The sequence below is a fragment of the Helianthus annuus genome, chromosome 15, assembly GCF_002127325.2.
Source record: "Helianthus annuus cultivar XRQ/B chromosome 15, HanXRQr2.0-SUNRISE, whole genome shotgun sequence".
In the NCBI taxonomy this organism is placed as follows: Eukaryota; Viridiplantae; Streptophyta; class Magnoliopsida; order Asterales; family Asteraceae; genus Helianthus; species Helianthus annuus.
In genome coordinates this window covers 7,639,631-7,711,719 of record NC_035447.2, presented here as the reverse complement: position 1 = coordinate 7,711,719, position 72,089 = coordinate 7,639,631, and the positions used below count along the sequence as shown (strand labels likewise).

The 72,089-nt window shown below is 38.4% G+C and overlaps 3 protein-coding genes and 2 long non-coding RNA genes across 5 annotated transcripts; 3 read left to right on the top strand and 2 right to left on the bottom strand.

Annotated features, from left to right (window-relative positions):
• Positions 1–10,525: 10,525 nt before the first annotated feature.
• LOC110913211 lies at positions 10,526–13,469 on the bottom strand. The gene is made up of 2 exons (XM_022158058.2): positions 11,644–13,469; positions 10,526–11,569 (listed from the first exon to the last, which is right to left on the bottom strand). The coding sequence occupies exons 1-2, from the start codon at positions 12,332–12,334 to the stop codon at positions 10,584–10,586; spliced, it is 1,677 nt and encodes a 558-aa protein (XP_022013750.2). The 5' UTR covers positions 12,335–13,469; the 3' UTR covers positions 10,526–10,583.
• Positions 13,470–31,792: 18,323 nt separating this feature from the next.
• Positions 31,793–33,388, top strand: LOC110913212. Its single transcript, XM_022158059.1, has one exon. The coding sequence runs from the start codon at positions 31,793–31,795 to the stop codon at positions 33,386–33,388; it is 1,596 nt and encodes a 531-aa protein (XP_022013751.1).
• Positions 33,389–36,504: 3,116 nt separating this feature from the next.
• Positions 36,505–40,206, bottom strand: LOC118487354. Its single transcript, XR_004881504.1, has 2 exons — positions 37,466–40,206; positions 36,505–37,333 (listed from the first exon to the last, which is right to left on the bottom strand). It is a non-coding gene; the product is annotated as an uncharacterized LOC118487354 (long non-coding RNA).
• Positions 39,501–39,763, top strand: LOC110910379. The gene is made up of 2 exons (XR_002576084.2): positions 39,501–39,593; positions 39,673–39,763. It is a non-coding gene; the product is annotated as an uncharacterized LOC110910379 (long non-coding RNA).
• A 15,426-nt stretch (positions 40,207–55,632) lies between the features above and the next one.
• LOC110914719 lies at positions 55,633–58,207 on the top strand. The gene is made up of 2 exons (XM_022159481.2): positions 55,633–57,814; positions 58,041–58,207. Exon 1 carries the CDS (start codon positions 55,666–55,668, stop codon positions 57,811–57,813), a length of 2,148 nt encoding a protein of 715 aa, XP_022015173.2. The 5' UTR covers positions 55,633–55,665; the 3' UTR covers position 57,814; positions 58,041–58,207.
• Positions 58,208–72,089: the final 13,882 nt, after the last annotated feature.

The following is a 72,089-nucleotide window of genomic DNA, read 5'->3' as shown; positions in this document are numbered from 1 at the left end:
CAGAAATGCTCCAGAAATGCTTGAGAGAGTTTTGCAAGTTGAGAGTGTTCTTGATCACAAAAGGAAATGCCAAGAAATGGGGTTTTGATCTGATTTAAAGAGGAAATCAGAGGTTGAGGATAGGTTACTGTTGCCATAGGCATGCAAGGATGTTTATTGGAGCTTTTGGAGGTGCCATGAGCTGTTATGCACTTCAAATTCGGACCAGAATTGCAATTTTCGCGAAATTTTGCTTCTGATAGTCTCACGCGGCCCGCCTAAGGATTCCCAGGCGGGTCGCCTGGGGTCTGCAGGCCCAAAAACTTTCAAACATTGGCAGATTTGTTCCCTGTCCTTGCACGCGATGTTTCGGCTACTTATTTTGACTCGTAAACCCCCAAACTTGGTTTTTAAGAACCTTGGGACATTTACCAACATGGAAATGTCCTCGGATAACTTTGCGCTCAACCGAAAAGCCATGAAATTCGACGTTGACGCTTTTAGTCCCTCAAGTACGGTTTTGGCCATAACTTTCTCATACGTTGACGAAACTTCACGAAATTTTTACCACATATTCTAGTGAGTATATTTTAGCTTCTCAAAGCTTCGGGTCTGCCAAAAGTTCACTCAGAGGTATAAATTCAACATGTTGACACTTTTGGCCCCTATAGTTTGCAATACTTCACTTTTGTGCAATTTCCGCGTCGTATGAACCATGAACCATCCTTTTAAGGTTATAAACATTATGTAGGGTTATCATAGAGCCTATTTATCCATTATTGACACTTTGGACCCTTACGTTCCATAGTTTTCACTGTTTGTCACTTTTCGTCCCTCTAAAGTATGTTTTCACATACCGGAACCTTATGACACGTGTCAAGACATTATTGGACGAAATTTTTCGAGGTGTTACATCCTCACCCCCTTAAAAGAAATCTCGACCTCGAGATTTACTGAAATAAATGAGGATATTTCTCTTTCATCGTGGATTCCACTTCCCACGTATTCGGGTCCTCTACGGGCATCCCACTTGACCTTAACAATAGGCACGTGCTTCCTTCGAAGCTTCTTTACCTGTCGATCCTCAATCGACAAAGGTTTTTCTACAAATTTTAGACTTTCGTCTATGTGTATATCTGTATGCGGTATAACCAGTGATTCGTCAGCGAAACACTTCTTCAATTTACAGATGTGGAACACATTATGAATAGCGCTAAGTTCTTCAGGCAAGTTTAACTTGTAAGCAACTGACCCGACACGTTCGACAAATCTCGAAAGGTCCTTCGTATCTCGGGCTTAGCTTGCCCTTCTTACCAATTCGCATCACCTTTCCAAGGTGATACCTTAAGTAACACTTTTTCACCTACTTCGACGTGAAAATCTTTGCGCCTTGGATTCGCATTCGATATGGGTTTATCATTATATCACAAGTCTTCCAACCGTTATGTGATAGTGCTTCTTGACTTATTGGCGAAACATATCCCTTAATCCTTAGGGTGCAATACATCGCGAGCTCCTCTAAGCTCCTTAAATAGGCTTTTAGCTCATAAGTTATATGATCTATGATACATTCGATTCCTTCGAATGATTTTTATATATAATCAGAGTTTAACTAGCCTGATACTTATTAATTTGGCACACCCTTCCAGAGTGATGTCTTTGATGAACCTTATTTCTTAACAAGGACTTAGGAGGGTTGCTATTTTCACAACTCTTTGATTTTTCTGCCAAAACCGGCAATCTTACAGATGATCATGGATTTGCCTGATCTTATTCGTTGTTTCCAAGGCAACTATCAGGCCGGACGATTGGACTTACCAATCTTCTATTTAGCAATAGATAATTAACATTCCATCTAAGCAAGGTCTCCAAAGGAGTAGCCTTGATACTTATACATCACTATTATAGGAATGCTTATCTTAATGTGAAATGGTTCTTCCAACCATTACTTAAAACTAATCTTAAGGGATAGTTAATTCTCTCAGTTAGTCGAACAATCGACGATCCTGGGCAGCTGATGGGAATTCTTAATCGTTGCCTAATTTGGGTTGTGGTATTCAATGCATAAGCAGAATGAACCTTCAATGCCGATTTCTTCAGGATATCGAGTTAGGCTATATGAATCCTTTATTTTAAAACTTACTTATTCAGGGTTTCGATTCTTCCAACGATGGTACTAGCTACCTTGAAGGTTTCATAATAGAATAACCCGAAATGGGATATAGATCTTAACTCTACTTGCCTCTCAAGAGGTGAACATGGTAATTCTTATAAGGAAGCTAATTATGACACATAAAGATGTCAGAGATTTCCGTACTCTTGGGCTTTGGCTCATCTATCGCTGTCGGTGTCAGATAAATGACACATTCCCTTTACCATTGCAAAGATGCCCTAAGTAGAGATACTTATAAGGACATTTTTATATAGGATATCTTCTTTGAATATTCCTAGTTGACTTTAGTACAATATGACGATTGGGATATCTTCGGGGATCCCATGCATTAAACCTCCATACTGATCAGGCATGGAAGTAATCTATGGGACGCACTAGGATACGCAAATCCTCATATGGCACTCTTATCAAACATAGTTTGGCATTCGCAGACGATAGAAAACAATGAGAAAAGTAATAAAATAAAATAAATAATATATATTGTCGTACTCTTTCTGGGGAAGAGTACTCCAGATTCTTATGAAAGGATTTTCTCCGAGGATGCGAGAGAGGTCATTAAAGATTCCATTGGTAGTTTATACCTCATATTTAATATATGGAGTCCTTATGAAGAGTTTTAAAAATTTGATATACTTATAGTTTACGAAGGATTTACTGGTATCCGAACCAAATAAAACTCTTAGCATTTAAATTACTGATAAAACGACAAGGAATTGTACCTGATGTCATTATTTATGGGCCAGCTTAGGCACTTTAGGCGCTTTCAATTTTTTTGGCTTTACTTCCTCCGCCGCATTTCCCTTGACATATTTAGGGCACGTAGTCTTGATGTGGCCTTTCTCATTACAGCCAAAACAAACTGCATTCTTCATGTCCTTACAGTCCAATGCTTTATGTCCCTTAGACTTGCAGATCCCACAAACCCTGGGCTGTGATTTGGATCTTAGTTTGAGCCTGCATTTCCCATAATGGCGCTTCTTGCAAGTCTTACATACTGGTTTCTTGTCAGACTTTTGTTTGTTCTTTTTCTTAGAACTCTGGGAGTTTTCTACCTCCCTTTTCCTTTTTAGTTCATCCTTTGCATCCGAGGCATGAACGAGATCCTCCTTAAGAGCAAGGAAATGTGGTCCTAGATAAAACTTGGACTGAGCAGCATGGGGCTCCTTTAACTTTTTCACAGCCTTCTTCACAGCTTTTCCAACGGCTGCGTCTATCATATTTTGAAGAACATCTTTGGAAATTCTAAGGTTTACAATTTCAGCATCATTAGCATGTGTCGCGTCATCAATGGCGCGATTGACTGTTATCTTACCCGAGTTTGCCATACTCGATATTGGTTCCTAATACCAATAAAACAATTTCTTAGTTGAAATCCAACAACTGCTATTTTTCACTCTGATGACCTTAATATATACTAACCATGGTGTCAATCACCTATACAGGCTATTATAGCACTAACATTCTTAATGAACGTTATTTAAAATATATTAATATTACTTAGCCTAGGTCGCAAAAGACCATCAATGGCATTAAAGATTTGGACCTAGTCCATTACCTTTCTGACAGAGGATCAAAGCGTCACACCTGTCTTTATTATATTAAAGAATTTAGGTAGCTTGAAAGCTTGCCATAGGGGTATCAGAAAAGAGTGATTCCTATTTAGATATAAAATATCCATCTAAGGTTTGTTGGAGCATTTTCTAAAGTATCATCGGCCAGTTCCTTTCTTCGCATAAAATGACTGAAGTCCTACTAAGACGGAGACAACAGTTCTCAACGGTGATCGTTCATTATTGAATCACATGTGTCAGTATCAATTTAAATTTCTGCATAAACTGCTTGATAAGGAAAAGTACCTGCTATATAGTTATCCTTCCTAGCATTCATCCGGAAGACTCATGCATTTGTTTTTCCTGGCCTCTCAGGCTTCCTTATAAGCTTTGGGCAGTTGGTTTTGATGTGTCCTTCCTCGTTACAGTTGTAGCATGTGGCGTTCTTTAACCCCTTGCATTCTAAGGTTTTGTGGCCCTTGGTCTTGCAAATTCCACACAATTTAGCGCGTGGGTCTATTGTACATTTTCCAAAATGCTGCTTTTTGCAGTTATTGCATTTGGGTCTGTTATCAAACTGACTCGAGTTCTTCCTAAACTCGGAATCTTTCCCATGCTCCAAGCTTCCCTTCTTCTTCTTGTTAGCTTGATGAGAGTTTTCCTCCTCTCTTTCTCTTCTTCTCTCGCCAGAAGCCTTAACGGACTTAAGTCTGATTGCATCTAAGGTGAGAGATAAGGATAAGTCCACCGCGGACCTATATGTGGTTGGCCTAGATGCTTTAACATTCCCTTTTATCTCTGGTGCTAGGCCTCCAATGAAACGCGCTATGCGTTTAGGTTCAGGGGTGACTAAATAAGGAACTAGGCGGGACATAGTGTTGAAACTTGTCACATATGCCGGACAATTCAAATCTTCCATGACCAAAGTCAAGAAGTCTGATTCTATCTTTTCTACTTCATGCTGAGGGCAATAGTTTTCCTTGACTAAAGCAACAAATTGTCCCCAAGATAAGTTGTAGAGTAGAACTTTCCCCGTGGCTTGGAGCAATGATCTCCACCATGCCAACGCTTCTCCTTTAAATGATTGTGAAACAAATTTCACAACATCTTGCTCCGCACAACCGCTGATGTCAACAACAGCGTCCATCTCATCGAGCCATGTCATGCAATCGATGGCCCCATTTTCTCCTGTAAAGTCTCTGGGCTTGCAGGAGATAAAATACTTATATGAACAGGTCTTAACTGGTGCCTCTTGATGAAACACAACTTGTCTAGACGGAACACTCCTTTGATTTGACAAGTTATGGTCATCGACCTTCCTTGACTCATGTGTTTCAGGAGGGGGCTTACTACGAGCCATAGATAGAGTCTTGGAGTGGGTATCATTTGATTCATCATTCTGTCGATCAAGAGCTCGAGTAACAGCATAATCTATTATTGCCTGCAGTTCTGCTCCAGTTACATTAATTCCGGTAGTATCATTGCTCTCCTTCAAACGACTGTTAACTTCATCTAATCCAGCCATGTAGCTTGATTGCTACATAATTATTAACAATGATTTATTCAGAGATTGCTATGGAATCATCATCTTTGACGATTTATCAACCATGGTAATATAAACCATATCGGTTAACTTGTTAGTTATATTTAATTAGTATTTTCCATTATAATTTATCCTAGTTATCAAACATTAAGGATATTAAGTGGCGCATAAGGCCTAGTCACCAGGACAGTTCTAAATTTTTTTTTTTGTAAGCCATGATTTCAGAGAATCGAGGCATTTAAGGTTCGAATCACGTTCATTACCTTCTATTGACAGGGAGTTGTAGACTTCAACTGTCTTTTGTCCTTTAGGACAATAGGCATAGCCCTTGGGCGTTCCCCTCTTGAGGGATGGTTATAATATGATCATCTTCTCAGATGCTATTAGTCGAGATCGTATGGATCCTACCGACTGTTATGCTTGGACCTGGTCCAACACTTTTAGACAGGAGGTCAAAGACCACCACCGTCGTTGTCTTATCGGACAACAAGTTTAGCCCGGAGGCACTTCATCACTATCGGATGTTTATAATGTGATCATCTTATAGGATGACACAAGCCATGATTTCTAAATCACTAGGCTAGATAAGAAAATTGGAAGAATCCAATATAAGTTTGATTGTTGTGATTTATCGAATCACATTTGTCAGGAGTGCTAACACGTTCTTCGGCGTTAACAAGGATCTGAATCCCTTGGGTAGGTTTCACCATCTTGGCCGCGTAGGCTAGATTTCACCTTTAAGATTCTTTTTAAAAATGCCTACTGGCAGGGAAGGAAGGATATTTATTTTATTCAGGATTTTATCATAAATCCTAATTTATAAGTTAATAATAGCACAAATGGCCTAGTCGCGTAGACAAGTTAATTTATAAGCCATGATCGTCTGGGATCGAGGCATTTAGTAATAGCACAAAAGGCTTAGTCACGCGGACAAGTTTAATTTATAAGCCATGATCGTCTGGGATCGAGGCATTTAGTAATAGCACAAAAGGCTTAGTCACGCGGACAAGTTTAATTTATAAGCCATGATCGTCTGGGATCGAGGCATTTAGTAATAGCACAAAAGGCTTAGTCACGCGGACAAGTTTAATTTATAAGCCATGATCGTCTGGGATCAAGGCATTTAGGTGTGAATCAAAGTTCATTACCTTTTCTTGACAGGGAGTCATAGACCACCACTGCCTTCTGTCTTATATGACAATTAGTATGGCCCGTAGGCGCTACATCACTATTGGATGTTTAATAAGTTTGGCCCGCAGGCACTACATCACTAATGGATTTTTAATAAGTTTGGCCCGTAGGCACTACATCACTAATGGATGTTTTAAATAAGTTTGGCCCGTAGGTATTAAAAGATAATTATGTCCTTATAAGGACTAATAAGGAAAACGATTTTCAGTAAAAGGAGTTTCTTCTTCATCTTAGTTCCGAATGCTTTCTCCTTGGATGTTCGTTCCATTTTAGCCGCGGTACGAGACTCAGCATCTCGGGCTCCGGTGTGGAGAACTCCTATTACGGCTTCTTCGCTTGACGACGTATCCAATATAAAAAAAATAATCGGAAGCAGTAAATTCCAGATTAGAATCGGGAGTATTCCTATGTTAAGTCTAGACTCGAGTATGTGCAATTGTGTCACTGAGATTAAACACATTAGGATAGTGTTTAATTCACTCAGCGTTGGCTCTGATACCAACCTGTCACACCCCAATTTTCCACGTGTCACCGGTGGGCCCGGTGGGGAGTATAGTGACGTAGTTGGCGTCATCATAGACAAACAACACAATATATAAATGCACAGCGGAAGCAAAAGATAAATATATTACATTCCGAATATAAGTAATGTCAAAGTATTACAACGGAAGGTAAAGGATCCACAGGCGGATCAATAAAAGATAACTGTTCAATAGACTTTAGGCATCTAGGACTTGCAAGATTCCCTAGTGACGCCCCGAGCTCCCAGCCAATTACGCATAGTACCTGTCACTTAACCTTTTGAAAAAAATACGTCAGTTTACACTGGTAAATACAATTAACTGACTCATTTTGGAAAAAGAGTTTGAAAAGTAATTTGAGTGCAAACGGCACAAAATATCTTGACACATTGATTAAAATGCACAGAGGCAAAATTAATCTTTATACTTGGGACAATTTTATTAATAAAAATCTTGTATCCGATTTACATGGTTGTCCAACATTTAGGGCCGGTGATTATACAATACAAGCCGGACAAGATTAATCGACACACCACAAATATAATCTCACAAGAAGATAATCTCACGAGTGAGTATACGTTATACATATGCAACAGGAGGTGTTCTGTCTACACCTTGTGCTTACGTAGTGGCCATTCACTTTTTAAAATGAGCCAAGGATATCCAGGACACGGTCATTAACCCCCAATGTTATTTGTTATCAATCAACACAGATTAAAACGGGATTATGCAATTTAATCATCTCCGATTAAACAGTTTCTACACCCGACCAAGCGGTATTTTTATAATACCGTATCCCAAGCCCGTATAAGGGAAAATAAGTTAAAATGTATTTACCTGAGCTAGCTCCTGTCTTAAATAGCAAGAATAATAACTCAGCCGTATTCCTAAGTAAGCGTAGGTACAATTTACCGGAAAGCTCTAGTCTGGAACGATGGTATAAATAACCAATTAGGATACTAACGGGTCTTTAATTAAGCCTAAGCTTTGACCGGTTAGTTTTAAGGATGATACGGTTAAACGCACGATTACGCGAAAGACCGGATGGAATGTGATTTAGAACCGACAAGCTTGAATACTTGTATAATATGGGTATACTAAATACATCCTGGATTTTGAGATAAAAATGATAACGTTTGACCCGTTTCGGTCAATTTACGCAAACTAGTCACGTAAACCGAACCGAACGCAAAAAGGGCGTTACGGGTAGCCAAAAGAGTCAAATGCAAGTTCCCTGAGATAATATGCTTTAAATATGATATAATATCAGTAAGTTATGTTCTATATTGCCCGGAATAATTTTAAACTCAATTTATGCCTTAGAAGGGCATTTTGGTCATTTAAAAGATCATAAAAGAGTAAAATTAGAAATCTGAGTTTCGGGTCTGGTTCATATAGTAAATATACTTTATTTAACATATTACATCAGTAGGGTATGACCCATATACCAAACTTGTCATTAAAAATCAAACTATGCACCGCAGGGGTATTTTAGTAATTTCACAAGGGCTAAAAATGCCAAAACTGGAAATCTGAGTTCATATACTTATACTCACTGTTATTATATGAAAATATACTAATTACATCAGTAGGTATAAGTCTTATATGTTTAAAACAAGTATAACGCTTACTATGCGCTTAACACGCTAAAAATGCGATTTAAGGGCGTTTTCGGGTTTTCAAAGAAAAGCTGAGATTTTTATATTTCCAGAATACTTAAAATACTTTATTCAACAATTAAAAACAGTAGGAAAAGGTTTCGGGTCAAAAGAATGTATAAAACTCATTTTATGGCTTAAACGGTCAAAACCGACATAACCCGAAATAACTAAGCGATCTAAGATCCGTTCAGCCAAAAATTAATTAAAAATCATCAAAAATCCCAAAATATTATAATACATCAGTGGGTAAAAAGTTTTATATCAAAACGTGGCCAGAAATGGGTTATACGCGAAAAGGGCCGTTTATGTAACTTTAAGATATAGTTTTACGCTAATGGCCATAACTCAAAATCTGGACCACCAACTGATCCGAAATTTTTGGTGCAAGTTTATATATTAGAAATAAAGATTTCTACTCTTTCACTTTTTCAAAAATCACGTTTTATCTCAAAAAGGGCAAAATAGTCAACTTTATGTATAAATCGGAAACATGCATTTGAATCGGCTAAGAATAGACTCAATCAACAAAAATTCCAGAAAGTTTTACCAAAATAAAAATGGTTCAAAATACTCTCCAATACAGATCTCAAACATGCATGTACGAATCCGAATCGATAGTCTACGAAATAGCCGTTTTATAAGACTTTCGGTTCCGATTCGTATTTATACTATAGATTGTCGAGTTGATGATGATAAAACACATTCTTATGTGTATAATAAGTTATTTATGATGATCAAACAGATTGCATGCTATCTACATTACCATTTAAGCTTATTTTTGCAAAAACAACTTCTGTTGACTTTTTAGAAACAAGTTTGACTCGACAATTAGCATGCATAAAGTGGGAATCAGAGAATACCCTTTTGAGGGTTTGTTTCCCACATAAATACCAACATATATGTGGTTTCAATTTGAGAAATGACAGAGTAGGACTCGTTTAATCAGAAAGTCAAAGTATAAGAATAATCAGTTTGACTTTTACTAATAAGCGATGCAAGAACGAGTTAGAGATCGAATTGGAAGCTTACAAGGGTCCTATTGAAGCTTAGTTAACACTAGGATGTTGCCTTGATGATCAGAAATGCTCCAGAAATGCTTGAGAGAGTTTTGCAAGTTGAGAGTGTTCTTGATCACAAAAGGAAATGCCAAGAAATGGGGTTTTGATCTGATTTAAAGAGGAAATCAGAGGTTGAGGATAGGTTACTGTTGCCATAGGCATGCAAGGATGTTTATTGGAGCTTTTGGAGGTGCCATGAGCTGTTATGCACTTCAAATTCGGACCAGAATTGCAATTTTCGCGAAATTTTGCTTCTGATAGTCTCACGCGGCCCGCCTAAGGATTCCCAGGCGGGTCGCCTGGGGTCTGCAGGCCCAAAAACTTTCAAACATTGGCAGATTTGTTCCCTGTCCTTGCACGCGATGTTTCGGCTACTTATTTTGACTCGTAAACCCCCAAACTTGGTTTTTAAGAACCTTGGGACATTTACCAACATGGAAATGTCCTCGGATAACTTTGCGCTCAACCGAAAAGCCATGAAATTCGACGTTGACGCTTTTAGTCCCTCAAGTACGGTTTTGGCCATAACTTTCTCATACGTTGACGAAACTTCACGAAATTTTTACCACATATTCTAGTGAGTATATTTTAGCTTCTCAAAGCTTCGGGTCTGCCAAAAGTTCACTCAGAGGTATAAATTCAACATGTTGACACTTTTGGCCCCTATAGTTTGCAATACTTCACTTTTGTGCAATTTCCGCGTCGTATGAACCATGAACCATCCTTTTAAGGTTATAAACATTATGTAGGGTTATCATAGAGCCTATTTATCCATTATTGACACTTTGGACCCTTACGTTCCATAGTTTTCACTGTTTGTCACTTTTCGTCCCTCTAAAGTATGTTTTCACATACCGGAACCTTATGACACGTGTCAAGACATTATTGGACGAAATTTTTCGAGGTGTTACATAGCATGGTCTATCGGAGTATTTATATTAAAAAGCATCGTTCTGGCTGTCAAAGTGTCCATCACCGTATCTTTGTTCCGGATGTCCCATTCGGGAATAAATTTTTCCTCGGCAGTTGAGGGGTCAATATCCATATCATCCGAGAACAGATCTGCATATCGAAAAAAGGACATCAACTCAGGTCCGAACCAGGATGAGGGAAGCGAAGACACTTGATCTTCCTCATCATCCATAAAACAGTCCGGACCCAAAGATGAGCCCAAGTGCGTACCTGAAAAAGTTACCACCTTCGGTTCACTAGGGGCTTTTCCCTTATCCGCACCCTCCGGATTCTCCATCTCCATACTCTCCACTTCACTATCCGGGATAAAACCACCTGAATAAGCCGGAGTCGGCCCACTTCGAGCCAAAGCTGCTTCTTCCCTCGAACTCTTACCTCCAGAGAGATGTTCATCAAGTTCTTCCATCACACTGCCTCCAGAATGAGAACCCCCTTTCGTTTTCTTCAATTTTGGCGGTGGGAGAGAATCGGTGAAACGTATCTGAACTGTCTCACTCTTCCTCTTGCGAGAACGGATCACCAGGTCCGTATCCGCCCCAACACTTTTGCTCTTCAAAGATGAAGGCCGATATAGAAGGGCTTCGTCCAATTTGCGGATCTCCGGATCATCATCCACATCGTCTAGAATAGACTTTCGCCCAGCCTGAGATCCGGACGAACCATCGGCTCCCTTAGAAGAAACTGGAACAAGGGAAACCGTCTTAGTAGCGGCTTGTTCGGAGGAATTCTTGGGAACGGAGGAAGTCGCCTCGGCAGCAGATGACGTGGCCGCATTAGGATCAGCAGGGGTGCGAATAGGATGCGCCGAAGCGGCCACCTGTTTCATCAATGGAACCTCCCCTTCAGCTTGTTCCTCAAAGTCAAAATCAAACACGTCCATACTGGGAACCTTCAGAGCATCGAGAAGCGACATCGCAGCACCTACATTCACAAAAACAAGGGAGTTAGTAAAACAAATAAGGGTGCCGAAGGGGATACAAAGAGCCGAAACTTACGATCACGCTTTCGGCGAATGATCGGCCAATCCTTATCCCCTCGGGCCCACGAAAAACTAACTCGACCTAACCAAAGAAAATGCTCGGGAAGAGGACGAATAGGGGACTGATGCTCGACCAAGGCACGACCCAAGTCTTCGTTAAAAATAAAACCTTCGTCCAAATCAAAAGACATCGACTGGTCCTTGAAACGCCACCTCATGTCCTCCGGAAGACAACGATCGTCTAACCAGAAGAAGTTATCCTTCCAGTTCTTCAAGCTAGACCGCTCGTTGGAGGAGGGAGAAGGAACGTTCTCCCGGTGAGCGAACATGTACCAGTCTCCGGCCGTGATAAACTTGTAAAAGTACCGGAAAACGTTTAAATCTGGTTTCTGGCCAAGGGCCCGGCAAGAAAGTTCAAAATGATTTATACGGCTAAGACCGAAGGGGTTAACCTGACTAATATGAACCCTAAAAAATTGCAAAACCTTAATAAAAAAACGAGAGAAAGGAACCCTGTAGTTAGCAAAGTTGCAAACACGGGTGTAAAAAGCAAATTTCCCTTGACGGAACGGATGTATGGCGTCCGTTCTGGAAGGAAGGGCCTGATGAAGATCTAAAGGAATCCTATACTCTCTAACAAACTTGTCAAACTGACGAGGAGTAAGGACACTAACGCTATCCGCAAGGTTATCCTTGCCTGGAGCCATGTTTTAAAAAAGATAAACAGAGAAGGGACGCACCTTTCTTAGAAGAAGAAGAAGAAGAAGATAAAGAGGATTTGCAGAAGAGAGATTCAGTAAAACAGAGAAAAATGAGAAAGATCAAGCTTATATATAAGTGTTTAAGTCGGTTAAGGGGTTGTCAAATCATCCCGTCGCATCAAGAGCGCCCCCACGAATTCCAACGCGGGGGTTCGCAAACCTCACGTGTAGGTGACCGACGGACAAATCACAGACATCACCCGCGACACGTCACCTCCACTCAAAACATTCCACGTCATTCATTTAAGCCATTCCCGTAACAACACGTCATCCGGATAAGACAAAAGCTTGAAGATTCAGTTTGCAAAGTCTTCACCAAGACTTAACAAACTAGGGGACTTGAAGACGTATGTCCGAGGCCGGACACTATCATCAGGACGAACCAAGCTCTACTAGGACGAACACTTAAGATGTGTCCGCACCATATCAAGAATCTCCGAAGACGGACTCCCGTTCGAGTGCGTATGGCCGAATGACGTCATCTCAGTTGACTACTATAAATACTCAGCCAAGTACAAAACCAAGTACAGTTTTCTGACGCTCCGTCCTTATTATCTCTCTCTATTCTCTCTCTCTAAACAAATACTTATCCTCACGCCGGAGGGTGGTCGCAGAGGGGCCCTCCCATCTCTGCGGCGAGCCTAACGGTTTTCTGTTTTGCAGGAACCTTTTCCATCGCCCTCAAAGATCCAAAACCTTGTTTACAGGTTTCGGCCTAAATACAGTTTTTTGGTTCTTCATCTTCCATATCAGAAACTAACAAATCTGGTAGCCGCCGGCAATTTAATCGAAAACCTAACCGATCTGGTGGTCGGAGATTTAAACCGAACGGATCTGGTGGCCAGAGATTGGATAAGAAAAGGAAAACTAACGGATCTGTGGTTGGAGATTTGATAACAGACGGTAACCTAACGGATTTGTGGCAGGAGATTTGATAAGTGACGAAAACTTATGATTTTGAGCGAAGAGGACAACATGAGAAATGAATGCCGGGTGGTTCGAGAAACTTACTATTATGTCTTTCCTCATTTCTTTGTTGTTTTTTAAGTGTTTGTTTTTTTTTTCCAGCTGTCAAACTAAAACATCTGGACAAACAATTATACTTTTGCTTTTCTTATAAATGTAAAACAAAACACTTTAATCAAAAGTTATTCCAAAATATGGAAATTTTAATCAAGAGTATGAGTATGAGTATAGTCAAGATTTAGGTGTGTGTAATTTGTAATTATCGACTATTGTTGTCAAATATTAGTTAAATTAGATATTATGTCGATAATTAATTATCGACTATTGTTGTCAAATACTGCTTTTAGTTATTCGATAGTAAAATATATAAAATTTATTTTTTACATTTTATCGTTAAAAATGTGATATATTATTTGTTGAGTAAATTGTCAAAATCGTCCCTGAGATTTAGGTATGTTTGTCATTTTCGTTCAAAACAATTTTTTGTACAATATAGTCTTTCACTTTTGAGATTTTGTCATTTACATCCAAACGTCTAATTTGTTTATTTTTTCTATCAAATATTTGGATGAAAATGACAAAAATCACAAATCTCAGGGAAGATTTGATAAGTTTTCGTAAGCTGGCACACCGGTCAAGTGAAAAACAATAAAGAAAATTATTTTTTTCTAAATGGAAAAGGTAGTGGCATTCGATTTATTTAGTACTTAAAAGTTCGGACTTTAAGAAACCATTATAATATAGTTAATATGTTTTTCGTTTAAGGACAACTAGATTGTTGTCATAGGTTGTGTGTTGTGGCGGCGACGTCTTTGTTGTTTTGTAGTTTGTCGCATGTTATGTAGACGCTAATCATATGAAAATGTGTGTTTTAACGTATCCAATCTAAAGCATTGCGGTTACAAAGAAACGGAATCAAACCCGAGTTTGTTCGTTTCGTGAGCATTCCACCTACTACATCACCCTTACTTTTACATAATCTTAGTGGCGTGGCTTAAACGAAACTCGGTAAGTGCTAGACTCTTAAAAATCTAATATATCTTAAGCACAAATGTCGCTAGGTTTCCCCATCGACATTGTGAATTGTTAAGTAAATTTAATTATCATAATTCACACCAAAAGCTGCATGGTGGTGCTGTTAAATACGAATTTGGATAACATATTTTTCTTTTTGCTTTTTTCTTCTTTTTTCCTTTCCTTATAATTGCTTCAACTAAATTACTTTTCTCGGATTCGTATACTGCGTCATTCAGGAATGATAATGTTTTCTATATATCTTTGTTTACGTGCATCATGCTCTTTAGCCACCTACAAAGTCTAACCCCTAAGCTTTCACGCAATGCTGCATATTTGTGTGTTTTAATGTTTTATGCACATGGTTAAAAGCTTTGTATTATGTCTCACGCATTGTGTTTTACGAATTATGTGTAGTGCAATACGTCTTGCGCATTGTGTTTTACACTTCGTGTGTGACCGCACGGTTCAACCCGTCGTGCGCCGCCGCAACGCGCGGCGGGCAACATACTAGTTTTGTTTTATAATGCTGCAATTTTATTAGAAGCAACCCTCTAAAAGTTTGTTTGGACATGTTCCGTAAGTAAATTTTTATTTTTATTTGAACGACAAATTTCTTGTTTCTTGTGAGACTTGAAAGTCTCACACTTTAAGTGTATTAAAAGGCATTGTTTTGCCGCTAGACCCAGTGGCGGATCTTGCCCGTTGAACCTGCCAGGGCCGAAAGACACGGGCACTAAAATTAGCACTACGGCCGAAAAACTTGCCAGGCCGAACATAGTATATATACAAAATTTCGATTGAAATGCGGAAAATTAGCACTACGGCCAAAAAACTTGCCAGGGCCGTGGCCCTGCCACGGCTCTACTAAGACCCGCCCTTGGCTAGACCATCGACCCTAGTATTAAAAGATGTCAAAAGAAATTAGTTTTGGAGTTAACTGCCATTTTCGTCCATGTGGTTTGTTCACTTTTGTCATTTCAGGTCAGTTTTCAAAAATGCACCAGTTTCCTCCCTGACATACTAGAAACGTGCCACTTCATTCCAAAAAATAAAACCCAGTTAAGTCAGACATGTTAAATGAAGGGCACGTTTGTAGTATGTTAGGGAGAAAACTGGTGCATTTTTTAATTGACAATTAATATATCTTTTATTTTCACCTTATTTTATGAATTGACAATAGTACCCTTCATTTAACCTGTCTGACTTAACTAAGTTTTAATTTTTGGACTGAAGTGGCACGTTTGCAGTATGTTAGGGAGGAAACTGGTGCATTTTTGAAAATTGGTCTGAAATGGCAAAACTGAACAAACCACATGGACGAAAATGACATTTAACTCTTATTTTTGCAACGTGTTTACTGAGAGAGGAGGGAGTTAGAAAGAGAAATTAATAGAAAGAAGAAAGTAATCTTTATGCTTATAACAGTTTTTTTTCATTTAAATCTTATATATTCTATAGATTGCAAAACAAATGGATGGTAAATCATTATGTATAGAACTGCCCCATGTGTCTTGACTGTTTGAGCGAGAGACCAGCTAGTTGCTCATATTTTAGAAATAAATATATCCGTTTCAAGAAGAAAACAGTGAAACACATGAAGTAAATTAGTAAAGATTATGAGTTATGACAACAACTTAAAAGAGTTAAAGTGACCAAAATCCACAATTTTGGTGCTGGTTTGGACATATTCTAAGTTGAGATTAACTTATAATATAGTCATTAAATTTAGGTTGTTTACTGCTGCTTCCTATGTACGTTCGGTGGCAAATGATTTGAAAATGGTCCAGGCGTTTTCTAATATATCCATATCAAGTTCTGGACCTTCCTATGTAAATTAAAACGTACAAGTTAATTAGTTTTGTATGCAAATTTTCATTTGTATTAAAAGTACTAGGTGTCAAATTGGCAATTTCGTGATTGTATGAGGTTGGTGGACTGGAATTTATAACCCGAATGACGACTTATTATATATTTATTTATGTAAAAGACATCAACATTAAATTAACTTCACACACTTTAAAGATTAAACCATGTAACCAAGGGGGCCCAAGACCCAAAAATCCAAGGGGCCTGAGTGACCGACAAGTTTTCAAAAGTTATTATATATTATGTATAATAAAAGTCCCAAAAACTCGTTTACCTACATGTTAAATTGTTAACTTACCCAAGTATGTAAAAGGCCCAACAATCATTTAAGCCCAAATTTCAAACCCAATTAAAGAAATAACAAAGATGGGTGCTAAAACTGTGACATCTGTGCTTGTAACCATTGTAAACAATTCAGTTATCAATGAAATAAAGTTATTTGATCCCAATGTTTGTTTATTCATGTTTGATGTTTTTCATGTTTTGACTTTTATTCGATTTCATACTCTATATCGCTTTCTGGAGAATTATACGCAAACTGGTACGAAAACGTAATCAGTTATATGCAACAAATACTCCGGAACATCAATTTATGCTTAACATACCTTAAATAACCTTTACATAACTTAGAAATAAGTTTTGAAGGCTTTGGTATGGCAAAATCTAGTTAATTCGCTTACAGGGACTAAAATTGACAAACTACGAAGGTATGCCGATTTGAACTGTGACGAACATTCCGGAACATGATCATAAGTTAAACACACCCTAAATATCCTTTACATAGCTTAGAAATAGGCTTTGAGGGGTTCGGTGTGCTAAAATAAACTTTATGCTCATTCAGGGACTAAAAACGTCAAAAAGTGCATAAGTTTGCACTTTCGCGCATATCTTACGTTCTGAATACCTTTGGACATCCAAAAATTTATGTAAGCATTAAAATATTATGTTTTAATGTTTGGCATGAGAAAAATCCATTCGTCGCGCAATTTGGATCGTTTTTTGCGCTTATGCGCATTCCGTCGTAATTAAGCAAACATCGCGATCGTACGACCAAACGAACCGACATCCGAGATATTTTTGAGCATGTTTTGAGTTCCCTATACTTTAACTTCATTTTAGAGGCTTGAAATGAGGTTAACGGGCCTTAAACGTGTCAAAAATGGGCTTAAAAGCATGCAGGGGCTGAAACTGCCATTTCTGAAAAGTTAGGCTGATCAGACAACCTCAGGCGGCCCGCCTGAGTTTTTCTGGATCCTGATGCGGGCCGCATGGCCTCCCCAGATGTGCAAAAATGTTGCAAACAGCTGTTTGCAGCTGTTTAGCACCTCCAAACCACTTGCAAATGGTTTTTTTATCAATCCTAGGGGCTCCCATGGGTTTATATTTCAGTGGGTATGTGTTGTACGGCCAAGATCGAAGCACGTTTGTCGAGGAACGATCCTAACGGTCTTGGTTTTCCTATAAATACCCATCCATCCCCATTGCAAAACTCACTTGAATTCTGAGGTTGTAACGGGTCAAAAGCACTTAGGATAGGTTTCGTTTTAGTATGTAGGCTTTGTCAAACCATATTACATAAGTTCCCACACTTATTTGGTTTACGAACCCTCTACTACCCGATCCTCCGTTAGGTCCGGTTATTAATATAGATGCCTTTATAGGTGCCGTTTGATTCCGTGATCTTCTAGCTTCGCTTGGTGGTTATCCTACGACTTCTAAGCAATCTCAAGTGAGTACATAGTCCCCCCTTTTACTGTTTTCCAAACATTTTGGGGTGAAACACATGTGCCTACTTGTTACTTTCATACTTTTCTTGTTTTCGCATCATATACTTGCTATGTTCATTAATACATCGATTTGCATGACATTTATTGCTACGTATGTTCGTTTAGCGCATACTTAGTACATTGTTTTACATCACCTTTTCACGCTATGTATGTTCATCATACTTAGTGCATTTGTTTTACATGACATTTTTCATGCTATGTATGTTCATCATACTTAGTACATTTGTTTTTCATCACATGTTTATATTTTGGGTATGACATTTGGTTTGTTTAAATGGGACAATATACATTCATTAACTTTGATCACGCCGCTCGTTAGTAGGTAATGGTACCATAGGAATTGACAACTCCCGTTCCTGACATCCTGGGTATGTTTGGATGGAAGGAATGACCGAATTCGATTAAAACATTTAGACAGATAGACCTTTAATTTGTTTAAAGGTTTATCACCACAGTCGCAAGACTTGGATGTATGCATTTTCACAATACCGCATAAATGTTTGTATTCAATATAGCATGCATTTCCACAAAACATAACATTGATTTAAACCATGTTTACTTCAATACATTGTTTTTGTGCATTTTCACCTATGGTTTAGTTGATACATATTTCACTTGCCATACATGACATTTTGTTTACAGATGACATGATTGATATTGACATAGACATTTTGACATTGTTATACACATTTCATGATTTACACTTGACATTAGACATGGTTTTTCGCATAAACATTTTGACATTTGGTTAAACATAAACATGTTTACATTGATGGTTTGTCTGGGCAAGTGATTTAAGTAACGAGGTGTGTGTAATATGATATAAGCATGGTGGATACGCCGCTGGTACTTCCTATATATAAGTGTTTGTATGATATTACACATCGCAGTGTTGTTTAAATCATTTCAGTTTAGCTATATAACATACTTTTTACAATACTTTGTTTTACAAATAATCTATCTTGTACAAACTCATTTTAATGGTTAATCATTTAACCATACATTATTCTTTCAAAAATACATATCTACCATCGTTTCTTTTCAAAATGATTTACAAACAATACATTTTACAAGATTCATGACTAACTTTTATTAAACCCTTTTCTTAAAACTTATAAGTCATGAATCCTATTTTCACAAAACCTTTGTTACTCACAGGCATTTTTATGCTGACGTACCTATTTTTCACATGTGTTTCAGGAGCTAATGCATAGCTTGATCGTGATACGCTAGGGTGGACTTGGGCCTTAGTGACTATAAAATGAAGCTAGACTAGTTAAAACATGTTATGTACTCTATGTTTCAGTTGTTTTAAGACAATGTATCTCTTTTGTTGATAAATAAAATATAACTTTAAATGCCATGGTTGTGAAACAATAATTCTGTTACAACACTCCCCGACGTTTCCGCCATGATTTGATGTTTTACGTGGTCGGGGTGTGACAAAAACTTAAACATTTTTTTTTGTCTCGCACTAGGTCCAGAAGTTCTTTATCATTCTCGGGGACAACCCTTCATGTAACCAAATGTTACCCATGAAATTGATATGTGAACTCGTAAAATGGGCTGCAATCACGTGTTAAACTCGTAAACAGGTTGAAGTTATAAATTATAAATTCATTATAATTTTCTTATTCTAATTTTAAACAGGTTGACAATGAGATATGACCTGTTTATTAAACAAGTTAGACAGGCAAACCAAAATCTGATTGTTTTCAAGTTGTGTTCGTGTAGTGTTTGAAGTCTCGTGTTAGGAAATGCCAAACCTAGAAAACGATTGCTTGTGTGTTGAAGTGAAGAAAGAAATAGAGAAACAAAGTGATTAGTGGCTTGATTGTTGGTCTCTTTGAATTGGTGCTTCTCTTTGTAAGTTGAGATGCAACAATAGCATAATGCCAAATGAGTCGATTTAAAGAATTACAATTGAATGCATATGATGACATATATATTTATTTATTTGTTAAAAGATTAGTAACAAAGGGACCACTTTTTAGCCCTGGATTATATACTTTTTCTATCAAGCTATCGAAGATCAAGATCAGGAAGTTTCATCTATAATTCAAAAAAAAACATTGTTCTAAGCTTTTCCATTGGGTTTCAAAAGGTGATTGTTATATTGTGCAAATTGATATGGCTCATAGTGACTATAGTCCCAGTATTTGTGGTCAGTTGTTTTACTTCACCCGTCACCTCAGTAACTCATGATATAGATGAAGAAGTACGTCTTACAAATCGACAAAGAAAAAGCGCTTGCTGAAAAAACATTAAAGGGCATTTCACAATCTTTGAATTCTTTCATATCCAATGCTGAGAAGCAACAAAACAACAACCTTTTAGAGCTTCTCGATAAATGTACCGAATTCCAAGGAGTACAAATCTTCGACACTGATCATATTCAATCTCTGCTTCCTGCTGAACTTGTTAATAGTTGGAGCTTACCGATAGTAACCTTAACGTGTATTGTTGTTTCCATCCCAAATATGCGTAAGCACACAACTGGGAGCTTGGCAAGAAGTGTTGGTGAAGGTTTTTCGTTCACCCATCTCATGGAAGAAAGCCTTAATTGCTCAAGCGAATACGTGAATCTTCGAAAGGCCAGTATATCCATATGGCATGAGGTCGTATACAAATGCGAGTGGTTGGACACTCCTCTTGCAGGAAATGTTTTTAAACGGAAAAGAGCAATAGAGATTGTTAAATGCTTTTCTAATAAAGCCTTAATTGCTCAAGCAAATATGTGAATCTTATATAAACGTATCAAATCTTGTATGTTTCCATTGAATAGAGATTAACATATATACACATGATAGAGCTAAAGACTAGGGACCAGTAGCTACAATTGAGGAGTAAAAGGAGTGCAGAATATTGACTATTAAATTACAATTACAACAAGCATTAATTGTGAATATTCATTCCGATTTGGTGGGAGACTCGGTTTTGACCGAGTGTGCTTCAATATGCCCCCGCAAGATGGACGAGCGTGAGAGGAGACCAATCTTGGATGTTAAGAAATGGAACCGTTGACGTAGGAGAGGCTTGGTTAGAGCGTCCGCAAGTTGATCATCTCCTGATATGTGAGTGACGCGAATGGTGCCATCTTGAACTTTTTCACGTACGAAGTGAAAGTCTAGTGCAAGGTGCTTCATGCGAGAGTGAAAGACCGGATTTGCTGAGTAGTGTGTTGCACTTAAGTTGTCACAGTAGATGGCAGGTGTGACTGTGGATTTGAGACCCAGTTCAACCAATAAGGAGATTAGCCATTGGACTTCGGTTGTGGTGGAAGCCACAGCGCGAAATTCTGCTTCGGTGGATGATCGAGCAAGTGTTGGTTGACGTTTGGAGCTCCAGGAAACCGGGTTTTGACCGAGATAAACAATGTAGCCGGTAGTGCTTCGGTAAGAGGGTCGGTCACCGGCCCAATCCGCATCAGTGAAAGCGTGAAGCTGCATAGGGGATTTCCGTTTGAGGAAGATGCCATGATGTAGAGTGCTATGTAGATTTCTTAGCAGTCGTTTTAGAGCTTCCCAGTGTACAGTTGTTGGCTTGTGCATGAACTGTGAAAGTTTATTAACTGTAAAAGAAATGTCACGACGTGTTAAAGATAAATATTGTAGTGCACCTACGAAAGCCCGGTATTCGGTTGGGGACGGTAGGGGTTCACCATCTAGGACAGTAATAATAGAGGAAGCCGACATCGGTGTAGGTGCCGGTTTGCAATTACTCATGTTAGCTTTGGTGAGGATATCAAGGATGTATTTGGATTGAGATAGAAAGAGACCATGGTTGTGAGGAATGACCTCAATGCCTAAAAAGTAGGAGAGATTGCCAAGGTCCTTTAAAGAGAATCTGGCAGCAAGAGTTTGAATGAAGGATTAGATGATAGATGGATTTGCGCCGGTGATGATTATGTCATCAACGTAGACAAGAATGAAGATGGGGGAAGAAGTAACTTTGTTGATGAAAAGAGAGGGGTCGGATATAGAAGGTTTGAAGTGAACCTATAGAAGGTAGGTTTTAAGTTCGTCATACCAAGCACGAGAAGCTTGACGAAGGCCATAGATGGCCTTGTTAAGTTTGCAAACGTGGGTGGGATAGGAAGGGTCCACGAAACCTGGTGGTTGCGACATGTAAACTGATTCGGTTAGGGTGCCTTGGAGGAAGGCATTGTTTATGTCAAGTTGGCGTAGAGGCCAATTGTATGAAGTGGCTATAGCAAGAATAAGGCGTAGAGTAGCCGGTTTGACTACGGGACTAAAGGTTTCAACATAGTCTAGACCGGGGCGTTGATGAAAACCTTTAGCAACAAGACGTGCTTTTAGGCGGTCTACCGAGCCATCGGGTTTGAATTTAGTGCGGTAGACCCATTTGCATCCAACAAGGTTAGGGGCATTGTCGGAAGGGACAAGGGTCCATGTTTGATTGCGTTTGAGGGCCTCGAACTCGGTTTGCATGGCATCTCGCCATAGTGGTTGTTTGAGAGATTGGGTAATATTAGTGGGTTCGGGAAGAGTGTGAGTAGTGGAGTGGCATAGGACAAAATCAGAGTTGTGGTATTTCGGGTTGGGTTTACGAGTGGCTCGAGTTTGGTAAGAGGCAGCGGGTTGAGGTGAAGAGGAAGTGGGTTCTGTGGTTTGGGAAATATTAGAGGGAAATGAATCTGAGGGAATGTGTATAGGGGATGAAGTGGTGGTTTGGTCCGTGGTGTGGGAGGGCTCGGTGGACTGTTGTGGGAGTTCGGTGGGGGTGGGTGGAGGTGGTCGTCTTTGGTAGGTGATGATTGGTGGGTTGGAGGAAGACGGTGCCGAAGTGGTGGCAGCATGTGTGGAAGTTGGAGAAGGAGGAGGAGAGTGGTTGGGAAGGGAAATTGATTGAATGGTAAGGGGTAACCAAGTGTCGGGTGATGGTGGAGCGGGGGTAGAGGTTTGAGAGAGAGATTCATAAGGGAAAATATGGTCAAGAAAGTGGACATGACGGGATGTGTAGATTCGATTTGTGAGCGGGTCAAGAAGGTGAAAAGCACTTTGGGAGGATGAGTAGCCTATGAATATGCATGGTTTAGACCGAGACTCGAGTTTATGTTTCGAGTATGGGCGTAGCCAAGGGTAGGATAGACAACCGAAACCATGAAGTTTTTCATAGTTGGGAGTAGTGTGAAAAAGCCGATAGTAGGGGGAATCATTGTTTAGAGTGGTGGTGGGTAATCTATTTATGAGGTAAGTGGCGGTGGTAAAGGCAAAGGGCCAAAATTTGAGGGGCATTTTGGCATGGGATAACAATGATAGGCCGGTTTCGACAATGTGGCGGTGGCGTCGTTCGGCATAACCATTGTGCTCGGGTGTGTGAGGAGGTGAGGTGAGATGAGAAATGCCACAAGAAGCAAGATGAGAGGAGAATTTAATGTATTCTCCACCATTGTCCGAAAATAATTGTTTTATTTTGGTTTTGAAGTAATTTTCAACAAGTTTTTGAAAACGAATGAATGTGTTAAGAGAATCCGATTTGTATTTTAATGGGTAAATCCAAATATATTTTGTGAAATGGTCAACAAAAATAATGTAGTATTTGTAGCCATCGAAAGATGTAATGGGAGATGACCATACATCGGAAAACAATAATTCTAGAGGAGAAGTGGAATGCAAAGAAGATGAGTGAAAAGGTAGTTTGTGACTTTTGTTAATGCAACAAGAATTACAAGTTTCATGCTTGCTAGAAATAAAAGGGACAAAGGATGCTAAAAAATGTAAAACTCTTGAATGTGGATGTCCGAGGCGATGATGCCATGAAGACTTCTTGGTGGTTTGCAAGTGAAAAAGTTGTGGAGACTTGGTGGAAGAGAGCTCGTATAGACCATGGCTAGTGGTTCCCCGAAGAATTGTTCGGCGAGTGGGAAAGTCCTTAATGACAAAATAAGAAGAAAAAAATAGGATTAGTATGTTGTTATCAAGACATAATCGATAGATAGAGATAATATTTCGAGATATAGAGGGAACACAAAGAACGTTTTTAAGGATGATAGGGGTATTAGAAAAATAAAGAACCATAGTGCCAACATGAGTAATTTTGAGAGACGAACCATCACCAATGATGAGTTCCTCGGTACCGTCATATGGGTTATGCATGGAGAGTGCATTGAGATCATTTGTGATATGGTGAGAAGCACCACTGTCCTTTAACCATGATAGATCGGAGTCCACTGTGGGGTGAGTAGTCATCAAATGTGCTTGGGGTTTTGGTTGAGTTTGGGTTCGGTTATAGGTTGGGAGGGTTATTTGGGGATGGCTTTTCTTAAAGGATGGGCAAGAGGTGAGTGAGTGACCCTTGGTGAAACACCATTGACATTTACCAAGGAATGGGCGTTGGGCAGAGGCGGAAGATGGAGTGGGAAGTAAGCCAGGAGCATTGCTAGGTGGTCGTGAAGGCCATTGTTTGGAATAGGGACGGGTATGGGCTGCAAAGGCGGATGCCGGTTGGTGAATGGAGGTGGATTCGGGTGGGTTTTGTGAAAGGGAGAGTTCATGGTTAATAAGTTTTTCGTGAAGTTCATGAAAGGATATGGGATTGTCACGAGCGTGGACTGATTCAATAACGGGTTTGTAGGCTTTGGAATCTAGTCCTTGAAGGATGGTATCAGTAACATCCTCTGGGTCCATCGGTTTTCCAAGAATAGCCAATTCATCAACAAGTATTTTGATAGTTTGCATAAAGTTTGTGATGGATTGGTCAGGAGTTTTGACGGATTTTTTGAGTCGATGTTGAAGTTGTTTGATGTGGCCACGGGATGGAGAGGCATAGGTGGATGCGAGAATTTTGCAAGCATCAAGGGATGTTTTGGCATTGGTGATGAGGGGCACAATTTCGGCAGAGAGGCTGCCAACGATTGCCCCGAACAGCAGGCGGTCTTGGCGATACCAAGCATTGTAATCGGCATGAGGTTTGGTGGAGCCATCGGTGTTGACAGTGGGTTTTGGAGCAAGGTGAGAACCATCTACAAATTTGTAGAGATCCAATCCTTGAAGGATAGCGTCTAGTTGGGTTTTCCAACTGAGATAATTGGTAGAAGTGAGTTTGAGGGAAGAGGGAAAGTTAACCATAGTGACAGTGGGGGTGGTGGTAGTGTCGGCAGTTAGGGTGGTGGCGGAGATGATATTATCGGCCATTTGGGGTGAAGAAAAAAGAAAGTTAGGTTTTGCAAAACCTGGCTGATACCATATAAACGTATCAAATCTTGTATGTTTCCATTGAATAGAGATTAACATATATACATATGATAGAGCTAAAGACTAGGGACCAGTAGCTACAATTGAGGAGTAAAAGGAGTGCAGAATATTGACTAATAAATTACAATTACAACAAGCATTAATTGTGAATATTCATTCCGATTTGGTGGGAGACTCGGTTTTGACCGAGTGTGCTTCAATATCTTATATTATAGTTGTGACCCACCTTCAATTTTCTTACATTTCCTATTTCTTTCCTTCACATAATAACTTCTTTTTGGGGATAACTATATTTACAGTTACGAATGACATTTTTTTTTGAACGGTAGGATCTGAATAAAACAAAAACCTTCCAGACTAGCAAGAGGCTAGACGGAAGAAATGTTTTTAATGACAAATCAGCGACAACAACTAATTTGTTCTATATACTTGCTGCTAGAATATTTTTAATATTAGCAAATTATTATCTACCATTCAAAAAGGATTTTGAGATTACGATAATGACAGATTTGGCCACATTAAGTTTGGACCATTTGCCTTCTACTTTGGGCTAGTGGTCCAAATCCCGTGTCTGAGTAGTCCATGGTTATTCAATTGCACAGGAAGGTTCAGCGCAACAATACTGAAATTTCTTCCTACAATCTCTCCTCATCATGCAACCAGGACCAGCAAACCCTCTCAATTTGAGGGTTTTGCTTCTCGATCCCCCTTGGCTCCCCTGTTTGTCGATGCCCTTCCGTTCCCCTACGTTCCTAAGTGGAAAATTACTCAATCATCGGTGGTGGGGACCCCCGAAACTGCCCGGGATTTCTTGAGTCATGCTGTTCCTCCCTCCCATAGGTTTATGAACTCTGCTTTGAGGGATGATCTCTTTGACGATCAGTACAACATGTCACTTTGTGAGGGTCTTTTCAGGGGCATTGGCATGTTACAACGGGTTGATGATCTGAGGAAAGAGAATGAGGGACTCAAGAGTGACCTTAAGACCTCTCACTCTGTTGCTGCTGAGCTCCGATGTTAAGTGGTTGAGGCTGAGCGTAAACTGCAGGAGGAAAAGGTGCATAGCCTTTCTCCCTCCTCTCTCTTTTTTTGTTTGATTCCTTTTGGATTTTTTGTGATGTCTTTTTCTAAGGGGGCTGGAGCTATGCTGGAGAGGGGAGAGCGAGCTTGGGAGAGGGAGATGACAACTTTGGTGGAGGAGAAGGAGGAGCTAGCCGCGGAGTTGAAATATCTAAAAGAAGTCGATTCCGCTTCTCAAGAGCAGCTGAACACCATGTATGCTGATTGGGGGATAACTTCGGATGACAATCAGAAGTTGGCTAAGGAGAAGCATTGGCTGATTACTGAAGGCTTTGGAGCCTTCCTCACTGTCGTCTCTCAATCGGAGGAGTTCAAAAGTGGTCTTGAGCAGGTTTATAGGGCGTATCGGGATGTAGGATATCAATCAGGTCTGAAGGATGGGTACATTTACTCTGCTCAGGGCTTGGGTAGGAAGGAAACCCCGCTTTATAATTCCAAGGCTAAGAAGCGGCTATCTAAGCTGGACAAGGAGTTTGGGGGGTAAGACCCCAGCCCTTCTTGAAAAGATCCTGGAGCATCCTATGATGTCCATCGATTAATTGAAAGCCCTGCTTACTCCTGCCGGTCCCTCGTCTCTAAAGTCTTTGTCTGGGGGTGACTCCCAGTAATTTCAGAACATTAACATACTTCGATATGGTTGTAATCTAAACAATTATGAATTCTAGGATACTTTTAACTTTTTTATGCTTGGGGGGAGAGTCTTTGTGTAGGGGCTCTCCTGGTACGTAATCGTATAACTTGTGATTGTATATTGCCATCTTGCTTTTGCCTGTTTTTTTTGTATGTGTTTTTTGTGGCTACACAACATATGAGAGCATCTCTTGATTCTTCAGAGACTACACTGTTTACTTCTTTCTTTGCAGCTGGTTTTGTACATTGGCTTCTAAAGTGACCCTTTTCTTTGCAGTTCCAACATTCAATGTCTTTTCTGTTCTTTGACTGCCCCCTTTTTCTGGACTTTGACCTACCTCGATTAGTTCCTCTATCATTTCTTCTTCCTTTACTTTCTGTGTGCAATAAAGAACTTGAACTGGAAGTTTCATTATTGCTTCTACGTCTGGTATCTTCATTTATAATCAAGTCATGAATACTCTCAAAAGTGAGTTTGGTAGTGTCGAATGCACTACTAACAACTGTGACTATACCTGACCAATTGTCGTGCAAAGATGATAGAAGGAGGAGCGCTTGTACTTCATCATCAAACTTTATTTCAACTGAGGCTAAACGAGAGATAATCGAGTTAAACTCGTTTATGTGAGAGGTAATCGACATGCCTTCCTTTATCTTGGTGTTAACCAATTGTCGGATGAGGAATACTTTGTTTGAAGCAGATGGTTTTTCATACATGTTGGACAAAGCTTTCAATACACCATATGTAGTTGTTTCATTGACAATGTTATACGCAACACTCTTTGCCAAAGAAAGCCTAACCACACCCAAAGCTTGTCTATCAAACAACTTCCATTCTTCATCATACATGTCATCCGGTTGTTGTCCCAACATAGGCATATGCAAACCCTTTTGATACAACAAAACCTCAATTTGCATTCTCCAAAATCCATAATCACTACCATCAAACTTGTCAATCTTGATTTTACTATCTTCTGCCATTTTTAACGAACAATTATCAATTTGCTACAAACTAAACGAGTTCGTACTGCTAAAGGATAATTATACTAGCGGAAGCAATAAACGGAAACAAACACTTATCTGTTTTAAGCTTTGAAATGGCACTGAGCAAAATAAGGATGGCTGATAAGAACTTTGTCAAAGTTGGGGGTTCTGTTTGCAGATAAAGGAAACTTGATTCCCTTAGAAAAAAGGAACAAAAAAAGAACGATGGTTCTCTCTTCTACTTCCTGCTCCCTGCTCCCAAGAGCTTCACAAAATCACCACTCCCAAATGCAAAGTCGAAACCCTAGACCTTCGATTTTGGAACCCTAGATGCTATATTCAGCAACAATGGTCTCCAATTTGTAACCCTAGGCGACGGAGCAAACCCAAACAGAGTTAGGATTGACGTCGGCGGATGTGCTAGCGATGGCGGGAAGACGAGCGGCAGCGGCGGCGACTACTGGGTCGACAAACCCTAGTCACGATCTCTGCAGAAGATGTCTTCAATCGGAATCGGAACCCTCCCGACTGGTATCTTCTTCTTCACCTCTTTTGCTACTAGTTTGTGCGAATCAATCGAGAGCATGTGCTCTGATACCAGTTGTTAGGTGAAGAACACGATTCCACAAACACTAGAACAATAATCAGCAAGCTTACACACTCACACACACTCTAAAATCACAAGAACACATGATTTATAGTGATTCGATCAAGCTTGATCTACATCCACTCTTCACAACTAGTTCTCTTTGTATTAGGTGCTCAAAAAATTTACAGACATGAATGAGAAGTATATATAGGGGAAACAATTAGGGTTGTTGACTTAGAATACATTAATAGAGAACACTCCTGCTAGATGCAGAAAGAGTGTAACAGAGAACCCCCTGCTAGATGCAGAAGGAGTATAATAAGGAACACCCGTGCTAGTCAAATTATCCACAACCCAACATGGTTCAACCAAGAAATGTAGTAAGGTGTTGGCATGTTAACCTTCTAAGTGAATCAGTGTGGGTTTTAGTCCCGTAGTGAATATTGGTGTATAACTTATATTATTATAATTATATAATATATAATTTCGGATATATTTGTCTCTTCCAGATCTATTTGTCTCTTCCAAGTAATGCCGTCCTCATTTCAACAAAATGAAGGAAAAAAACAAGACGGCATTAATGACTTAGTATTATGACTTGGTCGCTTCCAGCTTTCGATTGCGGTCGATCTTTGGTTTTATTTATGGCAGCTTCCTTTGTTTTTGAAAAAAACACACAATAAGGTCAGAGGGTGTGGCTTAGCACTGTCCCGCCAGCTCATCGATTTTAGTGCCCTATGGCGCCATCAACCCCCCCCCCCCTTTTAACAAGGGGGCGCTATCCCCTTGTCGCTAGCACGCTAACGGACGAATTTTGGGTGGATCAAGGCATTTGGTTAACATAATTGTTAAAGGGGGTGATAGTGGGGCTTTATCTGACACCAACATTGTTAAAAGGGGCGCCATTTTTTATCTCAAAATCTATGTGGCGTGATAAAGCCCCTAGGGGCTTTAAACCACACCCACTAGCCTAACTTCTTTCAGGGGATGAGGATACCGGGGAGATATCTATTTTTTGAACGGCAAGGAACGACATGTCAACCACTGTGACACCAGAGGCTATGGCCAAGGTCGACTACTCGACCGCCGCCAACCCCTTGGCGCTCCCCAGATGTGCGGAAACCCGACCTCCACCCGCCCGAAGACACAACAGTGGAATAATCGGTAAAACCTCACCTCATATCCAAGTCGAACAGGCGCCACCCGTTATTCGCTCTTCACCTGGATACTGTAGAAAATAATGAGCAGAGTGGGAATCAAACCTAAGTCACAAGAAACACCAATTCTTTCCCCAACCACTCCACCACTACCTCATTGGCGGGAAATGATCCATTAAAAAGGGAGTTTTGCCTAAGTAGCCTAAGAATAATTATAATGATGGCATGTTAGGATATTTCGGTCATCAAACACAAACTGACATCCATTTCTTTTCTCAAAATACAATATAAAAAATCTTGTATAAAAATTAGCACAAAAATAAAATATAGTAAAAAAATTCAAAAAAAAATCAGCACCTCAAAAATGTTATACAATATAAAAAGACAATTTTTTGGGTTCTTTAGATCTCGTATTTTATATAGTGCAATTTTTATGGTGCAATTGGTGCTCAAATTAAAAATAAAACGATACTTAATTTTATGATGCATTTTTTTTAAATAATGTCTTATGAAAAAGTTATGAACATTTAAAAAATAGGAGAAACATGCGTATGTCTTGAGAAGAGAAAGTCAACAAATAAATTATTACAAAAATACCCTTAGACTATTTTTTTTTTACATTGATCTTAACTATTAATTTGAAAAATGAAATATCAATATTTTCTTCTTATTCTGATCCTACCCTTGAGTATAGTTACACTTAACAATGTATTTTAATTGCGCCTTCCACTAAAATTTGTAGCTCCAAATGGTTCAGCGTAATCACAGAGCTAGTAATCTCAATAAGCAATATATATATAACCATTTGAGACTTGCTAGTAAGACCATACGGTGTGAGCGTTTAAAAAATGGCGTTGATGTTGCTCAACGTTGTTTACACCGTCCTGTCAACGGCGTTTACCATGTCGTTATTGATTAGGCAGGGAAATCTCCACCGGCGTTAAAGAGATTTTGCAGCCGACGTGGCACGTGGTTAATGGATGTGAATGTTAGCCGTTTAGCCACAACGATTAAATTTTAAAATTTTTAAAAAATTACCTTTTTTAAAAATTCTAATTTCACAATATAAATTACAACCTACTTCTTCATTTTATACAAACTTCATCACTTCACCCAAATTTATACAAACTCTCAATGCCGTTCCACTTCACCCAAAAAAAACCGAGGATGGCAGTTGTTGCGTGAACCGAAGAAGAAGGCATTGTACTTTGCGAGTCGTGGGTCGAAGCTTTGAGCCACCACACGCCGGGGAGGTGCTCGAGAGGTCCTTTTTGGAGGACAATCCAACAACACTTTCAAGCCTATACGGGGGAGAATAACCAAACCGTCGACTCTCTCTCGTCTCGTTTTAGGACGATCTGTCTTGATTGCGAAAGATTCGAGACAATCCACACCGCCGTGGAGCTCGAGGGTGGTGATCTCAGGGAGGATGACATCATTCAAGTGGCTCTCATCAACTTTAGGCACGTGCACTACCGTGAATTCAAGCTCCGCTCGGCGTGACAAATCGTTAGATTTTTTATTTAAATTATGTGTTTTTCAGTTTCGTATTTTTATTTTATGTAATATTTTTAAAATTATGTAATGTTATTTTTTTGATTTTAGTGTTTTGTATTTGTTTAATTACTACTAATATTTTTATAAGTTTTTAATACATTTTATATAATTTTAATTATAATATAATACAAAAGGTGTGTGACACGGGTCGAAAAAAGCCACGTTTTCACGCCCCGGGCCATACCGTCTGTTTTAACACAACGCCCCACACATGATCCACGTGTCGCATAATGACCCATCTTCAAGCCCTTCAAGACAGTGTGGTCTAATGAGATTTCATTAACGACAGATCCGGCCACACAAAGTTTGGACTATTAATATCTCTTCTATTTTCGGTTAGTGGTCAAAGTCCTCTCTGATTAGTCCATCATTAGTTAATTGCACTGGAAGGAAGTTTCAGGGTAACAATACCGAAATTTCTTCCTACTATCTGCCTGCCAGTTGTATAAAACAGATGCGTATCTTCTGTTTTAGCGTCAACTAAACTTATAACTTGTCTGAAAAATCCCAACATGGATTCAACCTGCGATTATGAACTCTAGATTAGTGAACCTATGGTGTGGATTGGGATCTATATTGCAATAGCTTCTGGTTTGTGCACCCTTGCCATGGCGGCTGATTTGTTGCATGGTTTCCGAAATAAAAAGTTTTGGTTTCCTTGCAAATATTTCTCTCTAAATGCTGCCTCTATAATGGTCATAACCGTCGCCATGAAACTGCCGGTTGATCTTAGTAGCGAGATGCCAGGTTACGCAGACCAAGCAGCCAAGGTAGGAAGTTTGGCATTCATGTGCACGTTGATGGCCAATTTAATGCCTTCTTTGGCGTCAATGGACAACAAGACACTGCTTGCAAACATGATAGGTTTGTGTATTCTCGTTATCACCATGATTGTGAATATAAGCATTCAGATAAATACTGGTGTTATTGATAAAAGTCCATTCTTTGAGGTACACAAATTATACTTCGGATTCCATATTGCTGCGCGCATCAATACGGGTATGATCCTCTTGTTACTAATAATAATGATTGCTTCATCTATAACAATTCTAACTTTTAAGGAAGTTTTAGAAACTAAATATCGAGCCACAAACAAAATATCTTTAACTGGTCAACGTCTACAACATATCCAAACGTCTACAGTTGAGAAACTAAGACAACATGTGAGAAGGTATTGGGTCATGGGAGAAACTGGTAGCCCTCAATTTGTGATGGCTAGTAATCCATTATCCACTGCTTCTGCTGTAATTTGTGTAATAGTTTTGGTCATAAACTTGGTTACGGTGTTCAACACTCAGTTTCAACCTGATGGTATTAAGGAACAACTATTTGATTCTAAGAATCTAGATGGCACGCCATACAAGTGGTCAATAACTATGATTTTCGTCACACAGTCCGTTGGAGTCGTGGTGGGAACCATTGCTCCTATATCCAGATGTTTTTCAGTTTTAAACTTTAAGCTGGGCACTAAATGGAATACGAATTATTTCATGTGTTTTAATGTAGAGAAATATTGGATCCAAACATTGCAAGAGTGGAAAAAAAGCCCTGTAGTTTTTCTATCAAGCAATCGAAGAACAAAAAATCTCATCTATAATTCAAAAAATATCTTTCTAAGCTTTTTCATTGGGTTCCAAAAGGTGATTGTCATTTTATGCAAACTGATATGGCTCACAGTTACGATAGTCCCGGTATTAGCAGTCAGCTTTTTTACTACACTCACTTCAAGAACTGATGATATAGATGAAGACCTCAGCAAGTACGTCTTACAAATTGATAATGAGAAAGAGCTTGCTGAGAAAACACTAAAGGGTATTTCAAAATCTGTAGATTCTTTCATATCCAAGGCTGAGAAGGGACAAAACAACGTTCTTTTAGAGCTTCTCGAAAAATTTACTGAATTCGAAGGAGTAAAAATCTTCGACACTGATCAAGTTCAATCTCTGCTTCCTACTGACCTAGTTAATAGTTGGAGCTTACCGATAGTAACCTTGACGTGCATCGCTGTTTCCATTCCAAACAGTAGGGACAGAGTCGAGAGCTTGTTAAAAAGTGTTGGTGAAGGCCTTTCGTTCACCCATCTCGTGGAAGAAAGCCTGAATTGTTCAAGCGAATATGTTAATCTTCGAAAGGCCAGTATGTCTTGTTAGGACTCGATATGTGGACACGACTCAGTTCGGTTCGGCTAAGGTTCGGCTCAAGTTCAACGTCACGACATTCCTCCGTCGTACGTTCCAAAGTTCGATACACAAAGTTGAGAGCCGCAAATCTTGAGCACTGGGCCGGAATACAAGACTTGGGCTGAAATCAAGTTGACGAAACAAGACTTGGGCCTCAACTGTTTGGGCCAAAGCCCAAGTCGACGAAACAAAGTGGATGTCGACGAAACATGTCTGTTTCGTCGACCTTGATCCCGTTTCGTCATCTGCTCATGCGTTTCGTCAAAGACCTGCTTGTGTTTCGCCGACCTACTTCTGTTTCGTCAGTGCTGGTCCTATATAAACAAGACTCAAGACAGAAACAAACTAGAGGACACAAGTGAGAACCAGAGAGAACTTAGAGAGAGCTTTAGTGTGTTAACCGGATATTGGATGAGGATACCGGGGAGATATCTATTTTTTGAACGGCAAGGAACGACATGTCAACCACTGTGACACCAGGGGCTATGGCCAAGGTCGACTACTCGACCGCCGCCAACCCCTTGGCGCTCCCAAAGATGTGCGGAAACCCGACCTCCACCCGCCCGAAGGCACGACAGTGGAATAATCGGTAAAACCTCACCTCACATCCAAGTCGAACCGGCGCCACCCGTTATTCGCTCTTCACCTGGATGCCGTAGAAAATAATGAGCAGAGTGGGAATCAAACCTAAGTCACAAGAAACACCAATTCTTTCCCCAACCACTCCACCACTACCTCATTGGCGGGGAATGATCCATTAAAAAGAGAGTTTTGCCTAACTAGCCTAAGAATAATTATAAAGATGGCATGTTAGGATATTTCGGTCATCAAACACAAACTGACACCCATTTCTTTTCTCAAAATACAATAAAAAAATCTTGTATAAAAATTAGCACAAAAATAAAATATCGTACAAAAAATTCAAAAAAAATCAGCACCTCAAAAATGTTATACAATATAAAAATCCGTGACAATTTTTTGGGTTCTTTAGATCTCGTATTTTATATAGTGCAATTTTTATGGTGCAATTGGTGCTCAAATTAAAAATAAAGCGATACTTAATTTTATGATGCATTTTTTTTAAAATAATGTCTTATGAAAAAATTATGAACATTTAAAAAATAGGAGAAATATGCGTACGTCTTGAGAAGAGAAAGTCAACAAATAAATTATTACAAAAATACCCTTACACTATTTTTTTTACATTAATCTTAACTATTAATTTGAAAAATGAAATATCAATATTTTCTTCTTATTCTGATCCTACCCTTGAGTATAGTTACACTTAACAATGTATTTTAATTGCGCCTTCCACTAAAATTTGTAGCTCCAAATGGTTCAGCGTAATCACAGAGCTAGTAATCTCAATAAGCAATATATATATAACCATTTGAGACTTGCTAGTAAGACCATACGGTGTGAGTGTTCAAAAATGGCGTTGATGTTGCTCAACGCTGTTCACACCGTCCCGTCAACGGCGTTTACCACGTCGTTATTGATTAGGCAGAGAAATCTCCACCGGCGTGAAAGAGATTTTGCAGCCGACGTGGCACGTGGTTAATGGATGTGAATGTTAGCCGTTTAGCCACAACGATTAACTTTTAAAATTTTTAAAAAATTACCTTTTTTAAAAATTCTAATTTCACAATATAAATTACAACCTACTTCTTCATTTTATACAAACTTCATCACTTCACCCAAATTTATACAAACTCTCAATGCCGTTCCACTTCACCCAAAAAAACCGAGGATGGCAGCTGTTGCGTGAGCCGAAGAAGAGGGCATTGTACTTTGCGAGTCATGGGTCGAAGCTTTGAGCCACCACACGCCGGGGAGGCGCTCGAGAGGTCTTTTTTGGAGGACAATCCAACAACACTTTCAAGCCTATACGGGTGAGAATAACCGAACCGTCGACTCTCTCTCGTCTCGTTTTAGGACGATCCGTCTTGATTGCGAAAGATTCGAGACAATCCACACCGCCGTGGAGCTCGAGGGTGGTGATCTCGGGGAGGACGACATCATTCAAGTGGCTCTCATCAACTTTAGGCATGTGCACTACTGTGAATTCAAGCTCCGCTCGGCGTGAGAAATCGTTAGATTTTTTATTTAAATTATGTGTTTTTCAGTTTCGTATTTTTATTTTATGTAATATTTTTAAAATTTATGTAATGTTTTTTTTTATTTTAGTGTTATGTATTTGTTTAATTACTACTAATATTTTTATAAGTTTTTAATACATTTTATATAATTTTAATTATAATATAATACAAAAGGTGTGTGACACGGGTCGAAAAAAAGCCACGTTTTCACGCCCCGGGCCATACCGTCTGTTTTAACACCGCAACCCACGCGTGATCCACGTGTCGCATAATGACCCATCTTCAAGCCCTTCAAGACAGTGTGGTCTAATGAGATTTCATTAACGACAGATCCGGCCACACAAAGTTTGGACTATTAATATCTATTCTATTTTCGGTTAGTGGTCAAAGTCCTCTCTGATTAGTCCATCGTTAGTTAATTGCACTGGAAGGAAGTTTCAAGGTAACAATACCAACATGGATTCAACCTGCGATTATGAACTCTATTTTTGTTTGAGAGATAAAGGATATAGTGACAAGATTAGTGAACCTATGGTGTGGATTGGGATCTATATTGCAATAGCTTCTGGTTTGTGCACCCTTGCCATGGCGGCTGATTTGTTGCATGGTTTCCGAAATAAAAAGTTTTGGTTTCCTTGCAAATATTTCTCTCTAAATGCTGCCTCTATCATGGTGATAACCGTCGCCATGAAACTGCCAGTTGATCTAAGTAGCCCGATGCCAGGTTACATGGACCAAGTAGCCAAGGTAGGAAGTTTGGCATTCATGTGCACGTTGATGGCCAACTTAATGCCTTCCTTGGCATCTATGGACGACAAGACACTGCTCGCAAACATGATAGGTTTGTGTATTCTCGTTATCACCATGATCGTGAATATATACATTCAGATAAATACTGGTGTTATTGATGATAATCTTGATTTTGAGTCGGCCAAATTTTTCTTCAGATTCACTGTTGTTGCAGGCGTCAATACGGCTATGATCCTCTTGTTACTAATAATAATGATTGCTTCATCTATAACAATTCCAACCTTTAAGGAAGTTTTAGAATCTAAATATCGAGCCACAAACAAAATATCTCTAACTGATCAACGTCTACAACATGATCAAATGTCTAGAGTTGAGAAGCTAAGACAACATGTGAGAAGGTATTGGGTCATAGCAGAAACCGGCAGCCCTCAATTTGGGATGGCTAGTAATCCATTATCCACTGCTTCTGGTGTAATTTGTGTTATAGCTTTGGTCATAAACTTTTTTACAGTGTTCTACACTGTAATTGATTATAATGATATGGCGGGACCAGTATTTGATGGTAGATCACCATACAAGCGGTCCACAACGGCCATTGTTATAACACAGTCTATTGGAGTTGTGGTGGGAATCATTGCTCCTATATGCAGATCTTTTTCAGTTTTCAGCTTCAAGTTGGGAACTAAATGGAATAGGAATTATTTCATGTTTTTTAAAGTAGAGAATTACTGGGTCCGAAAGTTGCATGTGTGGAAACAAAGCCCTATATCTATTCAATCAAGAAATCGAAGATCAAGAAGTCTCGTCTACAATTCAAGAAATCTCTTTCTAAGCTTTTCGATTGGATTGCAAAAGGTGATTGTCATTTTATGCAAATTGATATGGCTCATAGTGACAGTAGTCCCGGTATTTGTGGTCAGTTGTTTTACTTCACTCATCACCTCAAGAACTGAAGATATAGATGAAGACCTCAGCATGTACGTCTTGCAAATTGACGATGGGAAAGAGCTTGCTGACAAAACACTAAAGGGCATTTCAAAATCTGTGAATTCTTTCATATCAAAGGCTGAGAAGCAACAAAACAACAATCTTTTAGAGCTTCTCAATAAATTTACTGAATTCGAAGGAGTACAGATCTTCGACACTGATAATGTTCAATCTGTGCTTCCAGCTGAATTTGTAAACAGTTGGAGCTTACCAATTGTAACCTTAACGTGTATCGCTGTTTCCATCCCAAAGATTCGTAAGGACGCAGTTGAGAGCTTGTTAAGAAGTGTTGGTGAAGGCCTTTCGTTCACCCATCTCGTGGAAGAAAGCCTCAATTGTTCAAGCGAATATGTAAATCTTCGAAAGGCCAGTATGTCCTTATGGCATGAAGTCGAATACAAATGCAAGTGGTTGGGCAATCCTGTAGCAAAAAATGTGTTTAGTGGGAAAGCAGCAACAGAGATTGTTAAATGGTTTTCTGATACAGCTGAAGAAATTGTGACCAGAATTAAAGAAAGCACCAAAGGAGAATTGGCAGAGAATCCGCCCTACAAGTTGATTGTTGCCAATTCAATGTACCGAATCACACAAACAGTCTTGCTTAGGTTTGAAAGCAACACAGAACCAGTGACCAAAAAGCAGTTATTTTCCCATTTAGAAGGCATGATTGCGGACATATTTTGTGCTTGCTTTACCAACCTACCGCGGGTCATAACAATGAGATGCCATGAAAGTGTGATAGAGAAAAGAGAGGAAAGTGTGAGGGTTGCAGCAAAGCTTTTTGGTAAGACTACCAAGATTATAGAAAAACTAGAGAAATGTAATAAAGTACCAAGCATGGATGATGACAAGATGGCGTATATCAATGAGTGGCGTCTTTATATGAAGCAATCGATTCCATAAGGTACTTTCTCTAGCCTCATTAGGGCTGCAAACAAACCGAAAGGAAACGAACAGGACCTTGTTCGTGTTCGTTTGTTAAGAAATATGTGTGTTCACAAATTGTTCAAGAACGCTTAACGAACGAGATTTTATGTTCGTGTTCGTTTGTTAATTTTAGGCAATGTACGAAAATGAGCGTTGATTAACACAAATGAGCACAAACTAATTTTGATGTAATTGTGGGCGTAAACATGAAATTAGACATTAGAAGTGCGTAATAGATTATTTCAAAAACCGCCTTTCCAGGTGGAAGTCGAAAATGTTATCGATTGGTGGGAGGTTGACATTGTTGAAAGCTATCTTGGATAGCCTTCCGTTGTATTTCTTCTCGTTGTTTAAGGCACCACAAGGTGTTTTGGACAAGTTGGAGGCCCTTAGAAGAATATTCTTTTTTTTTTTTTTGGGGGGGGGGGGGGTGGGCGGTAGTGGTGTTTGGCAGTGGCAGGTATTCGTGTGGTAGTTCAATCCGTCCGGTGAATGGAATTTTGGGGGAGAAAGACATATGGGGGGGGAGAATCATTGCCATGGTGTTGAGAAAGACAGATAGGAGAGATGGTGGGGAGGAAGAAGAAACATCCTCTCTCTCTCTAACCCTAATTTTGTTTTCTCTCTTCTTTCTGCATACGAAGGAATAAAGAACTCAAAAGACCGACAACACCATTTCTCTATCTCTTTTTACACACGTAACCCACCGCCAACTAAAGCCAATAAACAAGCGCCACACGATGTACAAACCATACTATACATCGTACAACATTGGATATCACAAAATACTGTTGATGCAAATGGTGCAATTAGCAACTGCAGAGAGTAGTTGCTAATTCATACTATATAAATGATTCACGTGGGGAGTGTGTTAAAGTCCATTAATTATTCACATGGGAATCAAATGTGATGGTGGGTTTTTTAATTTCTTTGGTTAACGCAAGAAAAGCATGGGAAGGCATACAAAGAAGCACGTTTTGTGACTATAGATTAGAAACGAGAGGTTTAACTCGGGTTTGATCATGTTTTATTTATCAGAGACCCTTCCTCGTAAAGGAGGAAAATCGCAGTGAGCAGTTCATTTTTTGGCGGAAAAACCAACGGGCATGTCGCGGAAGAAACGAAAGAGCAAAGGGTCTAGGGATTCGTTTGGCAACCAAGCGACGGATTAACCGGTGGGTTGTTGCTTTTATTGGTGGTTGATATTAAATGGGGCATATTAAAGAGGACTCTAACAGAATGGTAAAACTACGATCAAAGAATGACTCAATTTGTTTTACATAAACTAAAGCAAACGATGGTTCGGGTCAGCCGATGTAAACAGGGAGTACCGTTTGGGGCACCAGTATTGACTAGTGTTCAATTTGTTTCGGTGGTGATGAGATTCATTGCAATAACAACTTTCAATCCAGGTAAGATCAAGACCCGGTCCTTCCCGCCAAGGTTAAGAACAAAGTAATCGGTGTAGGTTGTTTTTTTTTTTTGTTGCAGAAGTATTCGACCTGATTTGAGTGTAGATAGACAAAAGAAGATTCGTCAAAACGGGAGGCTTTGAATCTTGTCGCGTCTCGCATGGAAAGAAGAAAACGCTAGAAGAGGGGAGCTTATCTTTTTTCTTTGATTGTGGTAAAAAACGATTAATTAAAGGAGTGAAGTTGTTGATAACGATGGGGATGTGAAGAAATGGGTCAAATTCATGATTAAGGGGGAGAATGAAGACGTTAATCTTGAATTAAGGAGATCAAGACAGATTATAGATTATTCTTGGTGAATTATTTATAGAGTCTTTTATATTTTAATTAGTGATAATTGTTAGTTTGATAAATGTGTTTATCTAGTTAGTTATTTTATTATTAAAAACAGAGTTTGAGTTAATTTGGTTAAGATTATAATAAGTTTGGTATCATAAATAGATGGTTAGGAGCATTGTAATTTTGTGTGCTTTTTTATTGATAAATATTAAAAGAGTCGAGCGTGGTCACTCATACCGTGAATTTGTGTTGGATCAAGACTTGATTTCCAACAATTCACTGAATATAAAATTATAGTTAGATAAAACTAGGGCTGTAAACGAACCGAACGAACACGAACGAGGCCTTGTTCGTGTTCGTTCGTTAAAGAAATAAATGTGTTCACGAACGGTTCATGAACACTTACCGAACGAGATTTTATGTTCGTGTTCGTTCATTAAGGAAATGAGCGTGTTCACGAACGGTTCACGAACACAAGCGAACACAAATAAATTTGGCGAACGCGATGAAGGATAAAAGTGGATGGCCCAGAGAGTATCACTAGAACTTGAATCCCTTATTGTGGAACGGAGGTAGATCATATTCGTCGATGTAAATAATGAGAAAAGAAAGGGAAATAGTGCATAAACAAGGTGAAAGAGGGTTTCCTAGTTTAATTGTTAAGGTAATGATATAAATAAAAGTTTAATAGTATAAAAAGTATAGATAAAATATATGAAAGTATAAAAATCTTTAATTAAAACACAAACATACGAACGTAAACGAACGCAAATGAACGAATGTTCACGAACACCTTACCGAACGTTCACGAACACAATTGAACGAACAAGACCTTTGTTCATGTTCGTTCATTTAACTAATCGAACGGAATTTCTTGTTCATGTTCGTTCGTTTATTAAACGAACGAACATAAACGAACTTCCCGTCGAACGGTTCATGAATTGTTCGCTGAACGTTCAGTTCGTTTACAGCCCTAGATAAAACCATTAAATCTAAGCTTATTTATCGTATCATAAATTAATATAATACAAAGAATTTCGTTGTTAACACTAGTTTCACTTCACTGTTATCTTGATTTTCTATAAAAATAATAACGCACGGGTCCATTGCCAAGTAACATGAGGGTTGAAAAACGGTTCAAAACTTAAAAAAAGGAAATCATTAAAAAATCCACACTTATCAACAGTTTAAAAAAAAAAAAAAATTGAAACACAACAAAAAATGCCAATATTCATGAATTACACGACTGAAAAATGCATAGCAACCTTCGCTCAGATTGGCTGAACATGTTTACACAATTCAACTACCCAGTTACTTTTATGTTCTCCAAATTTAAAGTGATGTATTTTTTTAAATCTTGTTATTATGTAGTGGTTTAAAAATTTTTAGGGTAAATTACTTTTTTTTGAGTCCCTGTGTTTTATGTGTTTTAATCACTTGAGTCCAAAAGCAAAAAGTTTAACGCCCTGAGTCCCTATAAGCAGTTTCTTTAACCATTTGAGTCCAAATTTTTAACTTCGTTTGAATTTTCTGTTAGTTTTTTATTAAAAGACTAAAATACCCTTGTATTATTATTATTATTATTAATATTATTATTATTATTATTATTATTATTATTATTATTATTATTATTATTATTATTATTATTATTAAAACACACTGAACACACACTCTCTTCCTTATCTCTCTCTCCTCCACCACCACCACCACCACCACCACCACCACCACCACCACCACCACCACCACCACCACCACCACTACCACCAAAAAAACAAATCCACACAAATTCACATAAAACACTAAATCGGTATCATGATTAGGCTTAAAAGTGGAGATAAGTTGGAGTCAGAGGCTTAAAAACCTTGGATCCCATTGTTTGACCAAATCCAAATGCTTTTGAAGAAGATGCATAAACAATCCAATCCTCATTGCTGGTTACACTTGTCATTGGCATAAATATCCAGTTTGCCCACCCCATGAGAAATGATACGAACCAAAATGAGGCTTTCCCCATCCAAAATCCACTGTTTCAAACTGTAAACGCATCCAAAAGCGACAGTCGACATCTATTTTGAGAGAGAGAGAAAGAGAGATGAGAGATCTCGTTGCAGCAGCCGACAAGGTTGAGCCCTGACTCAGCGATGAGGTGGTCCAGCAAAGTTAGGTTAAAGTCGCCGGGAACACAGAACACGTCGGAGACTCCGATCTGGACGAGGCGGCGAGTGTGGCCTCGCCGGAGTTGAAGGGGACGGTCAACGCCGTTGTGGCCTCGCCGGAGTTGAAGGAGACGGCCGAGTGTGGCCTCGCCGGAATAAGTTCTTCAGTCTGTGATGGTTGAAAGATGAATTTGGGAAAGATGAATTTGAACAATGGAAAGGATTTGGGGATTAGATCAGATATGGGAATATATAAAAGAGAGAGTGAAAGAAATCTACAAATATTTTTTTATTTTTTAATTATAAGGGTATTTTGGTCATTTAACAATACTTAAACAAAAAATTTTAACAGTGTTAAAATTTTGGACTCAAATGGTTAAAGAAAATGCTTATAGGGACTCAGGTCGTTAAACTTTTTGCTTTTGGACTCAAGTGGTTAAAACACATAAAACACAGGGACTCGAATAGTAATTTACCCAAATTTTTAAGGGCGCTAACCTTTTTCAACTCAGCTTATGACTTATTGACTTCATCAAAAAACTAAAAAGAAATTTTAGTGTTTGGCAAAACTAAAAGTCCTTTTCAAAATAAATTTTTGAGAAGGAGAAAAAGTTATAAAAAAATCATTTTTGAGAAGTTAGAATGTTGTGAATTTTTGAACCAACTTATTGACTTATTAGCTTTTGGTCATTTTACATCAATAAGCTAAGTCAAACACTTTTTAAAAAACAACTTATTCACTTATTGGTTTTTCCGACCCTATAAGCTAATCCAAACACTTTTTTAAAAAACTCATTTTCAAAAAGTAATAAATCAGTAAATACTTTTCACAAAAGTCTTTTTTAGGTAAAATAAGCTTAGCCAAACATGCCCTAATTAATAACCTTATCTTTATACTTTATTTTTATTTAGTAAGTATTTGTTTTAAAACAATTAAATATTATTTGTATTAAAAAATGGGTAAAGGATGAAATATTGGTATAAGACAGGAGATCAAATATTTGACATTGAAGTAATACATAATAATGAAAAGGGAAAGATTAACATAACATATATAATCGAAGGGCTTGTAGTGTGGTTCAACCAAGAAATGTAGTAACACTAGTTTTTGCCCCGCTCGCGTTGCGAGGCAATAAGCCAAATATTTTCTCTCATAACATGTATGAGTGTGTTTCAATTACTTGTACATACTACTCATAACACGATCTCAAAAAAATTACATCGAGTCAACCAATTAAAACAAAAACACTACCATACTTTTACTAAAAAAAACTAAAACGATGGAAAAACTATAAGAGTGAATTTCAAGTTTTGTCCTTTATCTTTAGGCCACTTTGCAAGTTTTGTCCTTTATGTTTAAATTTGACGAGTTTTGTCCTTTATGTTTAAAAATCAAGCACGTTTTGTCCTTTATGCTTGATTTTTAAGGACAAAACGTGCTTGATTTTTTAAACATAAAGGACAAAACGTGTTTGATTTTTAAACATAAAGGGTAAAACGTGCTTGATTTTTAAACATAAAGGACAAAACTCGTCAAATTTAAACATAAAGGACAAAACTTGCAAAGTGGCCTAAATATAAAGGACAAAACTTGAAATTCACTCAAACTATAATTTTAAACTGGGAGCAAAAATTGTAATTTTTCAGGACAAATGAGCATGTATCACGCATGCCTGAACGAATAAAAATTACACCTATGCCCGCCTGTGTTGCAGGGCGTTAAATCAAATATTTCTTAGTTTCATAACATGTATGCATGTATTTAGGTTACTTGTACATACTACTTATAACACGATCTAAAAAAATACATCGAGACAACCAATTAAATGAAAACACTACCATAATTTTGCTAAAAAAATTAAAACAATAACAGGTCTGTAATTTTGAGCTGGTGGTAAAATACTAATTTGTCAGGACCAATGAGCGAGTGTTAGACAACACACAATAAAAGTTACATTGAGTCAACCAAGCAAAATAAAACAGTACTATAGTTTTGCAAAAAAAAAAAAAAAAATAAAGAGTAAAACGATGGCAAGATCATAATTTTAACTGGGGGAAAATCGTAATTTTTGAAATGGGAGCAAAATCATAATTTTGAACAGAGGGCAAAATCGTAAAAATATTTTGAACTGGGGCGAAATCATAATTTTAAACTGAGGGCAAAATCATAATTTTGAGCTATGGGGGAAAACATAATTTTATTTTGAACTATGGGCAAAAACGTAATTTTGAGTTGGGAGCAAAATCGTAATTTCGAGCTAGGGGCAAAAACATATTTTTATTTTGAACGGGGGGCGAAAGCGTAATTTTAGACGGAGGGCGAAACCGTAAATTTAAACTGGGAGTAGAATTAGAAATGAGTTTTTGAACCGAGGAAAAAAGTGTAAATTTTGAGGCAGGGCAAACAAAGGACCAAACGGTAATTTTAGGCTCAGAGTAAAATTAAATGAAAAATGGGTTGGTCCAATAGGGAAGTGTCAGGCAAGCTGTCTGGCACTATTCCCTCAACTCCTTTTTGTATATGTAGGATAATTTGAATTTGAATTAGGGGCAAAAACGTAATTTTAAACAAAGGACGAAACGGTAATTTTAGGCTGGGAATAAAATTAAATGACAAATGGATTGATTCAATAGGGAAGTGTCAGGCAAGCTGTCTCACACTATTCTCTCTCCTCCTTTTTGTATATGTAGGATAATATTGGCATGTTACCCTTCGAAGTGGTGCGGGTTTTAGAATCGTAGTGAATATTGGCGTATAACTTATATTATTATAATTATATCTATACTATATAATAAAAGAAACCAATGAGAGGCCACATGTCATTCATTGAAGCCATTTATTTTTTATAGATAATTAATATCAATTAAAATATAATTATAAAATTAAATTTAATATAAATTTAAACAATTCGTATAGGAGATAATCTAATATTTTAAAGTATTTATCAGATTTCAAAATTATTTATCCTGAAATTAACAAAAAATGTACGCTAAATATAAATTAATATAATGTAAATGATTTATTTATTTTATTAAACTAAAGTAGTTAAGGGTAAATCTATTTTAACAATGTTTATAAGGGGTAAATAAAAATATTAATCAATGTTTATTGAACTATACTTTTATTTTATTATATAGTATATAAAATTAAATTTATTCAATCCATATAATACATAAGGTTTATAAAGATATATTTTTTTATTGTTTGGTATATAAAATTACATATGATCAACCCGTATAAAACATGAGGTTCTTATAAATGTAACTTTTTCATTATTTAATATATAAAATTAAATTTACTCAACCCGTACAATACACGGGGTTCTTAAATATACAACTTTGTTGTTATTATTTAATATATAAAGTTACATTTATTCAGCCCATTTAAATACACGAGATTTTTAAATATATACTGTTTTATTATTTGATATATAAAATTACATTTTTTCAACCCGTATAATAAACGAGATTTTTAAAGATATATATATATATATATATATATATATATATATATATATATATATATATATATATATATATATATTTATATTATTTTGTACATAAACTTACATTTATTCAACCCGTGTAATACACGGGGTTCTAACCTAGTAATATAATATATAATTTCGGACCTATTTGTCTCTTCCAAGTAAGAAAACCAAGACAGCATTAATGACTCTGTATTATGACTTGGTCGATTACAGCTTTAGAACATGGGGTGTGGGGCAAGGAAGAAAAACAAGACGGCATTAATGACTGTATTATGACATGGTCGCTTCCAGCAATTTAGACCACGGGGTGTGGGGCGGGGATGCCAAACAACGCTGGTTAAACCACACCGGACCAGCGTTGGCTACCCTGCTGGTGTGGGTTTGAAGCCTGACGTGGGGCGGGGGTAAAGTGAGTTGGCTGGCTTGGATTGGCTGGTGAGATAGGACCGTTGGGCTAGCCGTTGGCCAAGGGCTATTTAAAAAAAAATCTTTTTACTTATATTCTGTATAAATCAAACAATTTTTACTTTTTTTTTACTATCCAAAAATTTAAAAACCACTATCAACCTCCAAAAAATATATATACAATGGATTTTTTAAGTTTAAGCGATTCGCATGATAGATTTGTTTTGGTGATGTAATATATTTTTTATTGTAGTTATTTGATATAAATAAAATGTGTTTTTAAAATTACTTATTAAATTCTATGATTAATATAAAAAAATTGATCCCACATGGCACCCTAACGCCGCCAGGCCACGCCCCTTCCACACTCCACTTTTTTGGGTGTGGACTGGTAGATGTGACAACCCGAGATTTCAAGATCTTTCCTCTACGCATCACTTGTTTCACAATCTTGTTTTCACAATTCGTTTTACGTTGTATCATGTGCACGATATTTGAATAATTAAAGTATTGTTACGTTTGGGTGTTACATGAAAACTTAGGGGTTGTTTAATGTTTAGACATAACATGCTCCTGTTTAACTTTGGGCTGCACAACACACTTGAGTCACGAAGAACCCAAGTCGACGAAGAACTGGTTCTTCGTTGACTGTCTTTCGACGAACAACCCTGGGGTTCTTCGTCACAAACACTCCTTGACGAAGAAGGTTCTTTGTCAAGAAGGTTCTTCGGCAAGAGGGCCCTCGGCCCAAACAACTTCTCGAGCCCAAGCCCAGAAACCCCTCCTGTACGCATATTTGTAGTTGTAAGCATAGTATTTTGGGGTTTTTTAGAAACATAATCAAACCCTAAGCTTTTTCTCCTTCCCTTGCATGCGACGGCTGCCATATTCCTTTCTTTAAGCTTTTCGTGGTTTTCGTCTTGTCTATCTCGGTTAGTTTATCGTTACCATTGTTTTACTCGATCCCCTGTTTATATGTGATTGTATGGTTACATGTCATTGTGTTAAATCGTATCTTTACATGATGAATTGTACTTAGGGTTGTATACTCATAAGAATTATCAATGAAACCACTTGAATCTAATCTAAAGGAACGATCGTTGTTGAATGCTCACAAAACAGTCCGGTTAGCCGTATCTTGTGTTGGTCTGATTTGATTATTGGGTATATATGTTAATAATTCTGATTGTATATGGTTATTATATGATTTAGGGCATGTATTTCGATGCTAATATTGTGGTGTTAATAGTTTTGATGATGAACAACAATTAGGGTTGTTTGAACTTGTAAAATAACTGTTGTTTGATCCAATAATCATGCTGAAAATTTGTTAACTGTTGTTACGAGATTAAGGGGATTGTAACCGTCTGAGGAGGGCAGCGACGAAAGACTCTCCCACGAAGAACATGATTCAACGAAGAACCTGGTTCTTCGTTGGATGGTTTTTGACGAACCACTAGGGTCCTTCGTCACACTCACTCTCGACAAAGAATGGTTCTTCGCCATTGGGGTTCTTCGCCATGAGAGCATCCCATGAAGAACTGGTTCTTCGTAAAGATGCTGCAAGGGAGCAAACAGACAAAACAGTTTGTGATGATGAATGTTTATGTTTGCAAAACTTTAGTTGTTGCATGTGAATAATATTAATTAGGAATGAGGAACCTGATTTGGCTCGTGTGAGTAGCCAACTCACTTGTTGGATGTTATTATGTGACATGCACGTGGGATGTAGACTTGTATAAGAACTGAGTACTTGCTATGTGATATACGGTGATCTTTGCGATGAATGCAATTTGTGAAAATACGTGACTTAATTGATTATGAAACTGATTTTATTCGTAACCGCGGTAGGGTTTGGTTGACCAACTTGGAACGGGTAACTTAACATACCGAGCAAAACTAAGGTGAGTTCATTTCTCTTGAACATGCGTCCCAGTGGGTGGAACAATCAAATGGGTATTACTAAGAGGAATAAGTCTTTTGGGTAAAAACTGGGATGTTAGATAATACACTCATTTCCTATCACTTTAAGTCCCATCTTATACCGAATTAGTTACCTGAGAGGTAACGGGGTATTAGTTGATAGCGATATTAGGTTTGGCAACCTCACACCTGTAACACCCTTAATAATTTAACAGAATTTAACTAAAAATTTTATGAAATTTTATAAAATTCAGAGTTTACAAAATCATTTCCTTTAAAACCATACACACTTGTGGAGATACCAACCACATCCAAGATAGTGCATAACTAGATTAAAGTAACCCTTGCTAGTAAAATAATCACTAGTTTGAGGGATCTAAAAACACGATCAACAAAAGAAATTACATCATGTTTAAAGTTTTGACAAAATTAAGTTTAGTGCGGAAGCTTCGAAATATGTGTTCGGTTCTTGACATGTACTTGATCGCCATCCGGGAGGACCTCATTCATACCTGAAGTCAAACACCAAAAACATTAGTTTGGACTTTAATAAGTTACATATAAACAATTCCCGACATCAAAAATTAACGAACAAAACATAATTTTTCTGGGTTCCACCGTAACTTACGGTGTCACCGTAAGTTACGGTGAAGCTGGGATGTTTTTGGTTCTGCCGTAACTCAGGAGGATCTCACCGTAACAGTTTGAGCTCCACCGTAAATTACGGTGGAACCGTAATTTACGGTGGGCTCTGCACATTTACCCTTTAGCTATTTTTCAACTTTACAGGTTCATAACCTTTTACTTGCTTGTCCGTTTTCGCCGATTCTTTTTACTATGAGTCCGTAATAACATTACGGATTCAACCATGTAAACTTTTATATCGCGGAAACCAAAATACCGACAATCGGTTCACAATTTCCTTGTTTCAATTATCCAACCCATTAGTGAAGATGCATAGCACCTCATCCCCATTCTTAAAACCTTTTTGACGTAATTACCCAATTTCCCGGGCTCATATGTTTGGTGTATTTGTGCCGTTCCATGGCTTTGTGATCCCTTAGGACTATTTACTTGTTTCTTCGGAATTCAAGCATTCCGTTTCAAACGACACTTCCATAGAGCTTCTATTGTTTGACCCGATATCCCGGGTTCTTGGTCTTAAATTTTATATAACCAATTTAATAACGTGGTACAATCCACCACTTAACGTAATATGAGACTTTCAAGTCTCTATTCTCATGATTCATTTATAAAAGCATCTTTTGACCCGTTTGGCTAATTAATGAAAACTATCTCTTTGTTGACATGCTAAACTAGATTCCAAGTCCTTATTTTGACCCGTTTGATGGTCGAGTGTACTTCGTCACTTAAACGACACATCAAACGCATCCTTTACACTACAACATCAATTACATATCAAACCAAAGTATTCAAGCATAACTTAACGGAACTAAGTCACGTACCTTTAAAGCACACCTTTTCCGCGGGTATCACCTCCGGCGTGTCCACTTGACGTTCCGGATTCCTTGCCTAAAGAGTCCAATTCATAATAAGATTAGAACTCTTTTTCATAAGCTTTAACGCATTCATTCATTAGATATGTAAATCTGCGTTTTTAGCAATCTTTAACATTTTAATCCTCATTTAGGCGTTTTATCAAACACCTTGCGGGTCAGATTTTTACATGATCTAAACCAAGTTCATAACTTGAATTTATCACTCAAATCAACTTCAATTAAACAATATACACATATTTTAACATCAACAATTTCAGAGATTATCTCACAATTTCAGTTTTCACTAGAACAAGAGTCTTAATCCTAGTGTTTATCAAGTTCTACTAACTTACTAATCACCCACTATAGTGATTTTGATTCCTACAACTAACATGCAAGATTTTAACAAGAAATCATCTAGGGTTTGTCCCTAGACTTCACATTACTTCCAATTTCATGTTTTACAACACATAATCAAGCTCAACCTTCGATTTCAATCTCATGCAAGAATTTGAGTTGTATCAAAATAACCTAATTTGACATACCTTATGACCCCCTTGACGAGGTGATCACGATTCTATGTTTAGATTCCGATTTCAACTGAATTTTGGCCTTCAATTTGAGAGTTTAGTAGATTTTTAGGTTTAGGAAGTGTGGGTGTCGCCCCCTTCCTTCTGTTGATCGACCAGGCCTCATTTTGGGGTGTTTGGTTTGTTTTATTTTACTAATATTAGTATTTTAAGTTTCTATTTTAACAACTTTAGTCCCTCCACTCTTATTTAGTTTATATTCTTGGCCTTTTAACTCATTCAAGTGTTACTACAAGACTCTTAACTAACTAGGTTATTTATCCTAGTTAGTTTATTCTCGTTTATTATACACTTTATAATTCTAGTATAAAGTTTTGAAATTTCGGGATGTTACAACACCGTACCTGAGAGGACGGGCGTGAACTAATAACCTTAATCACGACCAATGCTTAGATAGGGGGCATTGGGGACAGGCAAAACAATCTGGAGCCATCTTGTACGGTACTTGAGTTATTATCAACATTATTAATAAACTGCACTAATCACATGGCAATTAACGTTTTCATAAAACTATGAACTCACCAGCGTTGTTGATGTATTGTAAAATACATCGGTATTCGCGTTGGTTTTAGTCGTTAGTTATTCGTTTTTAGTGTCGTTTTTAGATAGATTGTATATACTTTTGATTTAATTGTGCTTCCAGGTCTTTACAGCCAAAAGGAGCAAAAACGAGCCAAAATCTGGAAAGGCGAAAGGCTGGAACGGAAATCGAGGAGTCGGGAGCTGAAACGAAGCGAAAATGCAGTTCTGGAGCTTCCAGGCGGGCCGCGTAAGCTTATAAGGATCTTAACGCGCCCCGCATTAACTTAAAAAGAAAATTCAGAATTACTTAAGTTTAGGCGGCCCGCATCAACTTATCCCATACTTTCACGCGGGCCGCGAGTGTTATTATAAGGTTTCCGGTTTTGAGCTTGTGAAGCGGGCCGCGTTAACTCATCAGTTCCTCTCACGCGGGCCGCGTGAAGACCCTATGTCGGCAACTGTATGTTCCTTGCATGAAATTTAGGGTTTGAAGGTTATAAAGTTGAAACAACATTCACAGCCGAAGGGGAGACGAATTTTGGAGTTCTTAGGCGACTTTTAGAGGCTGTTGAAGGTTACGGTATTGCTTGGAATCATCGGGTAACATCTTGGAGCGCTCGGGAGTAGAGATTACGGGTTTAAACCTCCTGTTTCTTTGTTTTCGTTCGTTTATATTTTGTGGCATGATGAATTCAGATTTTATTATGACTTTGTCTATGTTTTTTATTATGTTTTCCGGCTAAAAACCGTAAACTACCTAGGCTAATGACTATGGCATAATAAAGTTTGGATTTTTATTTGATTTTTGTCGTGGTTGTGGATCTTTCTTGCATTGTAAACGCTATGGGAATTTAACTTGGTGCGTATGTGTGCTTGTGATTATCTTATTATTGATATTTGTCTCATATAATCCTTGGTGACGGTCTTTATCACAAAATAGGGTTATATTAGGGTTCTTGATTTAGGTGAGTGTCTATATCACGTAATAGGTCATTAATCCTTTAGGGTGAAAACGCGTAAGTAACCTTATAAACAACATTCGGTAATTTAATAAAATCAAGTGTGCTGCTAAACTCGTCGCTGTGAGGCTCGAGGGTATTAATAGGTCTCGGTTTGGTTATAAGTCCTTAACGTTCCATTGTCTATTAAACCAAGATTAAAACCCGTAGTTGCTTTAGACATTCGCGCGGCAAGGTAGGACGTCTTACATAAGCACTTTCAAGAAACTAGAGGACTGAAAGGAAAATCTAGAAAGCCGGTGAGCATAACATCCTAGGTAGTGCCACAAGAATCACCTCGAGAGTGTTTGAGGGGCTTAGTGGTGTCTTAATAGGTTTAGCATTTAAAGATCCCGGTTCCACACCACAAAATTATCGAATAGAAATCCATTCTGAGTTTAGCTTGCGTCTAACCTAGGTAGTCTTCATCACCACTGGTCAAAACCTTCGTTCGAGTTCGTGTCTAGTCTTCTAGCATTATTTTATTATTTTATTTAGGATATTTAGAACCCCCCCCCCAAATTAATAAACAATTTAGTATGTCGTGTCAGTCTTAGTCTAGATAGAGTCATAGCGTAATCAGTAGAGCCTCGTGGGTTCGATACTCGGACTTGCTTTAGCTTTACTACATTGATCGGTTCACTTGCCGGTTGTGTGGTTTAGGGTTTAGATCGAGTCTTAGTTTTATAAATTTAAAGCTTAGAGAGTCTAGAATTAGGGTAATTTTAGTTGTTTTAATTAACCCACATTCAGCACATCAGTTGTCTGATACACTTGTTGCATGCTCGCAGGTCGTTAGATTCTATGGACGAGGAACTTGCTGTCTCGGATTGCTAGAGTAGTCATGGGTCGAGTCTTTTGAGAACACATGACAATACATTTGGTTTTCATTTATTTGGTCTTGAAACATTGAATGATGACTTATCTTATGCTTCCGCTGAACATGTTAAACTTGGATTATGTTTATGAATGTTTTATCATAATGAATGGAAACTTTATTTAATATCTTGATATTAATCAATGTGATTGGTGGCTAGATCCTGGTACGTCACACGCCTAGCGGGGTTTCCGCATGTGATATTTTGGGGGTGTCACAGTAGAGCTCACAACTGATAAGTGTCGAGCAAGGCTGCCAACCCAAGCCCCTCACACACCATAGTGTTAGGCTACGGTCGATCTTTGGTTTTATTTATGGCAGCTTCCTTTGTTTTTGAAAAAAACACAACTTCTTTTAGGGGATGAGGATACTAGGGAAAGATTTTTTTTTTGAACGGTAAGGCACGATGTTTCAACCACCATGACACCGGGTTCTGTGGCCAAGGTCGACTACTCGACCGCTGCCAGCCCCTTGGCTCTCCCCAGATGCGTGTAAACCCAACCCCCACCCGCCCGAAAACACGACAGTGGAATAATCGGTAAAACCTCGCTTTCCATCCAAGTCGAACCAGCGCCACCCGTATTCTCTCTTCACCTGGATGCCGCAGAAAATAATGAGAGTGGGAATTGAACCTGAGTCACAAGGAACACCAATTCTTTCCCTAACCACTTCACCACTACTTCATTGGCGGGGAATGATCTATTAAAAAGTGAGTTTTGCCTAAGAAAAATTATGGAGATGACATGTTAGGATATTTCAGTCAAAAACACAAAGTGTCACCCATTTCTTTTCTCAAAATACAATACACAAAATCTTGTATAATAATTCAGCACAAAAAATAAAATCTAGTATAAAAAATTCAACAAAAAAAATCAGCAAAAAAATCTATTACAAAAAATCCACCTCAAAAATGTTATTCAGTATAGAAATTTAAGACAATATTTTTGGGTTCTTTAGATCTTATATTGTATATAGTAATATTGTGCTCAAATTAAAGATAAAGATATGCTTAATTTTATTATGCAATTTTTTTTAAATAATGTCCTATGAAAAAGTTATGAACGTTTAAAAAATAGAGGTAATACGCATATGTCTTGGGAAGAGAAAGTTAACAAATAGATTATTACAAAAATACTCTTACATCAATTTTTTTTTTACTTTCATCTTAACTACTAATTTGAAAAATTATTGGTAAATATTTCTTTTTATTTTGATCCTACCCCTTAGTATAGTTAGAGCATTCACATCCATTCCATCAAATTCTGTGTGTGGAGTTTTTATAATGTAAAGATTATAAAAAGTGTTTGTGAGTGGAGGAGAGAGAAAATGTTACTGTTTATCTGTATATTTGGAGGGACACTGTTCACCCCTATAATTTATTAATATATTTGAAAGTGGTTGTGAGTGAAAGAGAGAGAAAAAGTAATGATAAATGTATAAAAAATATTATTTTATTGAAAACGAGAAAAAAAATATAACGTTTTTTAGTGTAATTTAGGGTGAAAATATAGTGAAATGGATATGAATGCTCTTACACTTAACAATGTATTTTAATTGCTCCTTCCACTAAAATTTGTAGCTCCAAATAGTTCAGCGTAATCACAGAGCTAGTAATCTCACTAAGCAAGATATATGTAACCATTTGAGACTCGCTAGTAAGATCACACGGTGTGAGCGTTTAAAAATGGCGTTGTTGCTGCTCAACGTTGTTCACACCGTCTCGTTAACGGCGTTTACCACGGCGTTATTGATTAGGCGGGGGAATCTCCACCGGCGTGGAAGAGATTTTGCAGCCAACGTGGCACGTGGTTAATGAACGTCAATGTTAGCCGATTAACCCCAACGGTTAACTTTTAAAAATTTTTAAAAAATTACCTCTTTCAAAAGTTCTAATTTCACACTATAAAATACAACTCACTTCTTCATTTTATACAAACTCCACCACTTCATCCAAATTTATACAAACTCTCAATGCCGTTTCACTTCACCAAAAAAAAAATTGAGGATGGCAGCTATTGCGTGAACCGAAGAAGAGGGTATTGCACTTTGCGAGTCGTGGGTCGAAGCTTTGAGCCACCACACGCCGGGTAGGCGCTCGAGAGGTCCTTTTTGGAGGACAATCCGGCAACACTTTCAAGCCTATACGGGTGAGAACAACCGAACTGTCGACTCCCTCTCGTCTCGTTTTAGGACGATCCGTCTTGATTGCGAAAGATTTGAGACGATCCACACTGCCGTTGAGCTCGAGGGTGGTGATCTCGGGGAGGACGACATCATTTAAGTGACTCTCATCAACTTTAGGTACGTGCACCACCGTGAATTCAAGCTCCGCTCGGCGTGGGAAATCGTTAGATTTTTTATTTAAATTATGTGTTTTTTAGTTTCATATTTTTATTTTATGTAATATTTTTAAAATTTATGTAATGTTTTTTTTTTATTTTAGTGTTATCTATTTGTTTAATTACTAGTAATATTTTTATAAGTTTTTAATACATTATATATAATTTTAATTATAATATAATACAAAAGGTGTTTCACACGGGTCAAAAAAAGCCACGTTCCCATTCCCCAGGCCACACCGTCTGTTTTAACACCACGCCCCTTTCTAACGTGTGGTCCACATGTCGTATAATGACCCATTTTCAAGCCCCTCCTCCACACAGTGTGGTATAATGAGATTTCATTGATGAGGCTAGAGGGTGTGGTTTAAAGCCCTGGGGGCTTTATTACACCACGTAGGCGACACATAAGCAGGCTTTATCACTAGCTTACACGGTGTGAAATAACGCTTTTTATAAACCCTCTTTTAACTATATTAAAAAAAGATAAATAAAAAAATCTGATTGGTTGATGAAGGTGGGGCCCCTTGATATCTTCCTCTCGCGCGCGCTATTCTTTTGGCGGAAGCCAAAGATAGCACACCCTTTAACGGATGCGGAATGGTTTAGGGCGCCAAAGTGCACTAAACTTCATGAGGTGGCGGGGGCGCGAAGCCACACCCCCAGGCATGACAGATCTGGCCACACAAAGTTTGGACTATTAATATCTCTTCTATTTTCTGTTAGAAGTCAAAGTCCTCTCTGATTAGTCCACCGTTAATTAATTGCGCTGGAAGGAAGTTTCAGTGTAACAATACCGAAATTTCTTCCTACTATTTGCCAGTTGTATAAAATAGATGCGTATCTTCTGTTTTAGCGTCAACTAAACTTATAACTTGTCTGAAAAATCCCAACATGGATTCACCCTGCGATTATTATAGCCTCGATTATTATATGGCAGAAAAAGAAAAGAGTGACAAGTTTAGTGAACCTATGGTATGGATTCGGATCTATATTGCAATAGCTTCTGGTTTGTGCATCCTTGCCATGGCGGCTGATTTGTTGCATGGTTTCCGAAATAAAAAGTTTTGGTTTCCTTGCAAATATTTCTCTCTAAATGCTGCCTCTATCATGGTCATAACTGTCGCCATGAAACTGCCAGTTGATCTAAATAGCCCGATGCCAGGTTACCTGGACCAAGTAGCCAAGGTAGGAAGTTTGGCATTCATGTGCACGTTGATGGCCAACTTAATGCCTTCTTTGGCATCTATGGACGACAAGACACTGCTAGCAAACATGATAGGTTTGTGTATTTTCGTTATCACCATGATTGTGAATATATGCATTCAGATAAAAACGGGTGTTATTATTGATGATAATCTTTTCTATGAGCCAACCAAAATCTACTTCAGATTCGCTATTATTGCAGGAGTCAATACGGTTATGATCCTCTTGTTACTAATAATAATGATTGCTTCATCTATAACAATTCCAACTTTTAAGGAAGTTTTAGAATCTAAATATCGAGCCACAAACAAAATATCTTTAACTGATCAACGTCTACCTGATCAAATGTCTAGAGTTGAGAAGCTAAGACAGCATGTGAGAAGGTATTGGGTCATAGCAGAAACTGGTAGTCCTCAATTTGGGATGGCTAGTAATCCATTATCCACTGCTTCTGGTGTAATTTGTGTAATGGTTTCGGTCATAAACTTGGGTACGGTGTTCTACACTGTAATTAATCTTCATGAATTTGTGGGACGACTATTTGAAGGTAGATCACCATACAAGTGGTCAAGAACTCTCATTATTATAACACAGTACTTTGGAGTTGTGGTGGGAATCATTGCTCCTATAAGTAGATGTTTTTCAGTTTTCAGCTTCAAGTTGGGCGCTAAATGGAATAAGAATTATTTCATGTTTTTAAAAGTTGAGAAATACTGGATCCAAAAGTTGCGTGTGTGGAAACAAAGCCCTATACCAATTCCATCAAGAAATCGAAGATCTAGAAGTCTCGTCTACAATTCAAGAAATCTCTTTCTAAGCTTTTCTATTGGATTTCAAAAGGTGATTGTCATATTGTGCAAATTGATATGGCTCTTAGTGACAGTAGTCCCAGTATTTGTGGTCAACTGTTTTACTTCACTCAACACCTCAAGAACTGATGATATAGATGAAGACATCAGCAAGTACGTCTTACAAATCGACAATGAGAAAGAGCTTGCTGAAAAAACACTAAAGGGCATTTCAAAATCCATGAATTCGTTCATATCAAAGGCTGAGAAGGAACAAAACAACAATCTTTTAGAGCTTCTCGATAAATTTACTGAATTCGAAGGAGTACAGATCTTCGACACTGATCATGTTCAATCTCTGCTTCCTGCTGAATTTGTAAACAGTTGGAGCTTACCAATAGTAACCTTAACGTGCATCGCTGTTTCCATCCCAAATATTCATACGCACGTAGCTGAGAGCATGTTAAGAGGTGTTGGTGAAGGTCTTTCGTTCACCCATCTTATGGAAGAAAGCCTTAATTGTTCAAGCGAATATGTAAATCTTCGAAAGGCCAGTATGTCCGTATGGCATGTGGTCGAATACATATGCAAGTGGTTGGACAATCCTCTAGCAAAACATGTGTTTAATGGGAAAGATGCAACAGAGATTGTTAAATTCTTTTCTGATAAAGCTAAAGAAATCGTGACTGAAATCTTAGCTAGTAACGATGGAGAACAACCAGAGAACCCTCCTAATGAGTTGATTGCGGCCAATTCAATGTACCGAATCACACAAACAATCTTGCTTAGGTTTGAAAGCAACACAGAATCAGTGACCAAAAAGCAGTTGTTTTCCCATTTAGAAAGCATGATTGCGGACATATTCTGTGCTTGCTTCACAAACCTACCGCGAGTCATAACAATGAGATGTCATGAAAGTGTGATAGAGAAAAGAGAGGCAAGTGTGAAGGTTGCAGCAAAGCTTTTTGGTAAGACTGCCAAGATAATAGAAAAACTAGAGAAATGTGATAAAGTACCAAGCATGGATGAAGACAAGATGGCGTATATTGATGAGTGGCGTGTTTATATGAAGCAATCGATTCCATAAGGTACTTTCTCTAGCTTCATATCACAAGGGTGGCAATAGCGGCGACAGCTGTCGCCGCTAAAGGTGCCAGTTTCTTGTAGTGTTTGTATGTAGATATGTAGTTTAATTGAGTTATACATTGGGTAGATTTTACATTTGGCAATTGATATGATGTATTCAGTTTCCTTGCTAAGTTGTCTATGTTTGGCCTAACTATTTCTTTTGCACCTCTTTGGAACGTGATGCAGGGCAAAGTACTGAGCAGCCACACAGATTGTCCATCATAAAGCATTCTAACAACTATTTTTTTTTATGTCTTTTCCTTCTTATTTTGTTTTTCGCAAGTGTATGGAAATTTGGAATTGACAATGTAAAACTTTTGCTTGATATGCCACGCCGTTTGTATTTCTGTGTAGTTTCAAATTTATATCCGGAATCACTACGGTTGATGTATAGTCTGATCGTAATCGATCGTGATCGTGCTGCTACTGTCTTGATATGCCACGCGTTCGTATTTTTGTGTAGTTTCAAATTGTGTTTTATGTTTTTTTTTAAAGTCAAATTCGGCCTGAGTTGACCAACTAGAGCCAATTGTGGTCAAAATTGATCGTGTTTGATTGATTATGAATAATTAGGCGGAGTTGTAGAAATCGTATCAGCAGGCCAGGGCGGACCTACATGTATTGGTCAGGGTTCAAAATTTTAATAGAGTGGGTGTATAAAAAACTTTGAGTGAACCCATAATATAAAATGAACAATGGTCTTGTGATTAGGCGATGGAATTTAAAAGGATTGGTCGTGTGTTCTAGCCCTGTGGCCCATTTTTATTTATAATTTTTTTTTTGTTCAAAAGCTTATATCATATCAAAATGAGTGAATTTTCTTCTATTTGGCTGTCATACAGCACATAGCTTTTGCAAGGTCAACTTTTCTTTGACCATGATCTATATCATACTTCAAAACATTACATTTTTCTTTTGTAATCTAATAGATAATTATGGTTATATATCGAATGATGCATCATATATGCAACAATATATACTACATAAATGATCATTTGGACAAGAGGATATAGACATATATTTGGAGCTTGTTGTGCTACTATCGAATGATGCATCATATCGAATGATGTTCATCAACAGTTCTTGAACACATTTGTGCTCATTTAAAATTTTAGTTTGTGCTCATTTAAAATTTTAGTTTGTGGTCATTTATGACCTTGAATGTTCATTTATGCTTGTTTGCGTTTGTTTGTTTTCATTTGTGTTCATTTCCTAACTCGATCATTTCCATCTCCGCCTACACACCAATTCAGGAGAAAACCCAATAAATATGAGAAAACCCCTTTTGTGGGAATCGAATCTAGGATCTCATGGTCTCTAATCCTTATCCCACCTAAGATGCCAGTAGGCTATAGTTACATGGGCGAATTAATGTATGATTGAATGTAATATTTATCATGAAAAGTAAAATTGGTAAATTGGTAAATTTTTAAATGTACAATGTTTTGTCAAAGAACGGGTTAACTTACGAATCCAAGATCTTACTTTTCCAATATACTCTCTTCCATTCTTTTATTTTTAATGGATTATTTTTACGTATCGAAATTTTATTTTTGATTGAAGTTATTTTTTATGCTTATATCTTTTATAATTTAATAATGTGTGGTTAAAGTTGTGAATTTGCAATTTGATGAAGATGGATAGATCTGGCTTCCTTGTTCTTGTTTGATGAAGATTATTCATGAACTTGAACTAGATGAAGATTGTTCATGAAGTTGAAGATCTGGGTTCTTTGTTCCTGTTTGATTAAGATGGAATTTGATGAAGATTGTTCATTATTTGAAGATTGTTAATGAATTTGAAGATCTGCGTTCTTAATATTGTTTGTATTCATGATGAATATGTTTTAAAGATAATGATGTTCTTGAATTTAGATTTAGGGTTTGTTTTTTTGTTTTTTTTTTTAATATTGTCAGATTATCAAAATGCCCCTTGACCTAATAGTTAAGTCTTTTCGTAAAATCTCTCTCTCTCTCTCTCTCTCTCTGACGAAAAAAACCAACAGTCGCCAGAAGTCGTCTTGATTGCTCGACGATGAAGATTGAGAAAGATTAGCATGTGAGGTTTAATCGATTTGCTTATTGGTAGCAGTCTAGATATAACCTTCCATTCTAATAGTTCGATTGAGTCATCCATTCGCGTCTAGGGTCTTTCCGGCGGTTCTGTCTTTCATTGAGATGGGGAGAGAAATAGGTGAAAGTTCAGGCGTGGGAAACAACCGGTTGAAATACGGGGAGAAGTATCAAGGCAATGGAAGTAATAACCAGGCAAGCGATAAACAATACACGGGGAAGGATGCCATAACCTTCTATATCTCAAACATACATCCGCAGGTATCGGACGGAGAATTTTGGTTAGAATACAGGAACTTCGGACATCTGGTGGATGCGTATATTGAAAGGAAAAGGAATAAGTGGGGCAAATGCTTCGGTTTCCTTAGATTCGTAAATGTAAAAGACGGAGATAAGATGGCCAAGGTTCTGAACCAGGTTGAGTTCTATGGATGGAAGGTCAAAGCTAAGGTGGCAAGGTTCGTCAAGATTGTCAAAAAACCAACCCAGAAAAAGCAAGAAAATCGGGTAAGGAAAGAAGGTTTTAAACCGGAAGTCAGGAATGTCAGGCATGAAGAGAACCAACAAGGAGTCAAAAAAGGTGTGTCATATGCAGACATGGTTAAGGGGAAGAAAGTGCAGACAAATGAGGATAACACACTAAGGTTTTCTAATGAATCAGAAGCCTATAAAGAATGGAGCAATAAAGCGGTGGTGTGTGAATATTACAGTATAAAACACCTAAAGGAGGCGGATAAATGTGCAGCGGAGCTAAAATTAGATAATGGAATAATACGATACTTGGGGGGATTAAGAATACTCATTACATTTAAAGACAATAAGGATATGGGGGGGGGTTTGTGAGGGACAAAGAGGAACAATGGAGAAATTGGTTTCTTTCGGTAGAGGTTTGGAAAGGACAGATGTTACCATACCAGAGAATTGCATGGTTAATGATTAGGGGAGTACCTATTCAGTTATGGATGGGAGAAGTTTTGAATGTAATAGCGGAAAAATACGGAAGAGTAGTTCAAAGTTCTGAAGCAGATAAGTTCGACCTAAATCTACAATTCGATGTTGTAGGTGTTTTAGTCGACCATGGGTCTTGTATCAAGGAAACATTGCCAATACAGTGGAAGGATCAGACTTTCAAAGTGTGGATTTCGGAGGTGGAAGAATCCTGGATACTAGGGTGTATAAGTAGGAGAAGAATAATTTTTGAGCCGGAAAAAATGGTGGTCGAAGAAAATATGGTAGTCTCACCGGAAAAATCGAAGACAAGGTCGGAAGAGGAAGGGCCGTCAGAGAAGGCACATGAAAAGTCAGAAAGTCAAGGGGGAGTGGAAACAACTGTAGAAGACGAGCCTGGATCGAATAGTATTCCAATAATAGGTTGCATGGGGAACGAAAGTACAATTAATGATGGGAGTAATGGTTCCAAAAAGGAGGAGAACAATGTACTAATTAATTCGGAAAATTCAAGTCAAGGTGGTGGGGCCGAGCAGACGTTTAATGATGGGCCAAATCTAATTGGACCAAGTGACAGGGATTCTAATGGGCTTATGAACAACCAAAATAAGAAGAGAAAGAGACCTAATTTAGCAAAGGCAAGAGCCCAGTGCCTGAAGCCCAATTCGAAGATTAATAAAGGTAAAGTTCCGGATATCAATATAGAAGTGACAGCAGATCTCAATTTCGTCAGAAGATCCCACTAAAAGTCAAAAGGAAAAGCAAGAAGGACGTGAGAATTCAAGAGATAATTAACGATCTGTTCAACGATAACGGGGGAGGATCGGTACCGGAAGACGGTTTCAATTCCGAATGGGAAGAAGATTCGTTGTCAGGCGAAACCATTGTAGAAAATACCCAAAATACAGAAGCATCTCGGTCAACCGAGCAGCAAGTAGAGGTGGATTTAAACAACGAGATTCTGCGGACCAAGGAGGTAGGCTCAACAGTACTCATCGACCTGACTGGTAAAGAAGACTTGATCAGGAAGACGATTGTTGAGGAACAGGTGGAAGTTGGTCAACAATGAATTTTGGCACTCTAAATATCAAAGGGTGTAACACCTCGAAATTTTGTGTCCAATAATGTGTTGACACGTGTCCTAAGTTTACACGTGGCATTGAAAATTAAATAAAGGACTAAAGTTGACAAACCTTGAATGTATGTAAATTCGAGGGTTATAAATGTCAACAAAGGGTAAATATACTGTATAGTAACCCTAAAAGATGCTCGTACCTTCAAACGAATAAATCATGGATCGTACGGAGCGAAACGCGGGAGAAAGTGAGAGATTTCAAGCTACAGAGGTTAATTGTGTCAACATGTTTAATTTATACCTCTGAGTGACCCTTTGACGAACCCGAGGCTTTGTAACAGTAAAATACGCTCACTAGAATATACTACGTAAATCTCGCGAAGTTCTGTTTTAAAACGAGAAAGTTATGATCAAATTCGTATGAGAGGGATTAAAAGCGTCAACAATGAAAGTTAAGGCTTTCCGGATAGTAATTAAACTAACCGGGGACTTAACAGTGCGAGTAAATGGCACGAGGCCTTTAAGTGTAATTAACCGAGGGCCAAATCGCAAAGTTACCCCTTCGAACCCGAAAGGTCAGGTTATTAATTACCAAAGATTTGGTTAATGATTGCAAAAGATTTAAAAATCTTGAAAATCCAGTCTAATGCGGGCCGCGTTAAGTTTAAGGGTTAGTTGATGCGGGCCGCGAGCCAACTGCAAACACGCGTTCTGACTTGAGGATTCAGGCGGCCCGCGTACAAGTTGCCTGATCTCTCATGCGGGCCGCGTGAGAGTCCCAGATGCAGAATTCTTGGACAGACTTGCTGTTTGAAGTTGTGAACGATCAAAAGGGCAATAAATGAAGCATGGGCGCCCTCTACTTGCCCCCTAGCACCCAGGGCCACCTGCTGGACATCCATGATGCTTTGTAGGATGAGTTGTGATGATCCTAAGCCTCATTTTTCACTATAAAAGCCAATGCATTGTGCATAAGTGAAACACACCTCAAAACTTACCTTCTGATCATTCCTGGAGCTCTCAAGCTTTCTTCTAACATCCTAAGTCGTGCACCAAGCTTCTGTAAGTATGCCAACCCTTTTATGGCTTAGTTTTTGCTTAGTTTAGCCTAAAAGTCAATCCGTCGTAATTAACGATTGACTTTGCGATAAATCACGAATGGTCCAGTGGTTTGTCGAATCAAAGATAGTTATATGATGGTAATCATGTGGGCATTAAACCCCTAAAAGGACACCCTCTGATTCCCACTCTAACTAGTTAAAATATCGAGTCAAACGTGCTTAGAAAAAGTCAACAGAAATGTCATTTTGCGATTTCTTGCATAATCTGTAATGTAGATGATATGTAACCTGTTTGAACACTCATAAAACATGATAATAAGTTTATAAACTAGTCTAAGCTTGTTTGATCCGACCATTTTCTGCTTAGACCCGGTTCGGAGACGAAAGTCGCAAAAGTTTGACTTTTGCATTGACTTCAGTTCTGACCCGTTATAGTTTGATTTAGATATGCCTTAGGACTCTCTTAGGACCAGGTTACATGATGGTATAACCCTCTGTGACCGGTTCGTTGTTTGTCCAAGTCTTTTACACATTTCCGTTAAATGCTTAAAAGTTGACCGTAACGCCCTTTTTAAATTAAAACGAGAATTTCGGGCACGTGAACGGATCATAACCTTGGTTACTAATTTCTAAGCATGTCCCTAAAATTTCACGTCAATCCGAGGTCCAGAATAGGAGTTATGCTAAATAGCGCAAATTGCGAAACTTTAAGTAATTAAATAGCGCAATTAGCATAACGCCTATCTAAACCCGGATTTCGACACCAAACCTTTTACTCACTGATGTAAAATAATATTTTGGGATTTTTAAAGATTTTTAATTATTTTTAACCTGCTCATAACCTGCGGTTGTGGCAACGGTTCGATAAATACCGAATATACCCTTCGGCTATAACTTGAGTTCTACAAGGTCTTTTGACCCGATTCCAGTTGCTACTGATTTTAAATAATAAATAAAGTATTTTAGACGTTATAGACTGTTCGGGAAACTCCGATTTCCTGTAGAACTCATAAACCTCTTTTATAATCTTTAAAAAGATCGAAATACCCCTACGGGGCATAAAATGAATTTAAACTCGTTACGGGCATTATGGAAGGTATCCTACTGATACCACAACCTCTTTAAAGCATATTGACTTAGGAAAACAGTGTAGGACTCTTACGGTTACCCGTTACGCCTTTCGCGCGCACGGTTCGGCTTATGTAACTAGTTTACATAAATTAGCCGAAACGGGTCAAACCATATTGTTTTGACCCCAAAATCCAGAGTATGATTATTATACCCATATAAAACAAGTCTTCAAACTTGTTGGGTCAAAATCACACTCCATTCACGGTTTCGCCTTTCACGCGATTAAACCGTAACTCTCCTTTGAAACCAACCGGTCTAAGCTACGGCAAATATAAAGACCCCTTAGGATTCTAATAGGTTATTTTAAACCTTCGTTCCAGAATAGGAGACCAGTAAAAGCTATCTGTGATTTATTCAATTAAGGATTATACTTGCAAAGGTAAATACTTTTAACTTATTTTCCGTTATACGGGCTTGGGTTACGGTATCTAAAATACCGCTTGGTCGGGCAATTGACCCCAATTCATTTGTAGTTGGGTATTATCACTGTGACCCGTTTAAAAACTTGTTTTGTTGGCTTAACGCCTTTGGGGCTTAATGACCATGTCCCTGATATCCTTGGCAGCATTTACGAATGGCCACGACCTTGACATCCCGGTGTAGGCGTACACCCGGCATTGTGTCTATGATTTAAAGGTATAACCGTTGGTTACCCGCTACGGTTGTATGCTATGTGGTGTGTCTATTAATCTTTAACCCGGACTAGATCCGGGCGACCGAACGCATAGTAAACATGTAATTCTTTACAAGATTATATATTTAAATAATTCTCCCAAGTTATAAAAGAATTTGTGCCTTGTGCATTCAAATCAATTTTATTAAACATTTTACAAAAGTGTCGGTTGAATGTATTTACCAGTGTAAACTGACGTATTTTCCCCAAAAAGACTAAATGCAGGTACTAGGCGTAATTGGCTGGGATTTCTCCTTAGCATCACTAGAAGTCTCGCAAGCTTAAGATGCCTGAAGTCTGTTGAACAATACTTTTGTTATTATTATTAGATCCCCTATGGATTATTATTTCAACAATGGTGATACATTGATGTTACACTAAATGTTGAAATATATTTATCTTTATGCTTCCGCTGTGCATTCATATAATTGTGTGGTTTGACTATATTGTTGCCAACTACGTCACGGTAATCCCCCACCGGGCCCACCGGTGAGACACGTGGAAATCGGGGTGTGACAGGTTGGTATCAGAGCCAACACTGAGTGAATTAAACACTAGCCTTTGTGTTTAATCTCAGTTACACAATTGCACATACTTGAGTCTAGACAAGAACATAGGACAAATTCGAATTGTTATTCCAGTTTGTCTTTTTATTGTTATTTAAAGATTTGAAAGCAGGAAATATGCCACCTGCAATCAAACGAGGAAGAGGAGGAAGAGGCAGAGGAACGATCACTACTCACAATGATCACGAAGCTGGACCTTCGAACACGCGAGCTCCTTCCAGTACAAGGAGTGAAGAACCACAGAGACGAAGAAACCTTTTTGAACCTGCGAGACATTCTACCTCGCATAGCTCAACACCCTCATACCGTCATTCATTTGGACCAGATTCGGAAAATAATCCCAATAACCCTCAACCATCCTTTATACCTCTACAACGATCTGCTTCGCACCGATCTTATGGAGATCCTTCACCTTTCTTCATAGGACAGTTTAACCCGGCGGATTATGTTCAAGAGCCAATAGGGTATAACCCTATAGGACCATAGGATCACTTTTCTGAAGATAATGCAGTGGATATGGACGAGGATACAGACCCCGTCGAGCCTGCAAGGGGTACTCCCAATCATCCAATCGAGATTTCTGATGGGTCATCCTTCCATGGAACACCCTATCAAGGTCCCGATAGTTACCAGGCGAGGTTCGACCAATGTAATTGGTACTTTACACCTTCACATCATTAGTCGCCTCATGATCAACAGCAACAACAGGATCCTTCTGAGGATTCGCGGTTTGTGACCGTTACGCCACCACCACCGCCAACGGTTCAACCAGTAATTCCAGATCCGCCAAGGCGTAGAAGATCAGGAGCACGGATGTCCACCCGAGGAGGGGAATTCCATTTCAGCACCCCTCGCCACTCGAGTGCGAGTCACTTTCCGTCAGTGCTTGAAGAAGAACCACAACTAGGGGAACCTTCTGGTCACCCTGCAGAGGTGAATTCTGCACCAGTTGCACCACCTCCGCCACCATTCGGATATGACAATCCGATACCAGCATACGGCGCTTCCACGGCTTACAATCCGTTTGAGCAGCCGACTCACACGCACTACAACTATAACTATGATGCCGATCCATATGTGGTAGCGGCTAATTATAATGCCCTCCATGGAACCACCTCTTGGAGACCAGATTACTCAGCTCATGGGTATCCTATACCTCCTAGACCTCCGGTTCAGCAACCGTCGCAGCAGCCATGTTTTTCTCCACCGGAGCAAGAAGAAATACTCCACCGTTTAAACCGCGTGGAACGAGACTTCGAACAAGAACGCAAGAGTAATCGCGGATTTCTCAAGGGCCTAGCCAACCTACTAAAAGGAAGGAAGAAACGAGACCATTAGTCTCCTTATGTAATGTTGTATTTGCAATTTAGTCCCTGCGTGGACATTTATCGTATTTCAGTCCCTACGTGGACTTATCTTTATAGTCCCTGTGCGGACGTCTATCTTGTGTTGGTCCCTGCGTGGACTTGTTTTTCTATAAACCTCTGCGTAGGTAGTTATTTAATTATAAAGTCCCGTTTAGGGCAGCGTGTAATCGTATTTGAAGTTTATGGAATGTTATGTTATAAATTTCATTTTTGTTATTACTATATATGAAATAAATCAAAATCATTCCTTTTAAATTAAATCTGCCTAAATAAAGAATCTTAAGAGTGAAACCTAGCCAGGTGTCTTTATAAGATCCGGCCAAGATGGTAAGACCTGATTAAAAAGATTCAGAATTCCAGTTAACCTCTGTAATCATGTTAACGTTCATGGCAGATGTGATTCGTTAAAATCACACGCGTCATTCTTATATAAGAATCCTTCTAAGGATTTCAAAGCCCTAATTAATGATTTAATAAATCGTGGGTTAAATCATCAATAAAGATAAAGATGATAACTTATTAAACATCCATTAGCGATGTAGTACCTACGGGCCAAACTTATTAAACATCCATTAGCGATGTAGTGCCTACGGGCCAAACTTATTAAAACATCCATTAGTGATGTCATGCCTATGGGCCATAATTATCGTCATATAAGACAAAAGACAGTGGTGGTCTATGACTCCCTGTCAGAAAGGGTAAAAGGACTACGGTTCAAACCTTCATACCTTGGTTCTCTGTAATCTCGGCTAATATTATAAAAACGTCCTCGTGACTAGGCTTTTGTGCCAATAACAATATTATTTGTAATTAGGATAAGTATGTTCAAATCCTAAGTAAAAGTGAGTAACAAATTAACCAGATATGGTCTCTGTTACCATGGTTAATGAATTGCCATAAAAGACAACTCCATAATAAACTCCTAAATAAAATTTTCGTTATCTTCTGTAACAGATTCAAGTTACCATGGCTGATCCTAGTGGAGAAAATAGCCACTCGAAGGAAGACGAATATGATAACGCCCAAGTTCATCTGACGGGCGCAAAGTTGAAAGCTCTTGTCGATAACGCTGTCAAGGCAGCTCTGGATCGACAATACGAGGAATATACAGAATCTCGGAGCCGAACTATATCCAAACCACACTCAAAGCCGAAAACCCACACAAAATCTCACAGCAAACCGCTGTCCAAGCCTAAAAAGGACGAGGATAATCACTCGTCCAATGAAAACAGTGTCCGTAAAGAAAGGGTGTATACTGATGCATCTCGTGCCAGAGGCTGCACCTATAAGTATTTTGTATCTTGTAAACCCCGAGACTTCATTGGGGAGAAAGGAGCGGTCGATTGTATGACGTGGCTTGACGAGATGGACACTGTGGTGGATATCAGCGGCTGTGCAGAGAAGGATGTGGTAAAGTATGTGTCACAATCATTCAAGGGCGAGGCCCTAGCTTGGTGGAGGGCGTTGGTTCAGGCCTCGGGAAAAGCTGTTCTATACAGCATGACATGGGAGGAATTCATTTCTCTCATCAAGGAGAATTACTGCCCTCAACATGAGGTGGAAAAGATAGAATCCGATTTTCTATCATTGATCATGACAAACCTTGACTGCCAAGCTTACCTAACGAGCTTCAACACGATGTCCCGGTTGGTTCCATATCTGGTAACCCCGGAGCCAAAAAGAATTGCTCGTTTCATCGGTGGGTTAGCCCCCGAAATAAAGGCAAGCATGAAGGCCTCTCGGCCAACGACCTTTCGATCTGTAGCTGATATATCTTTGTCCCTTACTCTGGATGCGGTCCGACAAAGATCACTAAGGAACAAAGAGGCTGAAAAGAGAAAGCGTGAAGATGAAACTTCATGGAGGTCGAGCAAGAAACACCGTGGAAACGGTGATAACAAGAGGGGGTCGGAGTCAAGGAAGGATGGGCAGCAGGCTGGTGAGAAGCCCAAGTGCAAGACTTGCAAAAGACATCACTTTGGAAAGTGTAGGCTTGAATCGAACTCGCAGACTCAGTCGAAGTCGTATGCTTGCGGGTTGTGCAAGTCCAAGGACCACAAGACTGTGGACTGCAAGAAGATAAAAGATGCAACCTGCTATAACTGCAACGAGAAGGGGCACATTAAAAGCAACTGCCCTAAATATGCCAAGAAGCCTGAAGAAGCCAAGAAGAACAATGCCAGAGTCTTCAGGATGGAGGCGAAAGAAGCAGTGCTGGATGATAACGTGATCACAGGTACTTTTCTCGTAAATGATATCTTTGCAAGAGTACTCTTTGATTCGGGTGCTGATAAGTCTTTCGTAGATCATAAATTTTGTAAATTGCTAAATATGCCTGTCAAAACCTTAAACGTGAACTACGAGATAGAGCTAGCAGATGGAACCATAGAAACCGTCTCCACTGTGTTAGATGGATGTGTGTTATCCATTAAGAACCACTCTTTTCCTCTATCTCTACTTCCCTTTAAATTGGCCGGTTTTGACCTAGTATTGGGTATGGACTGGTTATCTCACAACCAGGCTCAAATCGTCTACAACAGAAAGCAAGTGGTGATAAAGACTCCGTCTGGTGAATCGCTTACCATTCGGGGAGATACACAGTACGGATTGCCTGAGCAAGTGACAATGCTCAAAGCTTCAAAATGTCCAAAGAAGGGTTGTGTCATCTACATGGCACAGGTGATTATTGAAGAGCCTAAACCGAAGATAGAAGACATTCCCGTCATTTCGGAATATCTAGAAGTTTTCCCTGAAGATCTACCTGGTTTGCCACCAGATAGGCAAGTGGAATTCAGGATCGATATCATCCCTGGAGCAGCACCTATTGCTAGAGCACCTTACAGGCTAGCACCAACCGAAATGAAGGAGTTCAGAACCCATCATAAAGCATTCTAACAACTATTTTTTTTATGTCTTTTCCTTCTTATTTTGTTTATCGCAAGTGTATGGAAATTTGGAATTGACAATGTAAAACTTTTGCTTGATATGCCACGCCGTTTGTATTTCTGTGTAGTTTCAAATTTATATCCGGAATCACTACGGTTAGGGCTGTAAACGAACCGAACGAACACGAACAAGGCCTTGTTCGTGTTCGTTCGTTAAGGAAATAAATGCGTTCACGAACGGTTCATGAACACTTACCGAACGAGATTTTATGTTCGTGTTCGTTCATTAAGGAAATGAGCGTGTTCGCGAACGGTTCACGAACACAAATAAATTTGGCGAACGCGACGAATGATAAAGATAGATGGCCCAGAGAGTAGCACTTGAACTTGAATCCCTTATTGTGGAACGGATGTCGATTGTATTCGTGGATGTAAGTAATGAGAAATGAAGGGAAATGATGCATAAACATGGTAAAAGTGGGTTTCCTAGTTTAATTGTTAGGGAATAAAATAAATAAAAGTTTTATAATATAAAAAGTACAAATAAAATGTAAGAAAGCACAAAGATCTTCAATTAAAACACAAACACACGAACATAAACGAACGCAAATCAACGAATGTTCACGAACACGTTCACGAACACCTTACCGAACGTTCACGAACACAATCGAACGAACGAGACCTCTGTTCATGTTCGTTCATTTAACTAGTCGAACGAAATTTCTTGTTCATGTTCGTTCGTTTATTAAACGAATGAACATAAACGAACTTCCCGCCGAACGGTTCACGAACTGTTCGCTGAACGTTCGGTTCGTTTACAGCCCTAACCACGGTTGATGTATAGTCTGATCGTAATCGATTGTGCTGCTACTGTCTTGATATGCCATGCCGTTCGTATTTTTGTGTAGTTTCAAATTGTGTTTTATGTTTTTTTTTAAAGTCAAATTCGGCCTGAGTTGACCAACTAGAGCCAATTGTGGTCAAAATTGATCGCGTTTGATTGATTATGAATAATTAGGCGGAGTTGTAGAAATCGTATCAGCAGGCCAGGGCGGACCTACATGTATTGGTCAGGGTTCAAAATTTTAATAGAGTGGGTGTATAAAAAACTTTGAGTGAACCCATAATATAAAATGAACAATGGTCTTGTGATTAGGCGATGGAATTTAAAAGGATTGGTCGTGTGTTCTAGCCCTGTGGCCCATTTTTATTTATAATTTTTTTTGTTTAAAAGCTTATATCATATCAAAATGAGTGAATTTTCTTCTATTTGGCTGTCATACAGCACATAGCTTTTGCAAGGTCAACTTTTCTTTGACCATGATCCATATCATACTTCAAAACATTACATTTTTCTTTTGTAATCTAATAGATAATTATGGTTATATATTGAATGATGCATCATATATGCAACAATATATACTACGTAAATGATCATTTGGACAAGAGGATATGGACATATATATTTGGAGCTTGTTGTGCTACTATCGAATGATGCATCATATCGAATGATGTTCATCAACAGTTTTTGAACACATTTGTGCTCATTTAAAATTTTAGTTTGTGCTCATTTAAAATTTTAGTTTGTGGTCATTTATGACCTTGAATGTTCATTTATGCTTGTTTGCGTTTGTTTGTTTTCATTTGTGTTCATTTCCTAACCCGATCATTTCCATCTCCGCATACACACCAATTCAGGAGGAAACCCAATAAATATGAGAAAACCCCTTTTGTGGGAATCGAATCTAGGATCTCGTGGTCTCTAATCCTTATCCCACCTAAGATGCCAGTAGGCTATAATTACATGGACGAATTAATGTATGATTGAATGTAATATTTATCATGAAAAGTAAAATTGGTAAATTGGTAAATTGATAAATGTACAATGTTTTGTCAAAGAACGGGTTAACTTACGAATCCAAGATATTACTTTTCCAATATACTCTCTTCCTTTCTTTTATTTTTAATGGATTATTTTTACATATCGAAATTTTATTTTTGATTGAAGTTATTTTTTATGCTTATATCTTTTATAATTTAATAATGTGTGGTTAAAGTTGTGAATTTGCAATTTGATGAAGATGGATAGATCTGGCTTCCTTGTTCTTGTTTGATGAAGATTATTCATGAACTTGAACTAGATGAAGATTGTTCATGAAGTTGAAGATCTGGGTTCTTTGTTCCTGTTTGATTAAGATGGAATTTGATGAAGATTGTTCATTATTTGAAGATTGTTAATGAATTTGAAGATCTGCGTTCTTAATATTGTTTGTATTCATGATGAATATGTTTTAAAGATAATGATGTTCTTGAAATTTAGATTTAGGGTTTGTTTTTTTGTTTTTTTTTTTTTAATATTGTCAGATTATCAAAATGCCCCTTGACCTAATAGTTAAGTCTTTTCGTAAAATCTCTCTCTCTCTGTCTCTCTCTGACGAAAAAAAACCAACAGTCGCC

Coding starts and splice junctions, on each gene's coding strand:
- LOC110913211 (XM_022158058.2), bottom strand. CDS start 12,334: ATGGCTCCAGGCAAGGATAACCTTGCGGATAGCGTTAGTGTCCTTACT. Junction 11,570..11,643: donor CATTCGCCGAAAGCGTGATC/GTAAGTTTCGGC, acceptor TTGTGAATGTAG/GTGCTGCGATGTCGCTTCTC.
- LOC110913212 (XM_022158059.1), top strand. CDS start 31,793: ATGGTGTGGATTGGGATCTATATTGCAATAGCTTCTGGTTTGTGCACC.
- LOC110914719 (XM_022159481.2), top strand. CDS start 55,666: ATGGCAGAAAAAGAAAAGAGTGACAAGTTTAGTGAACCTATGGTATGG.